This window comes from Xenopus laevis, chromosome 1L (genome assembly GCF_017654675.1).
Source record: "Xenopus laevis strain J_2021 chromosome 1L, Xenopus_laevis_v10.1, whole genome shotgun sequence".
Taxonomy (NCBI): domain Eukaryota; kingdom Metazoa; phylum Chordata; class Amphibia; order Anura; family Pipidae; genus Xenopus; species Xenopus laevis.
The window spans coordinates 76,013,232-76,085,320 of record NC_054371.1 but is presented as its reverse complement, the minus strand read 5'-3'; the positions used below and the strand labels follow the sequence as shown (position 1 = coordinate 76,085,320).

Sequence of the window (72,089 nt, the reverse complement as noted above, 5' to 3'; positions counted from 1 at the left end):
TTTTTTTCAATCATAAAACTGACCGAAAGTTTGGCACAGTTTTGTGAAACACGAAAATTTGTGGCAAAAGCAAAGCTGGCGACAAAAATTGATCATTACTGTAAAACAGAATGACTGATTGGATTACAATAGAAAAAAATATTTTAGAACATTGAATACATTATTAATATTGATGAAGCAGATCCATTCCCATGTCCCTATACAGTGCATATGCTGTGAGATTTACAATAGTACAGAGGGATCATGGTTCAGGTATTCCGAAGCCAGTTTCTGAATTTAATTCTCCCAGTTAAATTTGCAGGGCCGAATTTCTGCTCACGGCACCCAGAGGCCGGTGTCCTCCATTGCCCCTCTCTCGGGTTGCGCACATGATACATCAGTATATGCAATTTTGGACGAGAAACCTAATTTAATATTTAAAAAGGCCCCTACTATTAAGGCTAGACTAGTTTCTCAATTTTGTCAAAAATGGGCGTTGGTTTGGGCAATCACTCTCTCTTAAAAGCTGCAATTCAGCAGCGGGGGAGGATTTAGCCCTCCAGAAACCAAGGTTCAGCAGACTTTTACTTTTTACTTTACTATTGCTATTATGCAGAGAGACACAGGATCCTCAATACTATGACTGGTAGGTAAACAAGTTAGGGACCGCCATATGGGGTTTACCTTGACGTGGTATGGTGGCTTTTCAACTTTATGATCATAACTTTGCAACTAAAAACCCCTGTCTTTGTTAACACATGCATTTGCATATCTACTGAATTACTTAGACAGGGGCCCAGGGAATGTGCACTGACCCATTTGGATATGCCAGTAGCACTTCCCTTATACTTATATATATTTTTACTTAGCAATGCGGGTGCTCCCACAACCCCCCTTGTGTGTAGACTAGTTTCTAGCCAATTGGTGCAGGATAAGAAAAAGGATTTTTATACAAAACTCATCAAATTTCCTCTCCCAGAAAGTGAAAGGAATGTTCCCTTGTGAACATGTAACTGGGTAAAAAAAGGGGGACACTTTATTATATAGTAATTCTAAAAACTATGAGATTAAAAGTGCCAATCTAGTTACGTAGTCTACCTTATTCAGTGCACTTGTAATTTATTATTCATAGGAAAAATCATTCGTACATTAAATAAAAGAATTGGGGAACACAAGTAATATTAGAAGGAAAAAACAGGGGAGAAGGGAGAATCTGCCTACTTATACGAACACTTTATATCTGTACATAGGGGTAACCTTAAAGATTTGCGTTGTATAGCCATAGATTAAGTACCTAGACTTAAGAGGGCAGAAGATAGAGATAAGGTGTTGAGATGCAAGGAGCAGGAGTGGATATTTAATTTAAGCACTCTTTAGCTGAAAGGATTAAATTGTAAATCTGAGCTAGCACCATTCTTATGATATGTTTATTTATTTTATTTAATTGGCAATGGCTTTAGGCTGGGTTTTTTGCCTTTCTCTGGATCAGAACAGTAGACAGATGCTACTACTGCTTGTGCTAGATGGCAACCTGCTTGGATTTCCTGCTGCCAAGACACTGCAGATTCAGGGCTGCCAGCAGGGCAGCTAAACTTCTCTCATCGTGGGAGATGCAGCTCCTGCTGGGCGCAGAGTTTGGGACCTGTCATTAGACCTGTGTGCCATTGGAATTTTTCTATTGGAGCAGAGTTTGAGGCCATCCTCTCTTTAGGTAGAGGCAGCCATATACTCAGTGGTGGATATAATGACGTAGTGCTGATCTCAAGTCTTCAGTGAGGAACGGCAGAGCATAGTAGCAATCTCTTATGGAATTCTGGCTTTGAAAATTGCCTTGGAGTGAGGCTGGCAAGGTTCTATTTATTTAATAAAATGTGAATAAATGCTGTGGCCATTTTACCCCATTTCTGGCTCCTGGTATTTCATTAAGATATGTAACAGTGGGGTTCAGAGGGATGGCTGAGGGCAAAGGGTCAATTAAGGAGTCCCCTTGTCATGTCATGGATGGGGTTGTTTTCTCTGGAAAAAGGCACTTGTGAGGGGACATGATTACTCTGTTCAAGTATGTCAGAGGGCATTATAGACAGATAGCAGGGGATCATTTTCCTATAGAAATGATCAATGAATGAGAGGCTACTTTTGATTTGAGGTACTAAATCTGTGAGGACAGTGAGGTTGTGGAATGCTCTGCCATGATGTTGTGCTGGATGATTCTATTAATACCTTTAAGAGGGACTTGGATGATTTCTTGCACAAGCATAATATCCAATGCTATTGGTTGATACTAAAATCTACAATTAGTTAGTACAGGTATTGGGGTATATATAGTTAAATATATGAGTGTATAAATATATCTGTACAAGTATATGCGTGCTTGGGTTCATTCGGAGGGTTTGATCTTGATGGACTTGGTTTTATTTTTTAACTCAAAATATATATATCTGTGTGCTTGGCTGAGAGCGTTGCACATCATCAATAAGTCAAGAAGCACTGACTTTACAAACATAAAACATATTGGTGAGCTATGTTGTAATTCTGGCAATCTGTCACGCTACTTACCTGGGTCCTCGGCGGGCTGTGCGGCGCAGGCGTCAGGAGGTGCGCGACGCGCGGTTTCACGCCGGGCGGGCGCGCACGTCTTGTCGCACGGGGTTGCGCGCGTTGTGACGCAGGCGCGTTCGCGCGTGCGTTTTTGACGTGCGACAGCCTTGGCGCATGCGCAATGCCTATTTATGGACGCCAGCGTTTATCCTCCTTGCTAATTGTTCTTGTTAGCTTCTGGACTTAGCATTTCTACTGATCCTGAATTCCTGGTTTCTGATCCCTGCTTGTTCCTGGACCTCGCTGTTTTCTGCCTGCCTCTGACCTCGGACCTGTTTCCTCGTTTTGAACCTTATTCTGGCTTCCTTGACCTCGGCCTGTCTGACCATTCTTCCGGATTTTCCTCGGCACTCCTGCCTATTTGCACATCACCTCTCCTGTTCCCATTCCAGGGGTAGGCGCTGTGAAATCTGAAGGTGCTGTCAAAATCGTCTGATCGATCCTACTGACGAGATCCTTAAAGTAACAATTAGCCACAATGGATTCCGGTCAGGATGATGCACCTATTACCTCGCTGTCGCAGCAAATTTCCGCCTTAACCCAAGCGGTCCAAGAATTGCAAAGTGGTTACCAGCAGCTCCAAGCCAGTGTTCTGAATCCGCCTGTGGAAGATCCTGCTGCCTCTTCATCCGCTGCTGCTTCGGGGTCCGTTCTTTCTACTTCCTCTGCCGCACTGGAACCCAAAGTCTGCATGCCTGATTTTTTCTCTGGAGACAGATCCATGTTTCGCTCCTTTATGAACTCTTGCCAGTTATTGTTCACTCTGAAGCCTCGTACTTATTCCTCTGACCAAATGAAAGTAGGGGTGGTGATTTCGTTATTACGCGGCGAACCTCAAGCTTGGGCCCATCGTCTGATGGAAAGACAAAATCCAATTTTACACAACCTGTCTATGTTCTTTCAAGCAATGGCCTCCTTATACGATGATCCTAGACGTGCCTGCACTGCTGAAGCTGCTATTACTGCTCTACGCCAAGGTCGTCGCCCAGTGGAAGATTACGTTGCCGAGTTTAGGCATTGGGCTATGGAGACAGAATGGAATGATAAAGCTCTCCGATACCAATTTCGTTTGGGGTTATCTGAGGCCCTTAGAGACGAACTGGCTCGGGTAGGGGTTCCTGAGTCTTTACAAGAACTGTTCACACTCGTGATTCAGATGGATCGCAGATTACGTGAACGACGCTCTGAGAAATCGGCATCTCCATATTGGGCTACACCTAAAGCATCCCTGCTTCCAGAATCCCCTGTGTCAGTAGGCTCCTCTGAACCCATGCAGATTGGGGTTCTCCGTCCTTCTATTTCCCCTGAAGAAAGAGCAAGAAGAAGACAATTGAATTTGTGCCTGTATTGTGGCAATTCTGGTCATCTCCTCAGATCGTGTCCAATACGTCCTGAGGGTAGGTCCCGTGATTTTGTGGTGTTGGGCCTTACTCCCAAAAATTTGACTCTCATTTTTCTATTCCTCTGTCCCTTCAGTTCCACGAAAGAAGGATTGAGGTTTCCGCTATCATTGACTCCGGAGCTGGTGGGTGTTTCGTGGATAGGGAATTCTCAAGAGTTCAAGGTCTTCCAATCAGGGACAAGGACACTCCCTTGGGGCTTCGATTAGCGGATGGAATGTCTCCGGCTTCAGGACCTATCACTTCTGAGACTCTGCCTTTAAAGATGTCCTGTTTTGATGTTCATGAAGAAATTATGATTTTTGATGTTGTCCCTTCACCTATGTTCCCTGTTATTTTGGGTATGCCCTGGTTAATTAAACACAACCCATCCATCAATTGGGTGACTAAAGAAATTTTGTTTCCTTCCACCTTTTGTCTCAAACAATGTCTAAAGGACTCTGCTTCTACCAGGTTGGTTATTCCTTTTGTCTTAATAAAGGAGAATTCCTTGCTTCCATCCGTCTATCAGGAATTTTCCGATGTTTTCGATGAAAAAGGCATTGATGTCCTACCTCCTCACAGGACTTACGACTGTCCCATTGAACTCTTTCCAGGGGCCCCGATTCCTTTTGGTAGAATTTATCCGCTCTCTCAACCTGAGTTAAAGGTTTTGAAGGATTATTTGGATGAAAACCTTGAGAAAGGATTTATCCGTCATTCTACCTCTCCTGCTGGCGCAGGAATATTCTTTGTGGAAAAGAAAGATAAGACTTTAAGACCCTGCATTGATTATAGAGACTTAAACAAAGTCACAATTAAGAATCGGTATCCTCTGCCGTTAATCCCGGAACTCTTCCAAAATCTCCGCTCTGCTGTAGTTTTTTCGAAATTGGACCTGAGAGGAGCATACAACTTAATTCGGATTCGTAAGGGAGACGAGTGGAAAACTGCATTCAGGACAAGATATGGACATTTCGAATACCTTGTTATGCCGTTCGGCCTTTGTAATGCTCTCGCTACATTTCAGCACTTTCTCAATGACATCTTTCGGGATTTTCTTGACGTTTTTGTTATTGTTTATTTGGATGACATTTTAGTCTTCTCTGAATCCCTTGCGGAACATCGCATTCATATGGAGAAAGTGCTGTCTCGTCTACGTTTGCACAAACTTTTTGCTAAACTGGAAAAGTGTGAATTTGAGAAAGAAGAGATTGAATTTTTGGGATTCCGAATATCCGGCGGGGGAATTTTGATGGACTCTAAGAAAGTGGAGGTTATCAAGAATTGGCCTGTTCCTTCCACTCGTAAGGAGGTCCAGCGATTTGTGGGATTTGCTAACTTCTACCGGAAATTTATTAAGAACTTTTCTGCTGTTGTCCGTCCCATTACCGATTTGACGTCTGTTAAAAAGGAGTTTGAATGGTCCTCAGAAGCTCAAATTGCTTTTGAACATTTGAAGAATCTTTTTACTTCTGCACCAATCCTTCTTCACCCGGATCCATCTCTGCCTTTTATCCTAGAGGTTGATGCTTCTGATTTTGCTGTGGGTGCGGTGTTATCCCAAAGACCATGCTTCAAGGAGAGTCTTCATCCTATTGCCTATTTTTCTAAAAAACTTTCCGTTTCTGAAAGAAATTACTCAGTTGGGGATAAGGAATTATTTGCAATTAAGCTTGCACTCGAAGAGTGGAGACATTTTCTGGAAGGGACTCTTCATCCAATACTGATATTTACGGACCACAAAAAACCTTGAATATCTGCGTTCAGCCAAGAGACTCAATCCAAGACAAGCCCGGTGGGCTCTTTTCTTTTCCCGTTTTGATTTTTTAATTTCTTTTCGTCCTGGATCCAAGAATGGTAAAGCCGACGCTTTATCCCGTTTATGCTCCACTGAGTTGGCTCCACTTCCCAGTCCTGAAGACACCATTCTTCCCTCTAAGAACTTTTTGCTCCTCCAGACGGATTTTGTGAGTCAACTTAAAGTATGTAAAGAACAAGTTATCAGCGAACTCCCCCGCAACGTAGTGTTTTCCTGTAAAGACGATTTCGTTTTAACTAATGGAAGAATTTGTGTCCCTAAGAATCTTCAATATGAAGCCTTAAGACTAGTACATGATTCTCCCCTGGCTGGTCACTTGGGAATTTCGAAAACCTTACGTTTGGCGCAAAGACTCTTCTATTGGTCAGGTATCTCCAAAGACTGCAAGGCATATGTATTGTCATGTGAGGTGTGTGCTCGTGCCAAAAACCCTCGTTTACGCCCTCTAGGGTTGCTCCATCCTCTATCCATTCCCAGCGGTCCTTGGCGTTCTATCTCTTTGGATTTCATTGTGGAACTTCCGCTATCTTCTGGCTGTAATACTATTTTTGTAGTAGTGGACAGACTAACCAAAATGGCTCACTTCATTGCTCTTCCCTGCCTTCCTTCTGCTGCTCAAACTGCTGATGTGTTTATTAAAGAAATTGTTAGGCTACACGGTCTTCCCCAGGAGATTGTGTCAGATCGGGGAACCCAGTTTACATCCAAATTCTGGAGAACTCTGTGCGCCAGCCTGAATATCAAAACGTCTTTCACCTCTGCTTTTCATCCGCAGTCCAACGGACAGACGGAACGCACCAATCAAACTCTGGAACAATACCTCAGATGTTTTTCCACTTTCCTTCAAGATAATTGGGTTTCATTACTTCCACTGGCTGAATTTTCATACAATAATTCTCATCATACCTCCTCAGATCAAACTCCGTTTTTTGCTAACTTTGGTTTTCATCCCACTCTTCTTCCCGATTTTCCTTCTGATCTGCTATTACCTTCAGTTGAAGACCGGCTGAAGTTTTTGAAGGATAATATTCCGATTCTCCAACAGTCCATAAGCAAGGCCCAGAAAAACTTCAAGTTTTATGCTGATAAGCATCGTAGACCTGATCCTGAGTTTAAAGTGGGGGATTTTGTCTGGCTTTCGACTAAGCATCTTAAGTTGCACTGTCCTACCAAGAAGCTGGGAGCCCGCTTTTTAGGTCCGTTTCCTGTGGTCCAGAAAGTCAATGACGTGGCTTTTAAACTGAAGTTGCCGGCCACTTTCAAGGTGTATCCTGTGTTTCATTCCGCATTGTTGAAGCCTGTCCACCGTAATCCGTTCCCTGAACGTAGATCTACCCCTCCTGATCCCGTTCTGGTTGATGGGGAGTCGGAATTTGAGGTCGAGGATATTCTGGATTCTCGCGTTCGACGTTCTTCACTTCAGTATTTGGTTCGTTGGAAAGGCTATGGTCCCGAAGAGGATTCCTGGGAACCTGCTTCTCATCTTCATGCTCCTAGGATTGTTCGACGTTTCCATTTACGTCATCCGGAGAAGCCTGCTGCAGGTGTCGTCCAGAGGCCGACCATGGGGAGGGGGCAATGTCACGCTACTTACCTGGGTCCTCGGCGGGCTGTGCGGCGCAGGCGTCAGGAGGTGCGCGACGCGCGGTTTCACGCCGGGCGGGCGCGCACGTCTTGTCGCACGCGGTTGCGCGCGTTGTGACGCAGGCGCGTTCGCGCGTGCGTTTTTGACGTGCGACAGCCTTGGCGCATGCGCAATGCCTATTTATGGACGCCAGCGTTTATCCTCCTTGCTAATTGTTCTTGTTAGCTTCTGGACTTAGCATTTCTACTGATCCTGAATTCCTGGTTTCTGATCCCTGCTTGTTCCTGGACCTCGCTGTTTTCTGCCTGCCTCTGACCTCGGACCTGTTTCCTCGTTTTGAACCTTATTCTGGCTTCCTTGACCTCGGCCTGTCTGACCATTCTTCCGGATTTTCCTCGGCACTCCTGCCTATTTGCACATCACCTCTCCTGTTCCCATTCCAGGGGTAGGCGCTGTGAAATCTGAAGGTGCTGTCAAAATCGTCTGATCGATCCTACTGACGAGATCCTTAAACAATCTCCCAAGCTCCACACTCTGCTTTTATCTCACAAATGGCTATTTCTAACAGCAATCTTGATTCGTGTCCTGGTCTCTGTTCTCAAACAGTGTTCTAGTCATGCAACGGTTTATCAACACTGCAAGCATCTTGCTGCTAATTTTTCATTTCTTTTGGCCTTTTGCCTATTTTGTCACTGGGTGTACAGGTTTTTGTTAGGCTTGGGTAATTTGAAAAAATGATGTCATACCACACTAATTGGTTTGTGGAGACCTGGGCTAGGCTGAGGGACATACATACAGTATCTCTTGGAAGACCACATCCAGCCTATGGGCCTTCAGTTGCACATCTCTAGCCTACAACATACTTGTGATGGCCCCTTTAAGTTGATCAGCAATACCTTAAACAGCTCTGTATAGATAGAGTGCACTGACATTCATGCTATTTCTAAAACATTCAAAGTATATAGCACCCAAGAACATAGTAGTGCTACGTTATTATTCTATGTTTCTCAGGCCACCTCTTTACCAGCCCAAGAAAGAGAGAAACTCCTGTCCCATAATGATTCTGACTTCTTCCTCTGTTTACCTTAAAAACAACTATTGTTCCCATGCACTGATACTAGCACAGAGCTCAGCAATATTGTTCTGTTTAGAACGCTATTAAAAGTTGGAAAGATCAGCAAAGTACTGAAGCATTCATTACTAAGATCTGCTTCAAATTATAATCTAAAAACACATTTAATAAATAAAATATGGTTAACCCACTGTGAACTTTGGCCCTAATTTTTCAGTTGAGGACCCAAGTGAGATCAATACCACTGGTGAACCACCGCAGAGAGAATACATTGATTTTCAACTCTTGCTTAATCATCTGGTGCTGTCTCCTTGCTGAATCTATTCAAATAACTAATTAAGTCTGACATGATTATAAGGGCTGCTAATAAGTGGTTCATATTAATCTTACAGCATCCCAGCACAAACCTCCGGTGGTAACTGAAAAACTCAAGAAACCCTATCCTTGCACATGTCGCTACCACATGCTTTATGCACATTTATAACATCAAACAGTTTTTATTGGTCTAGTACAGCCTGTGCAAATCCGGCTATCACATTTGGAATATGTAAGCTGGCATCAAACAGCATTTGCACATTCGGGGACTTTTTTTCTTTCATGATTAAATCCTCCTGTTTAATTTGTCTCCTAATTGTCATGTGTAATCCTTTTGCAGCCCATGGATGTGGGATGTCTGATGAACCACTCATAAATTCCAGTCTAAACCACCTGCTACTGTCATTCCTCACCAGAGAAAAGAGCCTATTGCAATGGGTGGCTTTTTATCTTGAAAAAAAATGCACACTTGTCCAACTCATCTGACAAAAGATGTCTAGCAAGAAGAAATGAGTACTGAGGCTTACATTTTATCAGGTATAGCAAACACTGGAGTGTAGAAAGGAGCAAAAATAGATGATGATGAAATGGCTTGACAATGTGATGTCATTTACAAATAATATAGGTGTAATAATATGTGTATTTTTACTATGAACTGCATTTCTTTTGTAGGTGCAACTTAAATCGCATTACAATAACTAGGCAAAGACACTAGTGTGCACAGGGTCACCCCTACCTTACCGCTGCCTTATTCTATCTATAGAAACAGAAATTATATGCACAAGCCATGCCCCATTTTCAACCCATTGCAACCAGTGGTAATAAAAGTTTAAAGTTCAAACTGGAAATCCTACCTTCTACCTAAGAATCCACACCTAGCTACACAAGTGCTGTGTATAACAAAACCCCTTCCCCCAGCTGCAGCCTGTTAGGTTGTGTGATAAGGAACAGCTCATTATACAGAGGCTTATCTGTGGACTGCTGAATTGTTTTAGATGTTGTCCTGTATCATGCATGAAATAACAAAATCCATTCTTAATTAAAACAACAAGCAACTATTATGTCCATGCCCTTTTAGGAGTTCAGTGTATGCCAGTGCAGTTACACACCCCTCAACTGCATGCCCATGTCTTACCTGCAGGCTGCCACTTACATTTTAGGCCCGAGATCAGGACTAGAGCTAGGGGTAGGTTCAAGAGGCACATGATTTTGGTACAGCGGTGGAGATGTGCAAGGTCTTTAGGCACTTACCACTTCTGCCTTTGGTAAGTCCAGCCCTATGCAAGTTGTGAGCAGGGGGCGTTGTTGGTGGCATGTGTTGCCTACCAGAGGGGGGATGTGGAGGTGGGGATTACATGAGATTTTTCTGATTTGCAGCCAAAGCAATAACCGTAGACTTTTCAGCACAAATGAATGAACGTTGCATTTTGGGCAAAAATATGGCAAATTGTGCCCATTGTTCTCATTTTGTTCTCTTCCTGAGGCTCAGCTTGTAGCAAGAAGTTTACAGTACTCTATTTGGGGTAATGTTCTGAATTTCCTAAAGCGTCAGGCTAGGTTACTCTTGTATTTGAGTTTGAATTAAAACGTTTTTAAAGATTGTTGCCATGTTTAGAGGGTATTAGATATTTAGGTACTAAGTTTTGATGTTCACCCATAATGAGAGTATAAATCTGTATATCTTTTTTCTCCTTGCATGCATAGGTATACCAGGTGTAAAGTGGTGAGGCTTTTCTAACTGTACTATTATTATATTAGGATTTATTGTATGATCATTCTCTGTTTTCTGGACTTGTTTTTACTACATTTATGTAAAGAAGAGATAATAATTGTGCTGTTACTTTTTTGACACTTAAATTGTTCATTGGATGGCACATTCTCTTTTCTCCTTCTACACATTTAGGTGTGCATTGTGCATGGTGGGCATGAAACGTAAAAGGCAGGAGGAATAATGGTCTGGGACTGTCTTCCATGGTTTGGGCTATGTCTCATGCTTCCATTGAATTGTTCCATTAAACCTTAAGGCCATAAAGTACCATTCCATTTTTGGTAATTCTGTGCTTTCATGAGGAAAGATATTTCTTGTTTCAATACAATAATTCCCAATGGACAAAATGAGGTTCACATAGAATGGAGCAACTTGATTGGTCTGCATGGAGCCCTAACCTCAACCAAGCTGAACACCTCTGAGATGAATTGTAACACAGACTGCAAATCAGGCCTAATCCACAATATCAGTTCCCAGATTCACTAATGCTGTAGTGACTGAATTGAAAATCCCACCCATCATGTTCCAAAATGTTCTTACAAGAGCAGAGGCTGTAATAGCAACATAGGAAAGACCAACTTCATTACTTCATCAAAACCCCTGGCTTGGGATCAAGTTGCTTAGCAGACATTTGTTCAGATATTTTTGATCATATAGTTTTCGTTCTAGTGACTTTGTTCTCCAAAAAACACAAGAGACAACTTTTTGGTCAACCATCATATTAAAAAAAAAACATGATCTTTTATTCAAAATAACCCAGATAAGTATCTTAAGGTATAGTCCAAGTGGGAGGTAATGGGATATGCAACATCATAAATACCCAACCCCCCTTAGTCAACAAAGTTGCTTTAGAGACTTCCTATTTGGAAGTCAGTCGAACATAAAATCCTTCCTTTTTCATTGAAAATTTGTTGTGCTCCTTTTTTTCTATTTTCTTTTTTCTCTCTTCCCTTTCCTACTGTTACCTCCCTATATTGGAATTGTGTCTCTGTAATTTCTCTGATAAAAAATTACAAGTTACAAAGAAAAACATTATTAAGCATTATTAGCATTATTAGCATTATCTGTAATAATGTGGTACTATACATTGGATAAACAAGACACATTGATTGAGCAGGGCTATTTTTTTTGCTCATATTTTGAACCATACATACCAGAACATTATTATATTTTACTGTGCCCAGTTATTGTTTTTATTCCCATACATTAGTGTTATAAGCACTCTCCCATTCAGTGAATTTTACAGCAAGTCTGATGACCTGCTAGACCTTTATTATAGCTTAGCTTGTGTACCTTATTGTGCTGGTCATATACTATACGTCTAATAAACTAGCAAAAGTCCATCTCTGGCTCTCCTGCCAAACATCTTATGACTTTCTGTCCTATGGCTTTCTACTTTTTTATTCATAAGGATTAAAGTCCCAGTGTGCCTGGCTAGCTCTTAAAATCAAATTCCCCAGCAGAAAACTGTTGGAAGAAGTAAGCTATGGAAATTTTAAAGAATGTTTTCCAACACTTTTGACTTTTAAAAAACCTTTGATACTTAGGCTTTTAAAATTGTCATTGGCTGAAATGGCTTGCTCTCTGAATAACCTCACATTTGGAAAACCTCATGTTTTAAAGAATTATACTCCCTTTGCTCCTACTGTTATTGTAAAAATAAAATAAAAAAACGTATTGAGATTATTCCAAGAATGAGAGCAAGTGTGCATGAAGGAAAAAGTACAAACAATATGCATGTAAATACATTCTGAGAATCCTTCTTGATCTCCATAATCGTTACTCAATTGTTGATAGGTGAGCGGACTACACAATGCTGCTTCTACCATATTGATTTAACAACCTTTATATATTTTTAAAAGCTTGTGTGGAATTATTGGATCGTGAATTTCTGTACATTTTGTTACCTTACATTATGGCATGGCAAGTATAGTCTCATCTGTGTGAGCCTTTCTGCTCACCTAAGCATTTGAGCATGTATTTCTATATCATGTACTTTCGCCCTATCTATATGAAATCAAAATGGATAAATGCAGGGAAGGATAGATGAGAGTATGTAAAAAGGAGAGGCTAATACAATAAAGGAGCTGTGTGAAGAGAGGAAGAAGAATAGTTTGGAGAGTGTGCAAATGGTTTAAAGTCTGACATTGGCAGATGGAAACAGCATTTTACCATCACAACTGTATTTTAGGCTTTTATTGTTATATTTTGCTTGTGGTTGCTGTGAGGACATCCACATCATTGGATTGAATAGAAAAAACTCCAGGAACCCAGCAGACAATGAATCATTTTATTACTGTCCCATCGTTTAGAGGAGAACTAAACCCTAAAAAAAGGAATATGGCTAAAAATGCCATATTTTATATAATGAACTTATTGCACCAGCCTAAAGTTTTAGCTTCTCAATAGCAGCAATGATGCAGGACTTTAAACTTGTCACAGGGGGTCACCAACTTTTGACACTAAAATGCTCAGTGGGCTCTGAGCAGCTGTTGAGAAGATAAGCTTACGGGTCGTCACAAATTATCAAGCAGAAAATGAAGTTGGCCTGTAATATAAACTGATGCTACAGGGCTGATTATTAAATTCTGATGCTAGTTGCACTGGTTTATATGCTGTCATGTAGTAATTATCTGTATTAAATACTAATCAGTCTTATATTGTGACATTTATATTCTATGTGTACTGTATATTTTGAGTCAGTCCCTAAGTTCAGTAACTGAGAGCAGCACAGAGCAGTGAATCAGCAGACGAAGAAGACTGGGGGCTACTGTGGGCATACTCAGAGGCACAGATCTTTACTGCTAAAGGGCTGTGGTTGTCTTGTGCTGGTACAGAAGCCCAAAACATAATGTACAACATTCTAGCCTACATCTTTAATTAAGCTTTAGTTCTCCTTTAAGGAGAACTAAAGGCAATAATGAACAATATATGATGCCAGTTTCAGTCTGGACTAAAAATGTGCATTATTTTTAAAAAAGACCACTTTATTGGAGCTCCCTATAGATCTGCTATGGTCCCTGTCCTTGTTTCAAATGAGGGGGTGGACATGTCCAAACAGTCCCTGCCAAAAGCAAAGTAGAATAGGGATAGCCAATCACAGCCCTGTAGTCACATAAGCAAAGACAGGCTTCATTGCCCTACTGGTTCCTATTCTACAGTGCAGAGTGCCACCGACTCCCCTGCACATCCTGGGAAAGGAGGCAGCAGGAAGTGGAAAAGATGGTCGGGACTAGTAGGGTTTTTAGAAACATTTTCAACAAACCAACCCCAAACACATCTAAAAATCTATTTTAAGTACATTCCTTCTATATGTTAAAGAGTATAATGCACTGGCACATTTTTTGATATAAAAAGGTTTAAGCAGAATACCATGTGATCTGTAGGCATATCTTTTTAACATGATTTTTGAATAAAGACTATTTTAATATAATATAGAGTTTTGGGATAACTTTTTTGGTTTTGGATGTTTATACCCTTTTGAACTGGGGGCTTTATCCCAAAAATCATGGGCCCCTTTGACAGGCCCTGTAGAGATAAGCATCCTATTATATACATTTTTCTATGATATAAAGGGGTTGGCCACGATGTAAAATGGTAAAATGTTAAAAGCAAAATAACTAGAACACAGTTTAAAACAAGTAGCTCAAACACTTTTGCAGCAACATAATTCATATAGGGACAGTTCAAGCAAGCAAAAAAGCAGGAAGGAAAAAGGTAATGGACTAAGCAGGCTCAGAGTCTTCTATTGGGCTGCTAGCTCATTCCATTTTAAGATCTTGTTAAAATGGAACTTCAGCAAAAAGGAGAGTTTGTGGGAGCCAACCTAAAGAGGCAATGGAAGTTACTTTATTAACACTATCAACATAAAGATGGACCAAAAAGCAAAATGCATACAAAATAAAAATACAAAATAAAAGTATTCCGGGCCCAGGTAGTTATGCCACTGGTGGACCTCTAATAGTTTCATAATTTATGAAAAATCTAGATCTCTAGGCAGCCCAAAGCTCAAATACACTGGCTGAAGGATAATTGGACAGTTAGGTATTCAAGCATGCTGGGAAAAAAATGCTTAGGTTATGAACAAAATTCAGATATGCAAAAACTCTTTGCCCAGAGCACTAAACTAGTTGAAAAGACTGATCAGTCTGTGATCAAAATAACCTCTAATAATATGTGTATTACCCTGGTGTAACATCACAAACAATAGCAAAGTCATTTGGAGTCCTGCGCTCCCCCAAAAACGGATATTCGTTGAGTGTGAATAGTACAATGCCAGCTCTTACGTTTGAAAAGGTTAATGATGGCTCCTTTAGCACTGATTTACACACGGGATACTTTAAAAGCATTTTATCATGTTGTAATCACATCTCTCATATGTTATTTGTTTCTCTTGAGTAAATGAACAGATTTTTTTTTAATCAAGCCTGTCAACACTTATATCTAAAATGCAGACGAAGGAACATTTAAAATGCATTTCAAGCATTTTATACTGGAAAAAAAAGTGTTTTTGGAAGAACTCTGAGGTTCACAGACTGGTGTGTAATAAAGTTTTATTCTTTCATGTGATTAATTTGGCACTAATCTTCCTGCAGCAATCAAGGCTCCCAGACAGCAGTCTTCTGCATATTGTATAATAATGTGGCTAGTCCCTGCTCTTTAGATACCACAGATGTTGATACTCTACCTCTCTGGAGAGACAGAAACCTGAGCACAAATATCGTTCTGCTTTCCTATCACTTCCAAAAGAAACCATTCAACAAGTCTCCTGTGCATTACAGCCACTTCATATAATGAAGAGAATGAGCATATAAATGCAAGAGTCTCTAATATTTCTAAATAAATATAATCAAATCAAGCTGTTCTACAACTTTGCAAGTATTTCCTATCTTTTTGTGGGAATTCCCCTTACTATATTATTCAGATATGAAGCTGCAGAATACTGGTTTTTGAATTGGCGACTTTTCACAATGTGGCATTTGCCCAGATTCACCAACCCCTGCCAAAAAAAGTTGCAAATTAAGAGGTGGGGAAATAATATATCATAGGAGTTACTAATGACAGACATTAAGGGGCCTATTTACTAACAATCGAATTTCTATTTTTTCCGCAAATCCACAAATCTCTAAAAATGTGTGGTTTTTCTATAGTTCTGTAAAATTCTAAAAATGTTATATTCATTATGTGTAAAGACCACGAAAAATTCTTATACAAAAATTTGACAGGTAAAAGTCTTTGACATCCTATAGAAGTCAATAGGAGCTGCACCCATCCTGTTGGACCATTTTTAAACAATTTATTTTCTAATTTTTTGTCCGAAAAACTCGAATTTTTTGAGATTTTAGAGGTATTCATATTTTTATGCAGCTCGTTCAGCTCTATATTTCATTAGTGTTTTTTAAATGTGGATCTTTTAATAAATTTCATGACATTTATAATTTTAGAGAAAGTGAGTTTAGTTGTGGTTTCAAAAACCAAGAATAGGCCTCCACGTTATTGATGTTAAGGCACATGATTGGCAAATGGTGAACAAGGAGTTGTTTCCTAGGTCACTGTGGGAGTGGGAACTGGGAAGAGCAGAGTCAGGCCATACTGGCCGGGTGCCATAGGCTACGTCACTTGCCGTCCCATGTGCATGTGCAAATGAGCACATACACAGAAATGCACACGTGTGCATGCAGGAAAGAGCTCACTTAAGTACATTGCCTAGGAGAACAACAGGGAAACAAGGGCCCAGAAAAGGGGTAGGCAATAGAAGAGGTTCATGCATAGCACCCAACCCAACTTTGTATCATCATCATCTTCCCCAGGGCCGGAAGATTTTTTATGGAAACCTTTAATGTGTAGCTTTCTGAGGTTCCATTCAGATTAGAAGAAAGAAGGTTTCATCTCAGTATTTGGAAAGGTTTTTTTTGTTTTTTTTACAGTGACAACTGTGAAGTTATGGAATTCTCCCCCTGAATCAGTTGTACTGGCTGTTACATTAGATACATCAAGAAGGGGTTGGTTGTCTTTTAGCAAGCGAGAAAATACAAGGTTATTGAAAGTAAAAAGTTGATCCAGTTACCGGTCTGATAGGGATGATATTGTCTTGTTTAAACCTCTATTATATACCTGTTAGCATATCTTATTTTTTGTTGGATTTCAGTGCATCAACAGCATAGTCATTGACTAAACTCCAACATTAAAGCAGTATTTCAATAAATCTTGGGGTGCAGACTAAAGATAATTGCTATAAACTGGTGGTTTTTGAGCATAAACCAACCATGTCCCAAATTAGGCTACGCTCTCCTTACAGTTATTAGGACTGGTAATAAATACAGATTGGCAAATAAATGTTTATATTCCATCCTAATTGACTTTCAGTTTTGTTTGTTTAGGAAAAGGCTGTGAAAAACCACACAGGTGACGCTCGCAAAAAATTTCCACTTGAATTTAGTCGGCTGGAAATTTCTAAGCACAATTGCCAGCAATTCTTCAAAAATGATATAAGGTTCTGTAATAATATGTATGTTTATTTATAATCGTTAGTATCTCAGACTGCCTGCATGTTTTGCAAAGCACTAGCTATGTACAAATGTGCCAGAGAGAAAGCCAGTAGGCTGAGTCATGAAAACGTGGGAAGAAAATCATTTGGGAAATGGGAAAGCATTAAGGAAAATTTTCAAAGAGCTATCTCCTTTCAGGGTGATTCACAAGTATGCAGTAATGTGAAAAAACATGGAACTGGCCCACTACAATAAGTTTTTCCATGGGTCCACCCATGCCTTCAACTAGTTCTGCATTGGAGACTATTTAATATTACAATTCACGGTTTCCTAAAGGCTGAGCCACTGTAGGAAAATTATAGCACTTCAGTCATTTGTGATAAATATATATTTTTGGACAATGTAATAGGTTCAGTAATGAATTCATGAACATCAGACTTCCAACTTTTGTGGCCTTCAAAATACAGTTTTGGGTAGATTAATTTGCTTGACGTGGTATGGTGGCTATACAGTTTTATGATCATAACTTTGTAACTAAAAACTCCTGTTTTGTAAACACATGCACTTGCATTTATATTGAATTACTTACAGGGGACCAGGGAAGCAGCATGTGACATGACCTGTATTAATATGCGGGCCAGGCTGACCCAAGGGTTTGGGCTGACTTCCACACAAGATTGCCAGGTCATTGGCGAGTTTAGGTTAAGCTCTTCCTTCTGCTCATCCTGCTCACAACCTTACTCTGCTGGTTTCCACCTCCAGCAGACTCTATAGGTGCACATCTGCCATACCAACCCCTCTTTCATGACATCAAAGATGGGCAGGTTGGGCGCTGGTCTATAAATGGAGCAGATGTGCTGGGTCAAGAAGGGTTTGGGATGGGAGGACTCACATTAGGGTAGGATGCAGGTCTTTTTGTCAAGCCACACATCACTAGTGACCTGTGCCCTGTAGAAGAGAGGTAATGGTCCTCTAATATTAAGGCTGAACGAGGCAAATAAGGGTCAAGGACCTTGCTAAAAAAGTGTTTTTCAATGGACTAATGAAAGCTTTATTTGACACCACATCACTGTGAAACCGACATTTCATATTTTTAAAAAATATTTCAATTTATTTCGGGCCAGGGAGCCCATAGCAACAAGCCAGTAGTTCTTCAGAGGTCTGTTTACATATAGTAGTATTCCCAAGACCTGTCCTTCTGCCAATGCAAAAGGTTTATTTTCAAGTGAGTCTTTATTTTTTGGGCCACAAGTCAGGAGTGTGTTGGCGCATGATTCCATAGGTTAATGCTAACACATAGGGGCACATTTACAACGCTCGAGTGAAGGATTCGAATAAAAAAAACTTCGAATTTCGAAGTGTTTTTTTGGCTACTTCGACCATCGAATGGGCTAGTTCGACCTTCGACTACGACTTCGACTACGAATCGAACGATTCGAACTAAAAATCGTTCGACTATTCGATCGTTGGATAATCGAAGTACTGTCTCTTTAAGAAAAACTTCGACCCCCTAGTTCGGCAGCTAAAAGCTACCGAACTCAATGTTAGCCTATGGGGAAGGTCCCCATAGGTTTGCCTATGTTTTTTTGATCGAAGGATATTCCTTCGATCGTTGGATTAAAATCCTTCGAATCGTTCGATTCGAAGGATTTAATCGTTCGAATAATCGAACGAATAATCCTTCGATCGTTCGATCGAAGTATTAGCGCTAAATCGTTCGACTTCGATATTCGAAGTCGAACGATTTTACTTCGATGGTCGAATATCGAGGGTTAATTAACCCTCGATATTCGACCCTTAGTAAATCTGCCCCATAGAGTAACTCAGACTGCCCTTCATCAGATACAGTTTAGTAACTGCCAACAGCCCTTGCCCTACATCCACCTGTCACCTTGTGTCCATCTAAGACACAAGGTGGTCACCAACTCCTTGGATGTTGCTCTCAGTGGCTCCTCAACTAGTTTTACATTGAATGTGGCTTATAATTAAAAAAAAAGTTGGGGACCCTGGATCTAAGATAACAAGAAGCCAGGTCTTCTTGGTAAAGTCGACTGTATGCCAAATATCAGTAGAGGCTGTAGCTAAAAGGTTTTGCTTCAAAATGCATTTATTGTTTCTAAATCTGCAATATGCTGCAACACTATCCCATCCAGACATGGCTGATTCACAAATAATATACACCAAAAAAACCAGTATGATTGGCAATAAAATACACAGCCTTTATTGTGAACTACACTCCCAACATCCCTTGAAAATATTCGGTTCTTGGGGATGCTGGGAGTTGTAGTTCACAGGAGCTGGCAGGCCAAGAGTCTGCTATTCCTCACAAAGGAATTCTACTGCAGATAACAAAAAGCAGATACAATGAGTGCAGCGTTAGAAGCTTAATTACAATTGGCATCAAGTTTAGGTTTTTAAGTATAATGACAAACCCTTTAACTAATGACAGAAAATAAAGATAGATGCTGTTCCACGGGAGATATGAATTCCACATGTAAATGTTACTAATACAGTGAGGTAATGCTATACCAAAATATACAATAACTCTTTTGTTTTCCCCAAACAATCAAGAAAAATGCACAACAATCTTGAATTACATGTGGATTCTGACAAATACTTGACCCTAAAGAATTCATGCTTGGTTTCGCAGCATATTGTATGTCAGACAATGGCTGACTTTACATTCAATCCCTGTAGGTGTTAAACATATTTCTCCTTCCAGATCCATCGGAGTGATCCCAAGCACGGCAGGCACACAGTGCGCTTTCTCACTTGATGGGGAATGGAGTGTTCCATTTTAGCTTCAATCATGTGAGGAGTTGTGTTTGGTGACGGATTCTGTTTACATTATTCTGTTTGTCATTTCTCCTTCAGACTGCGCTTTGTCTATGGCATTCTGTTGTTTAAACAATGGAAAATGTAAGTAAAAGTTTCAACAAATTGACCTAAAAAGGAGAAAGGAACTTTCCAGTCTGATTAAACATTTTAATTAGGGTAGTTGTCAGATTGTGCTGACAGTGGGGAGTAATTATGATTCGTTAGAACAAACCCAAGGAAAGCATACATGCTCCTTAATGGGGTGGTTCAACTTTAAGTTAATTTTAAGCATGTTATATAATGGCTAATTCTAAGCAACTTGTCTTCATTATTTATTTTCTATAGTTTTAAATTATTTTACTTCTTCTAATTCTTTCCAGCTTTCAAATGGGAGTCACTGACCCCGTCTAAAAAACAAATCCTCTGTAAGGCTTAACATTTATTATTATTAGTATTTATTACTAATCAGCTTTCTATTCATATTCAAATCAGTGCATGGTTCAGTGGCGTAACTAGATATTACTGGGCCCCACAGCAAATTATTTTTCAGGCCCCCAAAATTTTTAGCAGTTGACTTGTTTTACCAATATTTATTGAAACTGTATATGAATTAGGGCCTCGTGGGGCCCCTATACCTCCTGGGCCCCCCTGCAGGCGCAGGGTCTGCTTCCTCTATAGTTACGCCCCTGGCATGGTTGCTTTGGAAATTAGGGCCATAGCAACCAGATTGCTGAAATTGCAACCTGGAGAGCTGCTGAATAAAATGCTAAATAACTCAATAACTACAAATAATAAAAAATGAAAACCAATAGCTGAATTTTATTAAACAATCTGGGTTTCCAAATGAATTGTATGTAGTGCTTCCATAGCATTAATAGACTATATAGTAGTGATGTGCAGCCAAGCTGAAATGACCTCCTAGTGCCCCACTTCTGTCGGACACGCTAATCATGTGCCAGTGTGCCTCGCCCCCTTCTGTGACATCAGTGACATCATGGTTTAGGATCAGGTGCGGGTTCCTGGGGGTCTGGTTAGGATCAGGTGCGGGTTCCTGGGGGTCTGGTTAGGGTCAGGTGCAAGTTGAGGTTTTCTCGAACAGCACATCACTTCTATATAGTCTATCTTTTATATATTCACCATTCGTTGCTATTTATTTTCTTAAATTATAATATCCCTGATTATTACTATAGGACATAATAGAGGTCATTTACGTAGGTGGGCAAGAGCATTCAGGTGTATTAAGCTTAAAGGAGAAGGAAAGGCTAAAATTAAGTTAGCTTTATTAGAAAGGTCTATATAAATACACCAGTAAACCCTCAAAGTAATGCTGCTCAGAGTCCTCTGTCAAAAGAAACACAGCATTTCCTTCCTTTTATTGTGTACACATGGGCTTCTGTATCAGACTTCCTGTTTTCAGCATAAAACTCCAGGGCAGGGCTTGAGCATGCTCAGTTTGCTCCACTCCCCCTATCCCTGCTGTAATCTGCAATATGGCAGCTTCTATCCTAAACAAACAGAGACAATGTCTAGAGCTGTTTACTCAGGTATGGTAAAGCATTCTGCAGAATAAATATAGTGTTCTAGCTTGCACTATTGTGGCTAATCTGTTGACAATAAACTGTCTTGGAGCTTTTCTTCTCCTTTAAATCACTATTTAGCCTTTTTGGCACAGGTCAGAGCTTGTAAATGCCTTTTGTATGCAACACATTCTAAAATCTTCTCGGGCCATTTTGCATGTTTATTATCTACCCACAGATTTTCAATGTTGTCTAAGTAAGGGAAATGTGAGGGTCATTCCAAAACCCTCAAGTTGCTTTCTTTCAAGGAACTTCTGAGGTATGTTTAGAATAATTATTTTGTTACAGGAGCCATTCCCTTTCCAGCTTCTTGACTGACTGTTTCACATTGGTAAACAGAATTTGCTGATATTTCGTGCGAGGAGCCCATGGTTGTTGAGTGCAAGCCCATAGTTTGGGGTGTCAGATAAATTATTAAGAGCAGCAATTATCAAGAAGTAACAACTCCTTATGGTTATTAAGGCCAGGGACTGGTCAAGTGTTTTTTTACTGGACTAATGGAAAGGTATCAAAACTTCTTAAATTCTTAAATTAAATGTATGAAAGCTTTATTTAACATCACATCACTGTGAATCTGATGTTTCAGTCCCTCTTGGATCTTTTTTCTTGTAAAAGGTTGCGCTTTTCAACTGAATACTGTTTACATATAGTAGTAGGCCCAAGGCCTGTCCTTCTACCAGTGCAACTTTATTTATGTTTAGGTTTCTTTATAAGTGTGCCTTAATTATTTGCATTTTATGCAATATGGATCAAACTTCTACTTTGACAATATCAGCTCATAGCTTTTGGTTAGTACAGTGTCATGATGTGCAGATCAGGATTTACATTTATATTTTTTGGTTGCTTCCCAGTAAGAGCACAGTTATTACTCCATATTTGTCTTCAAATTGTTGTTTGTGCTCAGACACACCTTTGCAGCAGTTACCTTCATCAACTACAGTACAACAAAACCAGCTCCACCAATTCACCTATTAATATCAGCCCGTCTCAGTAACAATGGGTTGCACTGGGTAGAAAAAATGTTACCTAAAGTAATCCAATACTTGATCTTCTATAAAGTTCTAGAGCTGCAGTAAAGCTACAGTATATCGAGTATGGTGCCTAATGGAATGCTAACATTTACTCAACAAATTACCATTAAATTGAAAATGCAATATAGCTTGTAATAATGGTTTGTTAGTCTCTTGTCAGTAAAAGTATAGGAATGCTGAGCATATTTATTATATGGTAAAGGTACATAAGAGTCCCCCTTTTGGATTCAGAGCATAGTCATCTTACCTTTATTTGACTAAAAGCACACATATGGGTCTCATTTATAAACAGGGGCAAATTTGCACCTGGGCAGTAACCCACGTCAACCAATCAGATGATTGCTTCCATTGTTCAACCTGCAGCTGGCTGAAAAAAAAGCTAATGACTGATTGGTTGCTATGTGTTACTGCCCAGGTGCAAATTTGCCCCTGTTTATAAATGAGACCCAGAAAGTATCATCCATTAGAATGTCTTGTCGCAATGTTTTTAAAATTAAAATTCCACTTAATTATGTTAATGACCCGAATTTACTAACCCAGATCTGTCTGGAACTTTTCACTGCCTTTATTGCAAAAGACTGGGGATTGGTTGGTGAGGGATATGGCACTACTGAATAAAACTGAAAGGTCAGGCTTGTAGAACTGGCATCTGGATCATCTTTTCTCATTTTTGTGGTTTCGTTCTTGTGCCTCACCAGCATACGGAATGTTTCATTTTTTTTTGCACAGACTATAAACACAGGAGAAGCACAAACTGCAAATAAAATTCCCCGCAAGACCATCTTCACGTCGTAATGTAAAAACAGAAATATAATTAGAAACAAAAGGCATCAGAGCAAAAGGCGAATAAAGAAAGTCAGATGCTTTTGGAAACAGGTCTCTCCTTTTTTTTTTTTTTTTTTTAATGATTCTCGCCATATGGTAAATAAAAGTAATCGCTCCATGGTGATTTATGATAAATGGGACATTTTAAATTATCCATTAAGTCACTCAGGTTTCGTAAAACCATTTGTTGATTTCCTTTAAGTGTTTTCCAGGTTTGAAGTATGGAAGTAATAGCATGCTTTCTATTCTCAACTTACAGAATGCGTTAGCCTAGGAGAGCTCTTCAGAAACAGATTCTTCCTTTTCTGCGTCTCTAAAGGAGATGGCTCTTTTCATTACGCAGCTGTTATACTTAATGTATCAACATCAGTTCTTTATAAAATAGAGGTCATCCCCCTTCACCCAGCAGCATTCCGTAGGGCCCATTTATTAAACTCTGCAAATCAGCAAAAACACACACTTCCACTTGTGTCATTTTTTGGCTGAGTACTGCCGAGGTTATTTATCATGCTCGGTTTAAAAAAGGTTTTGCCATCTTTATGACCCAGTGCATTGAAATGGTTCATTTACTGCTGGAGCGGATAACATATTCAGGTTATAGAAGTTTCGCTGCTTTGGCCCACTTATTCTTACAAAGACATACCCCTGTAAGCCAGATATAAATCTTCACATCAATGCTATTTTATGTTTAGAGACATTTTCATGCTATTTCTAGTATATATATATATATATATATATATATATATATATATATATATATATATATATATATATATATATATATAAATATATATATATATATATATATATATATATAAATGTATAACAAACAAGAAAAAGTTGTGCTCACCACTCATTTTTAAAACCATTAGGCGGGGGTGCAATGAGGCTGTGACCACAAAATACATATAGACAAATACAAGAGTCCTCTGCACTTAACCCATTATCAATATATTTAAGACAGAGACATTTTGTGCATACTGCTACTGAAAAATGCCTTACCCTTTAAACAAAACAGGGATTGTTTGTCCATATATTGCAATATATTTAAGCTGGCCAACTACGTCAAAGTCATCCCAGCTATAGTCAGGTGATCCCACTGGTGTCTAATAAAAGGGCAGCCAAGTTTGGGAGTTTTACTTTGAAAGCAGCGAGTAAGTTGCAGGTAAAACTTAATCCCTTTGTAAAATGTATAATGAAGCAATAGAATTCTTAATGAATCAGATGAAAAACGAACGTAGGACTGGCCAGATATGGGATGACTTTGTCGTAGTTGGCCATCTTAAATATATAAATATATCCATTTAAACACTAAATAATCCCATCATTGCCTTGCACCAGTTTGGAGTAATGCTATCTTTGTAAAAATCAAGTACACAGTGCTGTGCTTTTATTGCAGAGAAAAAGGAAATAATTTTAAAACACTAGAATGTGCACTCTATGTGAGTTGGCTTTCCTATAATAAAGCCAGCTAGGCAGACTACAAAAATAAAAAGTTGCAGAATACTGGAGCCATAAGATAAATCCATTGAACGTTTGTAATTTTTTTTTTTAAATAATTACATTCATATATATTCCTTCTTTGCCTATAAGCCATAAACTTTTAACTCACCCAGTACTCTTGTGTGTCAGTAGAAATTAGTTTCGTTTTTTAGATATCCTAAAAAGATGCTGTGCTAATACCCAAGATTTAAAAATGATTACTCCGCAGATCTTGGAACGATATTTTTTTCTATTTTGGTCATGGCAGGTTATTGCAGCTTTTCCATATGAGCATGAATTGCCATGGAATGAGCATGAGAGCTTATTGATTGAAGGAATAATCATTATTTTTTTTTAAATTTAGCAAAGCTTTCAAATATGAGTAAAACATCAACTAAACATTAACTTTCAGCACCTTAGATAGAAGCGACTGAACAACTACTATTTGTAGTATATGTTTTGTGCATTTAAATGATTTGCCTTTTTATTCCATCTTTAACTTGAAATATAAAATCTGGTCTCTACTGAACACAGGGTTGGATTGAATAAAACCACAAAGTCTGATGGTGTTGGCTGTTCATTTTCCTACATGTAACACTATGGAGGTTATTTACTAAACTCCGAATGCAAAAATCACAAAAAATTCGTGAATTTTTTAATAAAATTGGAATTTATTAAACCCAGAGGATGGAAAAGTCAGAATCTGAAAATCCGGCATCTAAGACCTGTCGAAATTGCATATAAGTCAATGGAAGACGTCACAATGATTTTTTTATGTGCCCTGGGTTCTTGGCAATACCCCAAAGTTTTCAGAGTTTTCGGTGAAAAATCCAAAAAAAAAGTGAAAACCTATTTTTCACAATTTTTTCCCATAAACAAAATTTTCGGGAAAGTGTTTTAATAAATAAGCCCAAAAAACCCGTGCGGATGTGGTCAGAGTTTTCTTTCAGTAAATATTGAGATAAATTTGGACTTTGATAAATAACCCCCTTACTGTATTTCAGTGGGAAAAAAAATCGATCAGACGCCATCACATTTGATCACGTTGGACGGCAGGGTTTGCATCAGACAGTTGTTTCGCGTCAGATGACAACACTTTTGATGTAGATTCCATTCAAAATTTTGGTATCAGTCCCATTATATTTTTGACTGCACTGATTGCATTTGACTTGTAGAAAGCGATCTGTCGATCTGACATCATCCTACAAAATCTCCACTGGAGTTTAGCCCATTAAATCTATAAAATATGGCTAATCTGTAGGCTGTAATGCCAAATTCGCATACACATGGTAAACTGGAAGATTAGTTCCAGTACAAAACAAATATCACCCAGTCCAGCTCTCTGTCCTTATTTTCAGAATTCAGCCATCTCTGGCCTCCCTTGTCATTCAGCCATATCTATTTTTCTCTTTTCGTTTCCTGTTTTATTCCTACAGAGAAAAAAAATCTGGATATTATTTGGATACAGTGGAGTCTATGGGAGACGGCCTTTCCGTAATTCGGAGCTTTCTGGTTAAATGGGTTTCTGGATAAAGGATCCCATACCTGTATATAAAATTCAGCAATTGTATCCATATTATTTTTTAAATTCTTTAAAATTGAGGTCTTTGCCAGAGCATACATTCATTACGATCATCAAAACCGGAATGTCTAAACTTAAATGTTTTTATTTGCCTGCCTCCATTGCAATTTGATGCTACTTTGAACTTTCCATTTTTCCTTTCCAGAAAATATTTGAGAAAATGTGGGGCTTAACCATTTGTTGAAATTTCCTGTGCAGATCGCCAGATGCACCTGTTGGAGGTGCCTGCAAGCAGAGAATTACAATAGATAATACTGTGTTTTTAATATATAGAATGTTGTTATTGCTTTCAGTTTTAATGAATCAGCCATGGGCCATGTTTCATGCATTATTATTTCAGGTGTTTAATGCTGTAGCACAGCAAGGAATACAGAGTTTGTCCCATATCCTGCTGCTGCAGCTGGAAACCATGAAGGGGAAAAAATATGCGCTGTGTTAAAATGTATTTTTTTTATTAGAAAATGTTTTGGAAATTATTCTATTAATAATGCATGTTGTGTGTCGGTCATCTTAAAACTCGCTGCTGAGGCAAAAAGAAGATACTACACATCTGTTCTGTCTCGCACAAGCTATGACCTCATTAACGGCCAATATATTCAAGTCCCCGAGTTGCATCTGTATAGTTTTCTGTGATATATTCAGTGCATTTTACTACAGAATGATTGGTTTATTCTTGGGCCTAGACTAGAAAACCAAATCAGCACCCATGTGCCCATTATTTCCTCAAAGGTGGGATGGGAGAACGCCATGCCAATTATTTACATTTAAAAACAGGTACACTTATGGAAAGTTTACCTTAAAGGGGAACTGTATGCACATAATGATAAAATAAAATGGTTTTATTTGCAAATAAAATAGCTATTCAAAGCAGAATTTGTCTGCACCTTTATATTCCCTGCACTCCTTCTCTTGACTGTTGAAACAATGTAGCAGAGATCAACTCTCCTCAAGCCAAGGCTCTGATTCCCACAATGACTTGCTTCTATGATTAAAGAATATTTAAGACATTCTTACTTGATATCGTGATTTAGCCCCTAAATGTAAACAGTTTTATTTTCCCCTGCAGAGGTGAACCACCTCTGCAGGGGAAAATAAAACTGTTTACATTTAGGGGCAGATTTATCAAGGGTCGAATTTCAAAGTACAAAAAACTTCGAAATTCGACCATTGAATTAAAAAACTTCGAATATCGAATTCGAAGTTTTTTCAGAAAATTTGGCAATCCTGCGATCAAATATAAATCATTCAATTGAACGATTAAATCGTTCGATTCAAATAATTCGAACAATTTTAGCGTATGATTGAAGGAATTTTATTCGGCCAAACTTAAAAAAGTACTCTGGAAGGTCCCCATAGGCTAACATTGCACTTCGGTAGCTTTAATTTGGTGAAGTATGACATTTTTTTAAAAGAGACAGTACTTTGATTATTGAATGATCGAATATTCGAACGATTTTTACTTCGAAACGAAGTCGAAGTAAATTCATAGTCGCAGTATCCTATTCGATGGTCGAAGTATCCAAAAAATTACTTTGAAATTCAAACTTTTTGGACTTCGAAAATTCACTCGAGCTTAGTAAATCTGCCCCATAATGTTATGGACAATTATAATATAAAATATATATTTATATATATATATCAGTCCAATGAGTATCCGCACTCTAAGGCTAGAATATGTAATCAGGGTGCATGGTTAAAATATGTATATATCCATTATATATGATATGATAAAAATAAAAAGGTCAGACATTTTTTTACATGGGTGTGCCAGTTTTCTGATATTCATTCAAGTTTTCTGTACTTCGAAATTCGACCCTTGATAAATCTGCCCCTTACTGGCATTAAATAAATCAGCACATCAGTTCCCCTTACTTCTCTGGTTACATTCTTACCGTACATTAACAAAGGTAGAATATCTATGGGGGAATTTAATATGTTTCGTTATCACAAAAAACGTTCACAAAGACCATTGTAAATGTTAGTGACCATGTTTGAGTCCTTTTTGCAACCAAATGGCTTTTGCGACCATGTGCATTGTATGTAATAAATATTTAACGAAAATCCAGAGCAAGTGTTAACACTAACCATTGCTTGGCAATGTAATATTCGCCAGCGAATGATTCTACATTACTAAAAATTCGCCATTTTACTAAAAAATACATTTTTAACATCTTTTGTGATGTTTAATTACATTCCCCCTCTAGACTTGATGCCAAAAATGTGCCTTTTAGGAATTATTCAAGATACTGAGATTTACCATCCACTAAAAGACATTGACAAATCTCAATTTGTAAAAAACCCTCCCCACTTACTTATGAAGGTTGTAAGGTTTTGAAACACCAGAATGAATTGAATTTCAATATTCAAACCAAAGATTTTGACATAAAGTTATATTGGATCAAAATGAAAAGCAGTAATTGCATATTTTAGTAAAGGTATTTTTTTATTGTTTTGGCAATAGAAAAAATAAGCAAAGTAATCAATGGTTTCCAGGTCAAGGCATAAAACATCAGGCATAGATTGTTTTGTATGTGCTACAGTATTTAGAAAAAGGTACAGAAAAGAGTGTGACAACTTTGTTAAAGCCCTAAAATCCAACCATGGTCACCAGATTCTTTCAAATTTGGTCTGGGTTTCTGAAGTGAGTTTAATAAGAGGAATTGCTTTATTAACCAGTTGTTGCCATGAGGAAATACTGGGTAGGGTTGTTCCCATCCAGCGCATCACAATGTCTTTTCTAGCATTGAATAACAAAGACCGGTTTCGGTTGCAGGGGTAATTAGTGGGAAAAATATCGTCCGAAATGCCCAAGAGGCAAATTTTGGGTGATGTTACATCGGGAAATGCTAGGTCATTCACCAGAATGCAAAAGATATTATGCCAAAATGGCTATTGGTGGACAAGACCTGAGTGCAATATCGCTCACTGCACTAACGATGCGGCCCCTCCTCGACCAGCTCTGACGCTAGAAGTTAGAAGCGCGGAGCAGGATGGGGTGGGCAGCAGCCCCTGAAACGTGCCTGGGTACAGAAGTAGGGTTGCCATCTGGCCGGTATTTTACCAGCCTAGCCGGTAAAACACCTGCCAGGGCCGGGACCGGTATTACAAATTTACCGGCAATGTAGCTGCCGGTAGTTTGTAATACCATTTACAAAATCCCCTGCCCGCCGATGAAAACGTACATTTCTCATCGGCTTCGGACGGTGGCCCCGCCCCTTTTGTGACGCTATTCCCCATGGCTCCGCCCCTTTTGTGGCGTCCTTCATCGGCCCGCCCCATTCTTTTCCACCCCCCACCATGGCCGGTACATTTTTTTTTAAAAGGTGGCAACCCTATACAGAAGTCATTCATCTTTCTCCCCATTTTAATAAATTTGATGGTGATGTAGATCTGGTTTAGGATTTTATATGGAATAAGCCTATCCTTAGTGGAAACTAAAAAATTGTAGCAGTTCTCTTTTGCGTCCTCCCGGTCATGTCTGGTATTACCTGGAGACAATTATCCATCATGAGGGAAAAAGGTTGGGGGACTGAATTTATTGAATCCAGTATAATTTTGAAATCATTTTAGAGGTATCAGATGACTATAGAGTAGTATCCAGAGGGGTGATATGTATTGCTGGTTGAAGTGATGAGAATTGTGCCCTGAATGAGTTGTAAATATTGACAGGGCTGGATTTGTATTTGTGTTGCCCCTAGGCTAGCCCTTGTCTGCACGCCCCAGCTCCCCTGCATACTTTTTACTCCATTGGTACTTGGAATTTGCTTGTGGGAGAATTAAAGAACTGTTAAAACCTCCATTATGTGTAGCATTAAGGGAGTAGAGGCAGCTGGGCTGCATGCTGCCCTAAGCCGGGCCTTTGTGGCCTTCCCACAAATCCAGCCTGAATATTGGTAGAATGAAATGTGATGTTGGGTGTATTTAGGAAAAGATTTTCTGGTAAGTGGGGAATCCTGAGTCTAGCATGAAACCTCCAAGGTATGTCAGTCTTATTTGGGGCTAGAATATAACCCTTGGAGCTGCCTAAAGGGGATTAGATGTGAGTATGAGGGGGATATGAGGGGGAGCTTAGGGAAAGTAGTTGGAAAGAATTGCCCAGGTGTTTTATGGCCGATTGCCATGCTTTATGCGGGGTAAGCAGAGTTGGGGGCAGAGGGCCAACATCATTAATGTGGCAATATGGATAGTTTTGTAGATCAGCTAGGGATTCCAAAATCAATGACTGTAAAAGCCAATTTGGATTGTATGGATCTGGGAGGAAGCACCAGTGCTAGTGATATAGTTCTGAAGCTAGGCAGTACAGATATAGATAAGAAGAGCTAAAGGTGGCCATACACGGAGAGATCTGCTCGTTTGGCGATGTCGCCAAACGAGCAGATCTCTCCCTGATATGCTCACCTTGAGGTGGGCAATATTGGGCTGATCCGATCGTGGGCCCTAGGGCCCAACGATTGGATCCTAATTGTGGCTTTACGAGCGGTCAGATCGCAGGACTGCATCAATGAACAGATGCGGCCGCCATCCGACGGGATTTTTAGTCCCATCCGATCGAGATCTGGCCGACTTTCGGCCAGATCTCGATCGGGGAAGCCCGTCGGGGGGCCCCATACACAGGCCAATAAGGTGCCGACTCGGTCTGTGGGCAGCTTTTATCGGCCCATGTATGGCCACCTTAAGCCTCCAACCTTCTATGGCGCCTTCAGTTTTCCCAGGCCACTCTTGGTAATTTGTTATTCCCCATGAAGGGTAATAAAATTGTATTTATTGTGGGAGAGTTATGGAGAACATATAGGACTTTGGCTAAGTGTATAATTTTAAAAATATTTTTTTAAACATTTTTTTTTAAATATTGATGCAACCCTATAGAGTAAGAGGGAGTCTGGACCAATGTGAGAGGTCCTTGGTTATGGAGGAGATTATATATTCTCTCCAGTAGCTCTACTTTGGAATAAAATTGTTGTAATGATATAGTGATTATCGGATTTTTGTACATGCAATTTTCATAGTTTGCTTAGATACCCTACAAATATATATGAAAAAATTGTAAAATCATTCATTATGTCATAGAACCAAGAATATATGGGACAGTAAAGAAAATTCACCCAAATATGGAGTATAAATGAGAAACCTCAAACTGCTCTGCACTCCACAGTGGTGTCCACCACAAATTCTGCCACAGGCACAGAAATACGGTACCTGCACTATAAACATACACAACACAGCCCTGAATAGGCTTGAGACCTTTTACATTTCTATGGGTTTCTTTGCTTTTGGAAATGTGATTATCAGCTTTGTTCTTCACAAAACAGGACCAATGGAATAAAACATTTCGAACTTTATGGACCTGATTTTGTTTTACTTAGTATTGGATGCATGTCAAAAAAGCACATCATCTCATTTATTTCTAAGTGTATTCAAGCTTTCACAGTATCTGAATGTCCACATTAATAAAAAGGATATCATGAAACAAATGCAGAACACTTTTTGGCTTTAAGAACCGATGAGAAAAGCCAATTCTGTTTAGTATTGTGCACAGCAAGACGTCAGAGCACACAAATATAATCACTGCAGGTGCAAAACGCTATGTGATAATGTGACAGCCATTGCATTTGGTTAGCTTGATGGTTGTTTAACAAGGCACATTTCTCTACTTGTATTATTTATCATTTGAACTATACCACTAGTAAATGCACTCCATATTCCATTGTTTCGGCATGAGACAACCTCTCGTGACAATGAGATATTTTGTTGTTTTCAGTTAAATGTCCAAGGTGTTCCTTTAGAAGAATAAGCATCTTACATATTTACTACACATATCTTGGTATATATCTTGTGTATTGTATTAGCAATTAGCATGCATGGCCTTCTTTTTTATGTTTTGAACAGAGTCAACACAACACCTATCAGCTCTTCCTGAGGTGGTGCATGTTCTCCAATGGCCACTTTCCACTGACACACCATTAGCAGGAACGTTGGAAACTCATTCTCTTTTTTTGTTTCCACCCTGTATAGTGCTGGGGTTTCGACATAGTGGAGGACTTCCAGGGGAGCACTCATCTTTACGCAGCACAGATTTGCTCCCTTGGTGCTCCTAGCTAACGTCTTCATCTTCTGTATGCAATCTGTGGTTTCATTTGACTTTGCATCTAGCGGTTTGTCCTGACCTCTGCCTGCTCTGTGATATGCCTTTGGCTCCAGTTTGTTGCTGCTTTCTCATTGCTATTTAGCCAGCATTATGTATGACAGCAGGCCTCTGTTCCATCCTCAGTCTCTACCCAACGGTCTGTTCTATTCGTCAGTGTCTTTTTGTAGTGGTAGAGAATACAGAAGGTAAAAGGACAAGCTATGACAGCAATACCTTGATAGACATCAAACTCCCTTAATTATATTTTAATACCCAAAGAGAAGTCTTGCACTGTTCTACAACATTCATAATATATGATTGCATTTTCCCCCATTGTGGAAGCATCTGTGGCTATAAAAGTGGTAGAGAACCACAAGGGCAATGAGTAACACGAGTCTCTCATTATCTCAAATACCCTGAGCTGTGGCGCCAGGCAGATGAACACAATTGTGCCATTGACATCGCTAGAATATAATAATTTAATGAGATTTGGAGAGTTAATTTTTCCTTCAAAAAAAAAAAAAAAAAAAAATGTTGTAGTTTGTATTGTTACAGGGACATAGGGCTGCAATTGTCAACAGAAAAGGCATGAATATATGCAATGAAAGTATTATGACTAGATGGGAAATGTTTTTCCGCTCAATTTAACATTTGAACATCTGAATACGCAAATGAAGCGTGTGATATTAGACTTAGTTTTTTATAGCCATTGCTAAAACTAGCATTAATGGCAATTCCACAGATGGGAACCATAAACAACACTCAAAAGTATGAAACCTACTGTATATATGATGCATGAAACCTCAATGCCTTTATATAATCAGAGCAGGGATTGGAATAGTAATTGGATCATAGTAAGAAAATAATATATAATAATAATATCACTTAGGGCTCTTACACATGACCTGCGCTCCCCTGCGTTCCGTTTTTTGGCGTTCAGCCGCAGGGGAGCGCAGGAATAGATGCAAGTCATTATTTGAAATGGGGCTGTACTCACTCAGGCGCGTGTAGGCACTGAACGCAGGTTCAGACGCAACATGCTGCATTTTTCCTGCGTTCGTCGCCTACACGCGCCTGAGTGAGTACAGCCCCATTTCAAATAATGACTTGCGTCTATTCCTGCGCTCCCCTGCGGCTGAAAGCCAAAAAACGGAACGCAGGTGAGCGCAGGTCGGAACGCTCATGTGTAAGAGCCCTAAATCAGAGAAAAAATATGTCTTTAGTCAGATCAAGGGGGAAATGTAAATGAACTAATGCAGGGCCAAAATGTTTCTGTGCTACAAGATGGAAGTTTATACTCTATATTGAACTATGATGTTGGGTTATTGTTTTGCATTTGCTGTGGTATTATGGGACATATTTGAAAATGTATTACAAAAATTCAGGTTTTTTTTTAACATTGTGAACATGTTTGTGGTTTGTGTATTTAGTGCTGTAATATAGGATTTGTATGTAATGTTGAAAAAAAAAAAAAAAGAGCTGCTGCATAACCTGTGCCATATAGACACTATAGTAGTGTTTCTGAAGCAAACAGATCAGTTTTACCAGTGCAGGGCAACACTACATGATATTTTCATTACTTTAAAACACTAATTTTTTGGTGTTACTGTTCCTTTAACAGGAGAACACAACAAGGATTTTCATAGCAGAGTGGGAGGATTTTAGCACCAGAGTACAAAACAATGAGGGTTGGAGTGGGAGTGTGATTAGTATAGCAGGTTGCAATCATCAAGGCAGGACAGGTGAAGGGCAAGGTTTGGTGTTTTAGAAGTTGGGCAAGAGAAAAAAGGAAAGGGTAAGAGACAGAGGTGCTCATATACAGTATAGCTATTAGGCTTAGACAGATAATGACATAAGTATGTCGATTTCAATTAATATATGTAAAACGATATGAACAAATAAGGTCTCTCAAACAGAGGGTTTACAGAGAAAACAACAGAATCTTGAGGGTAAACACCCATTTGATGTTTTCTCTGAAAAATGGAGAATATAATTTGCAGCTTTATATGACACTGTGTAATTAGTGTGTCCAGAGGATGACGAGTGTTACCTTTTAAGAAAAAGCTTTACAGGATCAAGGGAACAAGTTGTAAGCAATGAATACAAGAGAAGCAGACAGACTTTACACTATCACAAGATCAAATGAATTAAAGGGGTGGTTCACCTTTCAGCTAATTTTTAGCATAGAATCGCTAAGTTGTGTCCAGGGTTCCAAAAGCTAGCGAAGTTGTGCTAGCGATAATATGATAAGCAGTTCGAAGTTACGCTAGCGATGCCTAATTAGCATACGGCGTGAAGTTAAAGTACAATGGACGTATATGTTGCAGCAAATACATTACACTACACAAACTTAATCAAATAAAATAGAGGTATAATATTTCCCTACACATGTGCCCACTTTATAGTTTAGGTGCCATATGTTAGGAAATGTAGGGGGGAAGGAGGGTACACAAAAAAAATTTACGATCTTTTTCAGCCTATCACCCTGTAAAAAGTAAAAGATCCCAGAGTTTTTTTAGGAGTTCGAAAAATCAACTATTTTTGAACAAACTCCTATCTACTCTATTGCACTTTGGCTGGTCTGAGCTGGCGAAGTAAACTCTGGCGCATCTTAGTGAATTAGCGTAGTTACGTCCCTTCGCCAGAGTGCAACTTCGCCTGGCATTAGGGAGCGAAGTACCGCTAGAGTCTACTTCGCTAGCAAATTTACGCCAGGGACCCTAAGTAAATCGGCAAAGTGGCAAAATCACGTCACGCTGGTGAATTTTTGCACTTTAGTGAATTTGCCCCCAAGTACAACGCCAGTTAGAAAGTTTCTCTTATTCACAATGCAATGTGTTTTCACAAATTAGATGCAAGTTGAGGCTAATATTTTCCGAGTAGGAATTGCATCACTTATGGCGCATGGTGTCTATTGACTGGCCTTGGAAATCCTTGAATTAGGGTGGTTTTAGCTTCAGGGCTCACCAATGTCAATAGGAATACGAACATGATTCAGTTGAAGAGGCAGGATGGATGCAATGGTGTATAGCTCAAATATACAAAAATACAAGGTGCTAAAAAATGGCTTGAATAAGTGCAACATTTCTGTCTATTTTAGTATGACCCCACTTGAATTTAGAAAAGACCCTTACTCGCTCTACAGTCCGATTATGACAAAAATAACCTTAAATGGAGTACTAATAAAATACAATTTCTAACGCCATTTACAGTTGGCACAGCTTGAGAGAACATCAGCTGATTTTTCTCTTTCACGTCATTTGGCTGCAGGTGCACTCTAATAAATCCTCTGTAGTTAACTGTAGGTGTAACTTGTGACCCTGATACAAATAAAACAGATGTGTTGGGGTCATGGAAATCTTCAAAATTGTTTCCTTAGCATGAACGCCAAGTGATACAAGTGCATTTGAGGAAGTGACACATTAATGAGTACTTGGATGGACTCCCAAAAATCTCTCTGATTACACTCTGAGGACTATCTTTTTTTGTTCAAGTGTCCCATACAAGGCTATTTTCAGTACCACTGACTATGTCCGAAAATCCTCATCATTACCCAACTCTTCGATATTAATTGCAGTGAATTACTATTCCCTAAACATCCACAACTACAATGGAAAAAACTACTAGTAAATGAAGTCCTGCTATAACCAGCTGAAAGTGCTTGTGTGTGTTTTACCAGGTGCCCATGGGTTACTAAATATAAGTCATAATAGATAATGGTAAGAACCACGTGACTGTTTGGAATGCTTTGTTGGTATGACTATTTATAAGAATGGATTGGTAGCATTGTAAAGACACTCCAGAATTTTTTTTGTCTAGTAAATACATTATTTAATACAGGTTTAGGAATGATTAGGACCTGGGGTTTGCTAGATAAAGGGTTGTTCCATAAATTGGTTTACCTTAACTTAAGTTTACTATAACCATGTAAACATTACATAAACCTAATGGAATTGTTTTGACACCAATATGGATTAATCCAGTTTAATCACCATCAGGTACAAAATACTGTTTAAATGGAAATCATTTTAAAAAATCAGAATAATTTGAACTAAAGTCTAACTAAAGAAGTAAGCTAGAAATGTTGTACATTATGTTTTGGGCTTCTGTACCAGCCCAAGGCAAACACAGCCCTTTAGCAGGGGAGATCTGTATCTCCAAAGAGGCCCCAGTAGCTCCCCATCTTCTTTTCTGCTGATTCACTGCACATGCTCTGTGCTGCTGTCAGTTACTGAGCTTCATGACCAACTCACAATATACTGTATATAGAGAATAGAAATGTCACACTATAAGGCTGATTAGTACTTAATACAGATAATTACTACATGCCAGCTTAGAAACCAGTGCAATTAGCACCAGAATTTAATAATCAGCCTTGTAACATCAGCTTATATTACAAACAAATCTAATTTTCTGCTTGTGAATTTGTGACGACCCCTAAGCTTTGCTTCTCAACAGCTGCTCAGAGCCCACTGAGAATGTGAGTGTTGCATTGGTTATGAACTGTGGGATATACAATTAATACACCACCCTCCAAATGCCCCCCCTGTATTTATTTGCTGTACCCCTTCCCCCCTTATTTTGTGTATTGTCTAATTTGTTTTTTTTTTGCGCGAGAAAAAATAAAGAAAGAAATTTATAAAAAAAAAAAAGAATGTGAGTGTTGCAGAAACTTTCCAAGATGGTAACCCCCTGTGACAAGTTTGAAATTCTAGATTATTGTTGCTATTGAGAAGCTGAAACTTTAGGCTGGTACAATAAGTTTAGTATGTAAAACATTTTTAGCCAGATTCATTTTAGGGTTTAGTTCTCCTTTACACAATAGGAGATTGCATAATTCAGAGATTTCTGGACATTGACTTCCGGATAAATGTTCATAATCTTTTTGCTTTTACTGGTTTCCCTAATGGTGCCATGTCTCGCATCATTTAAAGCAAAATATGTACATGGTCAAACTGGGCTGACAGACACCTGCCCGGCCAAACCCGCTCTCCCCGCCGGGACATACTGTATGGCTGGCCGGACACCCCAGTCCGACACTAAATATGTATAACAAAAAGATGTATTCCCTTATACTAGGCACAAAGAAGCCATATAAATGTGTCAGATTTCTTTTATACCGAATATATGGTTAGAAAGAATTTCATCACATTAAAACATAAACAAAAAGCCAAGATAATGGATATGTGCCTACAAATAACAACATAGCATTTAAAAGACATCATATAAACATTTATTGCAGTAAATGAAGAAACAGAAGTTTTATTATATAGCGAAATCGACAACAGGTCTAACAAATAAAGGATGAAAGCCAGATTAAGGTAAAAAATGGAAGAGGTTTTAAAAATGTAAGAAAAAAAACACAAAGATAAGAAACAGTAACTATAGGTTTCCTTTTAGGGTCAACTTTTGCTTACATGGTTGTGTGTGTGTGTGTGTATTATAATATATACTTATAATACACAAAAGCTATCAATATCTTGTAAATTATATCCTTATAAACGGTGAGTTCTGATGTCATCAGGTATAAACAGTGAGTTCTGATGTCATTTCTGTCACATGACTCATTGAAATTTGTGTATTATAATAAATAAAGTACCCCCAGTTGTAAAATATGAGGATATTAGAAGTTACCTCGGAGTTCCATGACCTGTATAAAAACACTCGGCCTTCGGCCTCGTATTTTTATATGGTCATGAAACTCCTCTGTAACTTATAATATCCTTATATTTTACAAGAGGGGGTTCTTTATTCACTATATAATCTAAGGAAGATAACTTCATTTCAAAAGCCAGTTTTAGTTAGATATTACAGTACGATACATACAAAAAAAGTACTAAACTTAGTGGGACTCATCAACAATTTATAAGAATCACATATTCTGATTTATTTTAATATAATGATGAGTCCTGCTGTGATAGTATTTCTTTTTGTAGAATATATACAGTACATGTATATGTTGTCTGTGGCTATTAATGATGCTTAATGGTGTCCCTTCACTTTTTTCACAACCCAGTGATACTTGTGTATTATAAAATATAATGGACACCCTACTTTGAAATAAAAGTATATTATAAAGTGACTTGTATAAAAGCGTATAGTCTGAAGCCTTGGACTTTTATATAACATGACACTCCTTTGCGACTTATAGCCTTATACTTTACAATAAAGGTACATTACCTATATAAAATGTATTGCTGCTAAATCCATTTTTAAAATTATTGAGCCATTGGATCTACTGAAGACTTAAGGATTTATATACATGTAAAAAAAAATGTCATATGAATGGGTGGATTTTTTTTTTTGTGAGCTAATGTATCCACAGAGAATATAGAACCAACAGAATCTGATCAACATAGTGACATGATTAATGCTCTGTACTCTGATAAACAACAAAAAAAAGGCATCAGAAAGTATCCACTTAGCTTTCCAGGCACACAAATGATGAAACAGAACGTATGTAAATGAAGTGCGTCCCAAGACAAGCCAAGGGCTTCATCAATGTAATGTAGGTGATAAAATGTATTTCCAGTGGGGCTGCCATGAGACCCCTCCCCCTTTTTAAAAAACAAAGATTGTAACATCTTAAAGTTTTAAGCCACATTTGGTCCCAGAGAGAGACAAAATCCTAATTGAAACGTTAACACCACTTTCATATATGCGTAGAGAGCATATCCAAAAATAGTGGAATACTTTTAACAGTATGTGCTGATGTAAAAAAGTGCCACTAATATTAAAACTTGTAATTGATGGAATGACCAATACTGGCACGTGTGACCATAAAGAATCGCCAGCGACCCAAAGTTTTGTCAAAGAGCAAAGCATAATGGAGGTAGGATTAGCAATAAATATGATTATAACTACAGTATTTAAAGGACACTCAGTTAAAATTGACCTAAAAAGCAAGCAAAGATTAAAGACCTTAAAGAGGATGTTCACCTTTTGCAAAGACTACTAGAGTGTTAGCACTTTGCAAAATGAGAACTTTACCATTACAATCAAGTTTAAAAAGTGGCTCCTTTAATAATTAAAATGTGCACTGATACAGAGATCGGTAACAGGGGTGGAGAGTGGAGAAAAGCATTACTATGCATGTGTGATCAATCTTTTTCTCTTCAGATGATCCGGTTAGCTGAAACCACACATACACAAAATTTGCTTAACCCAACGCTCTACTTACACCCTACTGCTTTTGGTAGTGCATGAGGGGGGGGGGGTTTTGACCCCCTTCTCGCTCTCTCTTGAGAATGCATCTTTAAGTGGCCATTTAAACAGTTTATAGATCATAAAAGAAGCATTTTTAAACCTTGTTGCAATGGGTGATGTTCTTTTGTAAAGTTCTACCACTTTGGTAGGACTTTGCCAAAAGTAAACGTTCCCTTTAAGCCAGTCTGAAAAAACAAATTGGACCGATGTTTATGCTGCCAAGTAAAAGCTTTATGCCTTTTCTAAGGACTGGTAATATTCCTTTAGCACTGTCCAGGCTGATGGAGCCATAAAGCCATCTGGAGGATTCTGCCCTTCACGAGCCAGTCTGCGCATTCTTGTCCCGGATATGAAGTCAAAGTCTTCAGGGCTGAAATAAGAGGAAAAGGTAGGTTGTGAAAAAAAAACAAAGTATACTAGCTATAAGGTACAAAAATGACTGTTATGCTGAACAGGCCATGCTTAGAAGTGCAAGTCTCGTACGTAAAAGGACTGGCAGGGCTGATCTGCAGATACAGATAGAGTTTATGGAGCACAGTTTGCATCAATAAAGCCTGTTTTGTCTGTAATTTCTATTCAGTTTGGAAAAGAAGTCATGGTCAGAAAAAGTTAGTGTAGTGTATTAGATTTTGGAATCTTGTAGAGGCACCCAGTAAGTATTTTGCCTGTTCAAAACTTATCCTATAGCTTCTGCCAAATGTAAGGCCACCTGCCAAAGTAAAGCAAACCCTTTGGAGCACCAAACAATCTAGTATATGCATAAGAAGTGAAGCCCTCTGCCTTATAAATACATTACTATTTAAAATTACATTAGCGGGCATTATAGACAGAGAGAAATCTTTTTTTTCCCATAAAAAGATCACCGCACCATAGGCCACCCTTTCAGACTAGAGGAACAAAACTTAATTTGAAGAAGCGTAAGTGTTCACCTTAGAGTTAACTTTTAGTATGATGTAGAAAGAAAAGTGAAATCCTCAGACAATTTGCAATTGGTTTTCATTTTTTTTATTATTTGTGGTTTTTGAGTTATTTAGCTTTCATTCAGCAGCTCTCCAGTTTGCAATTTAAGTCGTCGGTTCTGGTTGCTAGGGTTCAAATTACAGTCAACCATCCATTGATTTAAATACTAGACTGGAATACGAATAGAAAATGGCTGAATAGAAAGATGAGTAGTAAAAAGTAGTAATAATAAGAAGGGTTATTTATTAAGGCTTTCTACAAAAATGCAAGTAAATTTTTTTGGTCAAAAAAAAAAAAATACAATTTTTTTCGAGATTTATTATACCCCGGCCCTGGGAATAGCTTGGATCAGAAAATACTCCAGATAAAACCTGTCGAGGTAGAAGTCAATGGCTGAGGTCCCTTGAACCATTTGAAGATGTTAATAGCCTTCATGATGTTCGAGGGTTTTGCCTGAAAACTGGAATAATTCGAGCGATTCAAGTATTTTCCCGCAGAAAACTAGATGAATTTGAGTTTTCAGGTTTCACAACTCAAACTCGCATAATCGAGTTTACTCCATTCAAGTTTTTCCGAATAATAAGAAACCATTCTCTAACACTTAACCTTTGAAAAATAACCCCTATAGTGTGTAGCCTTACAGAACATTTGTTTTGAGATGTGTCAGTGACCCCCCATTTGAAAGCTGAAAGGAGTTTGAAGTTAAAAACGAATAAATAAAAAACTATAAAAAAAAAAAATAGAATAATGAAAACTAATTGAAAAGTTGCTTATAACGGACCATTCTATAACATACGAAAAGTTAGCTTAAAGGTGAACGACCCTGGCTTGGATAATTTCTTGAGTAAGTATAAGACTGATCAACGGAGCTGGAGCAGCGACACCAACATTCCGAGTGCCCTCAATCTTATGCTTATTCAAGAAATTATACTGTAATCGTGATACTTGGTACATATATAGTTTACAAAAGTGTAGCGCCGTTATACTTTTGGAAAGAAAGAAAGACTTTGTGGCTCTATGGGCTTTATTATGTATCTTTATTAATTAAGACAATACTATTCTATGTGTGCGTTTCCATTTTCATCCATTTTTAAAATGGTAGAGGATTCACAACTAAGTTATTGTACGTGACTTCAATTATGGAGTAAAGGAATTAATTATGTTTTACAAATGTAAATAGAAAAAAACAAAAAGAAGCTAGAAGGGGGTAGGACAACTAAATCTCATTTTAATTCCAGTTAAAGGGTTCTTGACTGTAAACTGTGTGTATGCAACATAATACAGCAATAGGTTAAACTTGGAAGTCAATAATACATTCAGAAAATTCATTGCAAAAATTGTATTTCATAATTAACAAATGAAAGTAAAGCAGTAAGCTTAGTAGACTGTAGAATGCTTATAAACTCGCTATGTTGTTGTTACTGCACTTTATAATCAAAGAAAGGCACAAGAAAGTGTCATCAGTCTCTTAAATTCCAACATACACATAGATTCTTCTCTCTCTCTCTTTTAAAGAAATGATTTATTAATAAGGTTTACCTCTGCTCTCGATAACAATACATGGTTCAATAAGGCAAACAGGAGCAGAACTGGAACGAAGAACAGCAAGCAGACCGATAAACCGCTAGTTCACACTTAATCAGTTTAATATTGTTCAGACATACAGTACGTGGCCCACATAAACAAAATCCTAGGTCCCGGCAGAATAGCATGACAACAAATATGCAGAAGTGAAGATCACTTAATCCATTACGGAGCCCAGTAGTTGACACACAGGCAGGCACCTGTTTAACGTGGGAGCTAAGAATTCCAGAATCTGAGAACTTGGATAACAATGGGAATGACATGGATTTCTCTCCAAACCTCAGTAATGGTGGTCTAACCACACAAACTGGAAATACACTGTACCACATGAAAGACTACTTGGCTGCATATCTCTGGAAAGGCTTTTTCAGATTAAGGAAAATAAGAGACAGACCAGTTTTTTTCTTACCTCATCCCTCGCTATAATATATCTGTCACCACACTATATTTCTGAAATGTCTCTTCCAACATCAGTTACACTGCACATGATGGGTTTATGGTCTTGTTTACAGCATTATGTTTTAAAGTAAAACCACCTCTTATCTGTAGGCTAAGGGCACAACATCGGATACGTGAAAGGGAATGTGAAGTCTGAAACAGTACTTGCCGAGGGCTCTTGTACCGTTTCCCAAAACCAAGAGGATATTTTACCCCCGATGTTTACCTAGTTTAACTTCAAAGTCCAAATAAGAATGAACTGCCTCCTGCCTAATAAATTAGTTTTATTACTTACAGGAAGGAAGTCAAATTTAAAATTAACTGTAAATTGGAGATTATTGATGGGCCTTAAGGATGCAAGAAAAAAACTGAAAAAGGTCTGCACCAAGAACTCTGGGCATTGGTCTTAAGAAATGCTTAAAGAGATTCTAGCATAACAAAGGATCAAATAACTATCATTTAAAAGGGGTTTTGGTGGATATTTGGATAATAATATATAAAGAAATATGTTATTGTGAGTATTATGTCCCCGTTAGATCACTGATCGGATTCAATGATGGTGACTTGGTGGAGGAAGTCAATATTTGAGTGGGAGTCCACAACTGATCTCTATATACATTAAGCCAAAGGGACTCGCCCCAGTTCCATAGGCAATCAACGTACAAAAAAAGTTTATATCAAAAGATATACGTCCCAAGGCTTTTCAGTAGTTAAAACAAAAATATTTATTTAAGTTACATTAAAATAGCGATACATACTGACCCCACATGGTCCACCTTAAGCGTTTCGTACCCTCCAGCACTTAATCATAGGTCTCTCTCATTGGTGGAGGAAGTCACCTAGCATGTCATAAATAACTATTAACACATGGCTCTATTTTAAAGGCCGGTATCTAGACTTCCATCCTTTCCTATGCTAGTTCTATATGATAGAGGATATAGATACACACACACACGAATCACAATCAGAAAGTTGCCAGACTACTGATCACATGGCCCAGGCCCACACCAGACCATAAATTAGGAAAGTCCAAATAGAAGAGGGGGATGGTGGTTAGCACAGCTTTTCCAAATGGTATGCGTCCAATTCCTTAATAGTTGCTCTGTGCTGCAACTGCTGCAACTGATCCAAGTATAGGAGAAGGAAAAGGAACTCCAGCAGTATTACTGCAAACAACTTTCTATTCCAGGCAGTGGTAAACACAACATGTTTCGGGTTCAATACCCTTTATCAAGTGAATTCACTTGATAAAGGGTATTGAACCCGAAACATGTTGTGTTTGCAGTAATACCGCTGGAGTTCCTCTTCCTTCTCCTATACTAGGATCATAAATTAGGAAAGGTCCCCCTCTTTGGTAAGTTACCACAGTCCTTGTATTTTTTTTTTCATACTCTTTTTTTTTTTTTTTGTATCACTATGAAACTGGCTCACTTTATCTGGTAACATCAAAGACATATAAACAGAAAAATAAACATGCTACTAAACTATATAAGAAGGGTGTACTGCTTTGAATTTACATACAAATATGTTCTCTTGCATTGATGTAAAAACAATCTGATGTGCATTTCTACAAAGATACAAATCTCTAAAGACAGGAAAAATGTTCCACAACATCTACTTTAATTTCACAGAACAATGTGTTTGTATTGAACACAAATTTGGCAATACTGCAGTGCTTTCTATGGAAGAAAAGAACAAAAGCCCACATGGAAAATGTGTGGGATGAATTTTAATCTTGTGACAGCAGATTTTTACTTCAACCCTTATTACTGTAGAGATTTGTTATACAGAGTACTGTTACAGAAATGCCAACATACTAAGATTTGTGCTTCCTTTGGGGATTCAGCAACTACATATAATTTAGAAGGCAGCTGCAGCTCTGAATGGCAGAGCTAGAAGGCTACACTGGGCAGTACCCCTGCATTAATAAGATATTAGGATGTGCTCTGGGTTTTTTACAAGTTCTCGATACTCAAATGTCTGAGGATCTGCTGTTGGAACTACCCACCCCTTTTAGTCCGAGCCCATGCTTTCTATCACAGCAACCAGCAGATAACCAACTCCATCATAAAACCTCAGTACTCCTCCTTTGCCACTTTGTAAAACTTTATAGACGGGTTCTTTTGGATTATTATCCTTAATACGAATGCTTAGACTGAGTGATATTAACAACTACAGGACTTTAAGACTTTATTGACCGTGTGATTATGCGGGGTGCTACAACTACTAAAATGTATATTAACTTGGATAGTGACATGACTATAAATCTACGTTACTAGTCATTTTCATTTTTTCATTTTAATTTTTGAAGGTTGTAACGTTGACTCTTGTTCCTATAGAAAAAAAAAACTATTTGCCGAATTAGTTAATTCGCATTTCCTCTCAATTCCTCAAAGACAATCTAGAAAATAAAGCTTTTATTCCTCCTAAAAAGCAAGAGAACATTATCATAAATCTTATGAAACAGCAATATTAATTTTGCCCATACAAACTTGATTTTTAAATGCTTACATATCTTTCAAAAGTGTCATTGTTCTCGAGCTGAGAAATAATTAAAAGAGAACCCATAAACACAATAAAGAGATTAGGAGACCTTGGAAGACCAGATTAATTATAAAACTTTATATCCATATCCCACAGCCTTTTGTTTAGGTTAATTTATAAAGCAGTTTGTGCTATTAACATGACTGACTTTTTCTTAAGAAAGAACGTTTGAGAACAGTGATCATTTGTGTAATTTAAGGAAGACATCCCTAAATAGCATGGGTACTTAACTAAGGCTATGGCCACACGAGCTGAAGGCTACGGCCGTTTTCAGTCTGTGTATTTTTGCAGGCTGAGAAAAGCAGATCTGCTCCCTGCCCCCTGATTTAAATCCAATCAAACTGTGTGTGTTCACACAAACCAAGGTCAGCCTAAATATGCAAAAGGAGGCATCTCTGGGCTGACCTAAGCTTTAGATCCGCTATGTGTGACAGGCTGATCAGATAGCAGTAGCAGGCCTGTTGGGCCTTTGATCACCCCAGTCTGACACTTAGATCTTTTCTCAACAACATACTAAGCACAGTATATTAAACAGCTAACAAAAACTCTACTAGGAGACATTCAAAGACAAAAGACAGTGTAGGGCAGTCCAGAATTATTAAAGCATATACTAAACTTACTATAAAGTAGATTCTGTATTTTACATAATGTAAATGTTAGAGTGAACAGGTTGGATAAAGTCAAGGTCTCTACAAAGCACCAATGATTCTTATTAAAACATTATTTATTAGAAGATCATAAGATATTTGGAGCAGCACATTTTTTCAGAACAGTCAAGCACATTTATATCAACGTTGTGTAAATACTTACTGAGCAGAGTCAAAATAGTCCATACATTTCTTTTTCTTGTTATAAGCTGCTACGCGAAATGGAACAATCTCCAGAGAGATGAGACCAGGAGCCATGGTAAGTACTTTGGCGCCATGCGTTGGTTCATAGAGATCCTTTCCAGTTGCAGGATGCGGCATCCCTGCTGGATCTCGGCCCACTATGTAGAAATTAGCACCCGCCACCATTCGGGCCCTGCAGTGCCACTGAACCTAAGAGATGAAAGCAAAATTTACATTATGAATTTTAACTACTCGTTGAGCCAATTAGAATTCGCCCTTTGTACAGATCATGAGACAACTGTACAGCTTAAAACCAAAAAAAGGGATTTTACATGAACATATGTCTGACAAGTCCATAACACATTACATTTGCAGGACTTTAGCCTACTATAGGCCTACAAGGATTTTTACAAGGAGCATGAACAAGGTTGATCCTGACTTGGTCATTAACTCCCACTGCATTTTCTCAACAGGTAAAGAAAAACTGGACAGATTTGGAGGGGGACCAGTGTAGTTTGGGTGGTGGGAAAGCAGGCTCTCCAGAAATACTGCCTTTCATGTGAGGCTATGTTTATTTGTATTCTGTATAAACAGATATATTTTAGAAGTAGGACAAGCAAACAAACATTTAACAATGTGGGCGAGACTCACCCAAAACATACACTACATATGTTTAATATGAAATATATACTGTTCACATAGGTACATTTTGCAGTTTACATACAGAGGAGTTGATGTGGTGCATTGCCTATGTACTGCACATCAATTCAACATGCAAACACTCTCTCTCTCATAATATTATAGGTATCTGCGACCTTGCCTCATTTGAGTGAGAAGTTCTCGGCAGTTAGGGAGCAAGTGGTTTCCTATACCGATACCCCTCACCTGGTGATTTAGGACCACAAGAAAATGAATGCCTCTAGACTAATCGGTTGGTTTGAACATACAATGAATCAGAGTCTGATCATTTCTTATACATGGACTATGCTCTCTACCTAATCAATTCTAGGTTTAATTGGCTGCTCTTATATTTAATATAGGTAGGAGAAAAAAAAGTGAGTTTAAATTAAAAGTTAGATAGTACTGGAAGATTTGGTCCTAGCTCCAACATATCATCCAATTGCTTGATGTAATTGTAATATCTGATTACCAGTCTTGTTTGACCAGGTCAATAAAGTGTAAGACATATTTTGTGCTAGGAAACATTTTCAAAGTGACAACAGTGAAGGTTTCATTTTGTAGATGATGTTCAGAATCCAGATGCTCAGGCTAATGGACAAAGAAAATATTTTTATACAGAAATCTGTTAATACAGTGAAATATTAACCATGACTGTCCAAAACATCTACAAAACAAAGCCATGTGTAACCTAGACAGAATTACTGGCGCAATGTCTGGATTATAAACTGATCTGAAAAGAACACATTTTGTAGAAAATGTATTTTTCTGTGACCAAACGTAAATGATTAAAGAAGGAGGATGAGGTTTTTTTTATTGCTCTGTTATTATCTGGCACTACAGACTTAACTGGCAAGTTATTATCTTAAGTCATTGGAAAATCATCATACATGGAGGGATTTCTGTTTTTTATTGCATCTACCCCCCACCAAAAGGATCAAGACAAGAAATTTTTAAACTTGGAAAGAAAAATATATATATAGATAATACCCTGAATTGGCTACAAATGGAATACATATATAGTATTTAAAGGGGGAATCCAGCTTCCAAATCCAAAATTTGATAAAGAGGCCCACATAACACAGAAACCCCTAATATACCCATCACAGTAACCGGTTTCTTCAAAAAGTATCAATAAATGGCATTTTCTATGCTGAAATTCAGCTGGTTAACAATTCTTCTCTATCTGCAACATTTGGAATCCTGGCAGGGAAGGAGGGACTAAATACTGATGTTACAAATTGTAACAACTTCTCCACAGCTTAGAGACAGTATGCAGCACCTACATAACCCACAATGCATTGCACTGTGATGTTCTGTTCCTTATTGAAATCACATGTGCAGGGAATTGTGGGTTTTGAAGGATGCAGGCTGAGGACAGATGGCTGTTTATATAAAGTAACAGTAGTCAGCCAGCTCAGCAAAGTAGTCAGAAAGATCAGCAGACGAGAAGGGGGCTATGCTTAGGTAACTGTCAGAAACCATTAAAAATAATGAAAATCTGCATATTTTTAAATTGATGTATATTGCATGAAATTAGGTTTACTTTTCAAAAAGCTTAAGTTATGTTTTTGGGGAGTTCCCCTTTAAGCTCGATATATTTTTCAAGCTTTCTAGGTAAGTTCGGAGTATGGGTTCTGAAACACCACCAGAGCAGTATGTATGTGTTACAATTACAACTTCATAACAAGTATTAGAGGTCTTTTAGTGAAGGGTAATACTGTATACCCAAACACTTAACCAGCAAAGATCCCCATGCTTTCAGCTTCTAAAAAGCTATATAAAAAATATATAAAATGTTGACAGGATACTTCAGTCTACAATATTTTGTGATCTAGAACATTCTTAAATGGCAACTTATTTAAAAGTACAAATGCAGAGAATACTTATGGCAGAATAAGTATGGGAAAATGTTTGTTTTTTTTAAAAAAAAAAAAAAAAAAAAAACACAGTTAATAGTGCTGCTTCTGCAGAATTCTGCGCTGAAGAGCACGCAGATTTTTTATATTTATTTTTGAAATTTGGTAGGTGCCAAACCATGTGACTTGTGCTCTGACAAACTTCAGTCACTCTTTACTGCTGCATTGCAAGTTGGAGTGATAGTACCCAAGCAGGAAAAACCCAGCTAGGGGGCACGGCTTCGGTCATATTGAAGTACAATGAGAAGGGGAGAAAAAAAAGCAGTTCAATTCAAGTGATGGCTCCTTCTCAAAGCTCAGAATCCAGCACAGTGCATGAAGATGGCTGCCTCCACACAAATATTACATCTTAAAAAATAAATTTATTGGTTGAAGAATAAAATTTGAAATGGCAGAGTGAATTTTTTGCAATGTAAACAGCGTCATTTAAAAATAAAAAGTAAACAAAAATCATGACAGAATCCCTTTAAATAAGGTAAATAGTTGTATAGACTGTTTCAGTCCTCGTGTTGTCTTTTTGGACTGTCACTACATAATTTATAGAGAATAAAATTAGTCCATAACACAGGAAACCCTACCATTTTAGTTCTTCTACTGTAAAGGCAGGTGTTCATTTAGAAGGATTTTTGCCAAGTCAGACCCTCACTCTGGCCATGCTTCACAAATGAGAAATGGTTTCCCTCCTCCTAAACTGAATTAACTACCACAAAGGTTCTGGATTGCAGAGGAATACACTGGTGTTCATCTTGTATGCACTTCATCCTGAAATCGCCTTTGTCATCAGACTTCTTGGAGGCTGTGGTATAAGAGCAAGGCAAATAGCATGGGCATTGCCTCTATATTTTGCATCTCATCTGTACCACAAGCTTTGTATTCATAGAAGTTTTGGTGTCACATTGATCTATCAATGTGGAAAGCCTTTTGGACTAGAAAAATAAAAATGTATTTTTAGCCAAAAAAATACAATTAGCAACTACAGAGATATGCCTTATTTATGTAATTGAAGTGCTATTAAAAGTTGTAAAACTTCTTTAAAAATCTAAAGGATGAAGTATGGATTTCAGATGTGTTGGTATAATAACCTACAGCTACCATATTTTTTGATTTGGAACAGTAGACAACAAACGTTAACTACAGATCGGTTGTTGTGGGTTATTTGTCATTGTGCAAATATTGCATGTATTATATTTTTTTCCCTTCATCACCGATAGAAAGCAGAAAGTTTCATATAGTCATGTCCTGAGATTCCACCCACCTCAGTAGGACCTGCATACATCATTGGTGATGGGAAGATGGCCACAACAGTGGTCTCTGGATCAAGCACACCTTCTTTAAGGACAGCTGCATGCTGCTTCATACGCCACATAAGCGGCACATCATCATCCTTTGTCCAACCTCCCAGCGGGTGAAGAAGGAGGACAGGACGACGGTAACCCCTCTCCAACAACTGCTTGTGTGTGTCCTGCATTAACAGGGCATGCCCATTGTGCACTGGGTTGCGCAGCTGGAAGGCAAACACTGCATCTAGTTGGAAACAAAAGTAAAGACCATAAGAAAAAGTACTTGGCAATTTTTATTTTGGGGTTGGCTTGCTCTTTAAAAAAAAAAAATTAAACTGGTGCAAGGGCCAGAAGTACATGCAAAAACCTTACCTGCCAAATAGTGGCTTTTGATAATAGGACAGGGAATGTTAAGCAGCTTTCTGCTAATGACAAACCTTGCAATTTGGGTCCACCTGCTTTCCTACACAAAAGTACAAATGTTCCGAATACACTTTGCTGAGATAATTACCTTTATAATGTTCCCCTGTTTATAAGTTTAGTGTTTCAATCCAAAAATCTGTCTTGAACTGACCATTAACCTGTATTTACAGGAATGTATACCACAAATATGTTCTAAATAAAATCCAAAACGCTCCAGGCACTCCTGAACAGGAAAATCCTCTTCATAGCTGTAACATATTCAAATCCTCACCCAAGAGTGCACTTTCCTATTAGGGATAGCATTATTTAGTCATGCATATGGATGCCAAATTGCAATGCACTCAGAAATGGTGTGGCTTAATTTACTCACATGAAATGAAAGCTTTGTTATTTCCTAACTCTTGTCTTAGACACGAGGAAGACAAAGCTTCTTGCACTTTTATTTTTCATTGCAGCCAATTAAATATTAATAAACTCTATGCAAGAAAAAATGCATCATTTCTCATGGTTTGACAATATATATCCAAATTAGGGCAGGGCCATCTTTACCTCTAGTATCATTATTTTATGTAATCGACATGTTTATTATATACATCCATATAATAATAATAATAATAATAATGTTTATTAGTTCAGGAAAGCATGTCTTGGTGGGGCTGTGCTTTCATAAAGAGCAAGCACTTCACAATGGAATTGTTTTCAGATAAGCTATTGTTTTTCCTGCTCTATATAACTGGAAGAGTAACACTAGGGGCATGAGAGCATTATTAGCAAAGCAAGAATCAGGTAGCTGTTACCTTCCCATTGTTCTGATGAGGTGCTGCTGGGGAGGGGGTGTTATTACTCCAACTGCAGCAGTTTATCAGACAATCCATGAATGAGGGAACCTGAGAAACTATGAATATATCTAGTTCCATGTCAGATTTCAGATGTGAAATCATATTTCTATATGTGCTTTTGATAAATGGATTTCAATGCAGGATTTGGATGAAGGAGCACTCATGCATTTCATAAAAAAAACAAAAAAAAACATTTTTCAGTTTGCCAGGTCTTTGCATCTCTTAACAATACTTAACTTAATTTTACTGTTGCAGCATTCAAGAGCAATAGCACATGGGGGATTTTTTGCCAGTGGGAAATCTGCACTACCCATGGGTAAAACACTCCTGTGAATATCTCTCTCTTTCCTTTTACATGTGGTGATATAGCTGTATATGGTACAAGTAAAGTTAAACACAACACATAAAGGAGCTTATGACTTCAGCTTAGGTAGTATCTCACTTTATAACATTAGTTTAAGAACTCAGGGCCGGTGCAATTTTCTGCTGATAGGAGCACCGGCCCGGGGTGTGAGGTAAGTATATACAATGATTTGGTGGGTAACTTTTGTCACCCCCAAGTAAAGAGCACCTTTCCTTCTCTTTTTAAAACAAATACGAAGATTATAGGCCTATTTTAACATTCAGCTATTTATTTCCCTAAAGTAAAATTCTTAGACCAAGCCTTCATACAAGAGACTCATTGTAGTCTGTTTGGAAAATGCAGAACCATTACTACAACATGCCAGGTAGTGAACAATAAATGCAGTTGTGCTGGGATTAAAACAAGGCCACATAAGGAGGCCTTAGTTAATAAGCAAAGTCTGATTCTTTTCAAAGCATATTTAAATAAGGACAATATGAAATTAATTTACCAGCATTCATATCTTTAAACTTTTGCTTAAGTTCGGCAGGTGTGAGCCTGTACTGATCCAGTCCGTCATTCCAATAAATCCGATCAAGGACTTGCAAATCTCCTCCAACCAGCCATTCCCCACTTTCCAAAACCATCTGCAACAACAAATAACAACAAACAAATGTAATGCTAATTTTTTTTTTTAAAAAAAAAGATCATCTACAAGGAGTACACAGACTTTCACTTACCTTAATATATGGATGGTCCTTACAGGTTGTTCCCCATTGCCTAGCACAACGCTCCTCTTTCCTGTGTTCATAAAACTCAGGATGACGTAGAATGGCAACTCGTTTTCCTTCATACACCAAAGCAAATGCTGTGCATCCATCAAGCCTCTGCTTATCATCACTGGTAGCTGTCAGTACTATTGGCACAGACAGGTTGATGACTCCTCCTAGAACATGAAAATAGCCATCTTAGAAACTGTGTCCTGGAATTGTACAAATGAAAAGGAAAAAAACCTTGTAATCTGGCAAACATTTCACAAAGATATTCTGCAATCAAATACTTGAATTCTGTCCAAATTTGCCTGAAATTAGACATTAAAAATATATCGCAAATTATATCTGCTATATAAAACAGGACACAGCCCTACAACTTACCTACGTCTCTTTCTAACATGGATATGATGGGGTGGGTGCAATTCAATTATGTAACAACCCCTACCAATAAATTTCTCAGGGCATATGTGGCCAAGGCAGCAGTACTGCCATTCTGGTTACAAGTAGGTGAGGTGAGAAAGGCTAATGTGGGAGTGGGAGTGGAAGTGGCAAGTGCAAATGGGAGGGGTGCAAGGGGGCAACCCACAATCAAGTCTGGCTCTGCTAACACCCTATTCTAAACATTAATCAGCAATGCAAATGCAGGGATTAACAAACTGGTCAGTTATTTACAATAAGAGTTAGAGCAAGACAGCACAGAAAAAAATAACATGAAATATATGTATTGGCTTATTTACGAAAAATGAGACACAACTATGATGTGTTATTAAAATCGCAGGTTACATTTTTTCCACAATTTTCATTTTTTCACAAAGTATTAATAGTGTTTAGGCCAGAACGGTCCCAACTCCAGTACTTAAGGGCCATGCCATATTTCTGCTTGGTGTATGAGCTAAAAACAACAGTAATTAACAGGAATCCCTAGCTTATTATAACACATATGGCTTCTTTAGTGCAATGCCATCCCAGGAGATTAGTTGCCCGCGATAAATATCCTCTACCGTGGGTGACTAATCTCTTGTAAGTGCTTTAACACTGGCAATAAAGTAAATCACGGTTGGGAATATATGGGGGAACTTCGTTTTTCTTCAGTTGCCCAAAGTTTTCTTGTGAGGCAACTCCCAGAAAGCTCAGAATTATGGGAAGGCCATCTCCCATAGACTCCATTTTAATTGAATAATTCTAATTTTTCAAAATGTTTTCCTTTTTCTCTGTAATAATAAAACAGTACCTTGTACTCGATCCTAAAATAATGAATTATTATCAAAGGCAAAACAATCCTATTGGGCTTAATTACGATTTTTAGCAAAGTATGGAGATCCAAATTACGGAAAGATCCCTTATCTGGAAAACTCCAGGTCCCTTACCTGTACTATAATTTTTCAATTTGTTCATTTGGTTTTTTAGAGTCAAGCAGCAAGTGCCTCCGCAAGCATTTTAGCCTCACCTAGTCAGATAACAAGTAACAAAAACAGTTTTTTGTTGTTTTTTTTTTTTTTTTTAAAGAATTGGAATCATCTAACAAAACCAAATGATCTATTCTGCCTGTTTAGTACATATAAGTCTTCCTTGGCTTCTAGTGCAAATAGATATTGGTGGAGAAGGTAGTTGGGGAAAACATGCAAGTTTAAAGGAATGTTATTTAGGATCCAGAATTCCGGCTTTTGTTGCACAACTCATTCTAAAATTTTAAAAATAGTGTTAAGGAGACAAATAGCAGCTTTTTGGGTCACACTTCAAAGAAAGATGCAAGTCGATGAAGTGTCTCAAGTGTTTTACTGCATCAGGATAAGATCAACAAGATCCAACATCTGACTTTGTTCAGTTTTACTATGAAATGGCTCCTGTGCTCATTAAACTATTCTTTGATGTTACGATTCTAGAGAAACATAGAAAGCAGGAAAATAACGCAAAGAGAAAAAAAGGGTTAAAGTAGAAGAACTGCTAAAGAATCCAGCACATCATTAATGGAGCCCAACCTTTGGAGTGAACATGGACCATACATACTTGGATGACAGAATGAGTTTGCCCTTTGCCATGAAAAAACTACTCTGCTTTCAATACATTTCACATATGAATGCAAGGCAAAAATCACTTGGAACATTCCCAGAGCATAAACATTTAGACATATCCTGAAACTAAGAAACATATGGGGAAAAAAAAAAAAAGAACATTTATACATACCAAATCATAAATCACCTTCACACAACACCTAAATAGTAATGCTTGCATTGGGATCTTTGGCTGTTAGCACAGAATTTACTAGCCTCCACTTAGATTTGTAATAGGCCCAAACTGTGCCAGTGATAATCCCTGGAGATGAGGGAATATTCTTCTGCTTTCCTGGATGTGTGGTTTGGATAGAGAGATAAAACCACCTCTTGATTTAAATGTAATCCAAACCAAACCCAAAGGAAGAGTGTACTTTAAAGGAAAGTTCATATATCTTTAAAAAGCCTCAAGCTAAGCAGAAGTCAATAAATAGGGCAAATTCCATTAAAATGAGCCGTTATGAGACATCATGTTTATCAAATGGAAAGTTCACAACATCTCACCAGAGGGGAACCCCACAGCTTTTTAGAGTTTTTCGCTTGCAAACTGTCTTTTTATCACACACAACCCCCCTCCATTTATTAATATTTATGCAAATGCATAAAGCATTATAGGCCAAAAACCCTGAACTAACTGAAATTGTAACTCCTTTAGTCAAATTTTTTTAAAGCCATTGTGTTTAGAACATTAATGTGTACATTTTCATGAGGAGTAGAGAAATTGCCCATACAGGCAACCTTAGGGTCACATTTACTAAGCTCAATGAAAGATTAGAATGAAATAAATTTAGAATTTCAAAGTGATTTTTTGGGTACTTCGACCATCGAATAGGCTACTACGACCTTCGACTTCGATTCAAACTAAAAACCGTTCGACTATTCGATAATCGAAGTACTGTCTCTTTAAAAAATATTAAATTCGATGGATTTTATCGTTCGATCAAACTATTTTTACTTTGCGCTAAATCGAATTAACCCTCGATATTGTACCCTTGATAAATGTGCTCCTTAGTGTTAAAAAGTATAAACTGTTGTCATCACATAAGAATGCATTTCTAGCATAGTAGAGTACTAGAGCTTAAGAACAATAAGATAAAACCCCTTGTCTTACTTTCATTTCCAAAACATGCCATACACAAATGATCATATTTTAACCTTGATTTTTAAAATTCAAGGTAGAGTATATCATTTTAATCAAACCATCATTTTTTTAAACTTATTAAGGCTGACATATCATCTTCCCCTCCTAATTAGAGGAAAAACAAATCTATAATTCTTATGACACACTCATATTTAATGTTACCCTTGCAAATACCCTTAACTTTAACTTTTTTTTTTTTTTTAACATACATCAATTATTGTGGCTTTTAACTGTGGCAGGACGGTACCCCAGAAGAAAACAACACCTCAGATAGGTAAAGGGGGAAATTGATCAGATTTCAGCAGCTGTAGTGGCTAGACACACCCGATTCTTTTTAGAATTTCTATTCTGACTTGCTGCACAAAGTTCAGGTGCTTCACACAATCAAAAGTGTGTTGCCTGAGGCACATGGAGATTAAATGACTTGTCAAAAGGATTTTGGAGTATGGGAATTGCTCCAGTTAAGAAGGCAGTTACGGTATATGCGGAGTTTATCTAGCTGAATGGAGTCAGGGGTCTGACAGTTTTTGAGTAAGCCAAGTTCAAATTCTTCTGTAGATGAACTTTAGAAGATTTTAGATTTTTGTTTTTTTCAGTGAGGGCGTTATATTCCAAAGATGTGGACCTCTTTGCCTATAAATGTAAATGTATAATAGAGAAATGAAAAGGTTTGTATGCTTACCATCCAATAAACAGTCAAAATGGAGGCACTGCAGGTACTCCCTCTCTCTCATAAAGCCATTTAATGGTGTTGCCCATCCTTCTGCTAGCACTTGCACCCACTGCATATCCACCTTCAATATAGATTATGGTTAAAACCTACATAGCACAGATCACACAGAAGTGCCAAGTCCTAAAATAAAATGGTAACTCCTTACCACTAAACAAAGAGCCAATGGTGAATATAAGGGTTTATTTACTAACTCAAGGTGCAGTGCAAAGTACACAATTGCGGCCACTGAAATGCTATTCATTAAAGTTGGGTCTGGCATCATAAGCATTGATTCACTGGAAAACATGCAATTTGCATCTATATTGCACTGCTATATTGGGCACAACGAATCAAGCATACTACTTTAGGGGTACCTGCAGTGGAATTCTGTGAAATAATGCCATGACTTAGAGGAAAATACAAGTTGCAATTTTGTGTTAAATTACACATGGCTGTACAAACACTACAAAGATTATTTTATTGATACCCTTGTCATCTTTAACTTGTCACTGGCTGGCTGAAGATGTTAGGAATCTTTCAATAGCCATTTGAACAACAGCTGGAGAGCCCCAGGTTGTTTACCATCACTAACAGTAGTTCCAAGTGAAACAGAAATTTGACAGTGCCATAAATAGTTTTTACTAATCTACTAATCTAAGGGCATATCAAAGGCATGTCTAATCTGAAATGGAAATAAGCATTTTTTGATATTTGGATAAAGATTTTGTTGTAGGTTCACTGAATTAACCTGGAATAAAAGTATTAATCTTTCATGCCTCTAATTATAAACTACATTTCAGATATCTTGACAACCATGTGCAAAGCAAGTACAAAATGACACCCAAGTATGCATTTTCATTTCAAAAACATTAAAAAATAACTTGAGATACAAACGCAATAAAAGATGACACCAATGATAATGAGCAACAGTTTCTATTTTTTTTTTTTTTTTGCAAGCTCTGTGTACAGAAATACTTTGACTACTACGTACCCATGGAAGTAGATTAGTTAAAGTAAGTTTGTATCATGTTCCATTACACTCTGAATTGACTTTCAACCTGGGCACTACGGAATTTGAGCTTGTAAAACAAGTGAATTATTAAAGGCCTTAATATAAATGTGCATTCTTCTTTTTAGTCATGTATAATCTGCTTTCTTTTAGTAGAACTGCTCCCATGGGTAATCTGGCAATATTTAGCTTCAAGAAAAGTTTTATGATGTACAGTATATATAGCACATCTATGTACCAGTACATGTGCTTTACATGAAGGATAAACTGTGCCAATTTTCCTCTAATCAGTATTTCAGAGAATACTGGGAGTTTTAATTCAACTGCAGATCTTGACAAAAGACGCAGTCTTCTATTAATTTTAAATATCATATTTGTTTCACTTTGGCATGACAAGACTTGCCCTCTGGTACTAAATATAATGTGTACAATAAGCTGTCTGACCAAATGTATTTCAGTTCACGCTACATTCTCCAGCATTAAATTCTGCAATAAAAGGGTAAATGATGATATAAAGAAACATTTGTTATGCTGAAAGCTTTGAAGATATTAAGTTTTAGCTGCATCTAACAATATGGTTGGTGTTTTGTGTTGGAGTATTACCTTATTGATTTCCAGAGTAGGCAAAGTCTCTGCATCAGTCTTTGCCAGCTGGAGCTTATTTTCTGGCACATATAGCTCTTTGACCTCATAGGATGCATCCACTGGCACAATATCCTATTTGTGTTAAGAAATCATGGAAAAAAGGTTAGTATTTTCAGCTGCTAAACAGATGCGTTTAACTTATCAAGAAAGGGAGGTGAAAAAACATTCACTATCTCAAAGTTTATATTGTTTTTATGCCTCTAGAGTTTAATATTTCTTAAAAGTTCTTGTAGAAAAATAATAAGAGCGGTTGGGTTAAGGTGAAGGTTTTCTGGACAAAGCCAGTTGCTGGAATCACTGGAAGAACACAGATCCTCAAGATGCCCGGCCAATGAACTCAAAGGCATACTTTAGGGAAAAATCGCAGGACACCAAGCTTAAAGTAGATTCTTGTTCCACTTCAGAGTGGGAAGATCATGATCATATGCATGCAAGCTGGTTGTGAGAACTGACTTAAAGAGAAGCGTGCTTCATAAATCCACTCAGTTCTGATTTAAATCAGCCATGTGATGACCAAAGCTCTTACAGATCAATTAATAACTCGCCTCTGTGTAGAAAGGGAAAACATTAAGTCTGTTTTAAATTGCTTGTTGCCTTAAACGATTAAAACGTTTCTTGTTGACAACTGCAGAGATGTTCATAATAAGACTGGAAACATAGTCATCCCCATATACACGGATAATCTCCACTCTCAAAAGAGAGTGAAGGATGTTTCCAAGAGCCCTGATACTGCCTTACCTCTTTCTCTCTAGTGTATTCACCGGTTCTGTGCAACTAAACCCCATTGCACACTATTCACAACAACATCTTCTTAGATAATACCTCTACATTGCAGTAAAACTATTTAAAGGGGTTCACCTTTAAATTAAGTTGTAGTATGCTGTAGAGAGCGATGTTCTGAAACTATTTGGAATTGGTTTTCATTGATTGTTATTTGTGGCTTTTGAGTTATTTAGCTTTGTTTTCAGCAGCTCTCCAGTTTACAATTTCAGCTGGTTGCTAGGGTCTAAGTAATCCTAGCAACCATGCATTGATTTAAATAAGAAACTGAAATATGAATAGGAGAGGCCTGAATAGAAAGATAATTAATAAAATGTAGCAATAACAATATATTTGTAGCCTTTCATAGCATTTGTTTTTTTAGATGGGTCAGTGACCTCCGTTTGAAAGCCGAGATAGTCAGAAGTCGGCAACTTAAAAATCAAAATCTAAAGAGCAATTGAAAAGTTGCTTAGAATTGGCCATTCTAGAACATACATACTAAAAGTTAACTTGAAAGTGAACAACCCCTATAAGACCAACCATCTTTTTTTACTCCCATCTCCCCCTAAAGGTGAAGGTGTTGGACAGATATTGACATCATTATGAAGTCCCCACTTCTGACATCCTAAACGATGAGAAATTATTGCACATTATTGCCTTTCCATTAAGAATTACAGTGTAGCAAGCTTGCCTTTTCAATATGAACCACAGTCTGACTGTTTCAAATTTTCATATCCATGAAAAGTTTGTCTACTTTAAGCTACTTTCAAGTGAAAATTTAAAAAAATAAATAAACACAAAACTTTAATTCCTTCCTCCAAACAATTATCACAATCACTGCCTTATTTAAATGTAGTACTAACAATACAGCAACACTGATTGCTTCTTTAGGAAGTATCATTTTAATGAACCATCAATATTATGAATTAGAGTCAGAAAATTGCTGCCATAAAGAAGGAATGTAAGTATGTGTGCAAACACGCAGGTTCAATGACATACAGTATACCCCAGACCCAGCCAAAAGCTCTGCTTGTAATTAGAAAAAAAGGGCTGCTCTTCTGCCATACATCAAGTCTTTTATAACTGAATGAATTCCCTTGGGCAGGTTTGCAAAGAAATGATAGAGAGCAGGCTTCATCCTTAGAGGATCAGTGAAAAATATAAATAAATTAGCACATCAATATGTCACTTACATCTTGGTAGGAATTTAAAGGACTACTCAGACAGTGCAAAGGCCAAGTTAAATTAAACATGGGGAAACTGTAACATACTTTCATGTCGATACAGTGTATAAATAGACCTGGTCAATCCAAGTTTTGCATAATGGCAGCATTGTGTGCGAAACATCTGAGGATATTTTCAATTGTCTTTGATGAACAGTATTTTAAACTGCACCAAACGAAAATGGCAAATGCCCTCATTTAAATGTAGGTCTCCTCTATAGAATATACCCAAGAGGTGAGTTAAACAGGTTTGTGAACCCCATAAATGTTGTGTTTATGCAGTGAAATGTGTATGGCCTCCCCCTGAACAAATGGGCCACATGTACTTGCCCACTTTAAAGGCTGGTATTAAGGCTCTGTCTGCATACTAGTAATTCACTGAGTTTTCAGGAATGTAAACATCCATTGTGTTGAAGTTTGCCTAAACAGCAAATATTAGACACATTTGAATGACTCCACCGTGGGGGGGGGGGTATGGGTAGCACCAGCCCTGGACATTGCCAATCCCTGGGCAGATATCCGTTAGGTGTTAAATGAGAAAACCCTAAAAATGAACGTGGTTAATAATGCCATACTTTATATACTGAACTTTCAGCTTGTCAATAGCAGCAATGATCCAGGATTTCTAACTTGTCACAGGGGGTCACCATCTTGGAAAGTGTCTGTGACACTCACATGCTCAGTGGGCTCTGAGCAGCTGTTGAGAAGCTAAGCTTAGGGGTCGTCACAAATTATCAAGCAGTAGCACAAAGCATGTGCAGTGAATCAGCAGAAAAGAAGATGGTGAGCTACTGGGGCATCTTTGGAGACACATATCTTTACTGCTAAAGCGCTGTGGTTGCCTTGGGCTGATACAGGAGCTCAAAACATAATGTAGAACATTTCTAGCTACTGCTTTAGTTTAACTTCCCTGCTCTAAAATAGTTATTCAGAAGCCAATATAAGCACAAGACTAACTGAGAATAGCCCTAACAATTCTCATGACCGCTACTGTCCTATACAACCAATGACCAACTTGCCACCCAACTGCATGGTGATGCCCTGTGACTTTTCGGAATTTGTGATAGTGATACTGACAAAAATTCCTTAAAATATTAATATACATCAAAACCTACCTATAGGCTATGTTGATTGTTTTAAACCGATATGTCTGCTTTTGTAAGTAATTATTACTTGAAGATCCTAAACAGGACTGTTCCTTCTTAACCTGCTGAAGTTTGCAATACATACTTAGACGTCTGCCACACAAATATGCTAGCCCCCTCATATAGGAGCATGGGGGATCAGATAGGTAACGTTAGAGCACTGGACAAATACTTTTATGGAAAATCATAAATACCTTGTAAAGACACTATGACAGAGGTAAACAAATAAAAAGATACTGACACGAGAAGGAATCAAACAATCACATGTTTTGTTCTTTTGCAATTTTCAGCCTTCTAGTACACTAAATATTAGTATAGTCTTGATTAGGGAGAGTTGGGGGGAGGGGTTGAAGCTAAGATAGGAGGCAGATTCTAATAATATGGAAACCATAATATAAAGTTGAAATTGTGCCGTATATTTTGATAGTGTTTCAGAGTCTCTTAATTGTTTGATATTTGGCAATGTCTGTATAGCCAAACGTTCCAAACTCTTTGGAATTTGTACATTTTATTACAATTAAACAGACTTGAATGCAAAATGTTAGGGGGGGAGGTATAAAGGGAACATTGTATTAACCGATTAAAAAACAGAATATTAACCTAATTTCTTGAATTGTAATACCTTGAAAGCAAGGGAAAAAATAGTGCTGTTGCAACTCATTTTCAATATGCATACACTATTAAGAAGTTAAACTCTTTAGGGGGATAATATTACTTTTTACAAAATCATCTCCTGAGATTAAGAAAAAAAATCGTAAAACATTACAATATTAAGTCAACTGTATAAAATGCAACTGTTTAAGTAGGTTTATGGTGCCACCTACTGCCCATTATGTTATTTACAACTGGTAAATATTACAATGTGCCTTTTATCTGTAGGAAATAAGGTGGTACCATCAGTTATTATATAAGCACACCTTGCAACTGACACCAGACTAGGTCTTCTTTTTAAGACTATTAATACATCGTTTGACTTTTTATGATGTTGTTCATTATCCTTTGTAATGCTTAGGCTGCAAAAATCTCTTATGATATGATAACACTTTCAGATTATTTTTAATAAAACAGAACTCTTTAATAATGAAGCTAGCCACAGATAAGATGGACTTATTAATAGAAAGTGGACCCTTTTATTAAAAATATTTTATTATAAATACTGCAATCTACCCTAATGAGTGATCTGGTTTACTAAATCTGCTGCCAGTGGGCAGCGAGCCTATTTGCCAAATTGTATGACAGAACCACGGATGACCAATAAAAGCATAGCCACAAATATTCGCATAGCAATCCAACCTATGTGAAGACCTCTAGGCAAGATGTACAATACAAGTACAGTACAATGTGAAACAAAGCTGCTGTGAATGAGTTAAAATTCTCCTGTTTTGTTCAACACATCCTTAAATTGGAAACATTCATTCATACTTACCATTTCTTGTAAAAGTTCAACAACTTGCTGGATGCAATCATTTACCTCACACGAATCTGTTTTTAGCACCAACTCTGGGGCTTCAGGTTTTTCATACTCCGCATCAATCCCAGTGAAACCTATACATCATTGGCAAAAATGGATGAGAGTGGTTACAAGATTGGGGGTAAAATAATAACAGGTACAAAGTTTGCTCCCGTTCTAGCAATACATGTGGATGATAATTAGTATTAATTTGATGATGGCATCATTAGTCCCTGTAGAAGAACCAGAGTTTGGCTGAATTGATCCTAGAGTGCTTACACACAAGCAAATGATCTATCAGAAAATGGCTACATTTTATAAAGCCATTCGGGGCCAATGTGTGTTTAATTATCCCATATAATTATGCTTAATTATCTTTAGCACCAACATCAATTAACCTTTCACAAACCTAGCAAAAATAATGCAAGCAATTTATACAAACAACATGTCACCAGTGGAAGTCTAGTTAATGCTCTGCGATGGTTCAGCTCAGACTCATCCATATTTTGATACCTACTTGACCTACTTGTTCTATGCAAAGACCTGCTCAACATGGTTGTCTGTGAATTTTGTCAGCTGATAGATACTGGAATTAGTGCTGAATAGTGTGGTCTAATAGATGGGAGAGTTGGCCCATAATAATAATAATAATAATAATAATAATAATAATGTGCATAAGGCTCATAAATATATTCAATCCAGGTGTTACTTTGACTCATTACAGGGATAGTCTTTACAGCAAGCCATCCTGTGATCTGCAGGAAAAGATGCAATAAAGATTTCCAGATGAACTCATCCTTACCTTTGATTTCACCGGCACGTGCCTTTTTATATAGTCCTTTCACATCTCGCTGCTCACAAATGTACAGTGGGGCATCCACAAACACTTCATAAAATGGAAGGCTTGCAACCTCATGGATTTGCCTGGCATTGTTACGATCCTGAGAGACAAAAAAAAATTTCACCAAATACAGGATAGGATTTTATACCAAAGCAAGATAAGCAATGAGTGGTGTTATGCATGTTCGGAATGCATAATTTGATTTTGTTTTGAAAGATGCAGAATTGTATTTGTTAAACAAGAAAGCCGCGTCATTAATAGCCTTAAGTCTTACACTGAAGGTACAAAAACACTGAGCTATGCAATCAAGTAGACTTCACAAGAACGAAGTAAGACTGGGAAAAGAATGCTAAATTGTTGAAGATCCTTAAGTCCTTTTTGCCATCATGGTTATCATATTCATTTATTAGTGAACGGTTACATGTCCCGATGCCTTAATTTCACTTGTTCATCTAAATACATAGGATGTCCCTCAATGGAGCACCAAAAAGACAGGATATTTACAGTTATCATCCATATATAACTTTGTATAATCTAAATAAAGAAGCTTCCAAAGAAAAAAAGGCAATGAATATATGCATTTCAAGAGATTACTGGTAAACTTGCAACCAATCAGGTTCAGATAAGAAATATAATTGGCATTGGCTTGTTTCCATACCTTAGCATAAGGGGATATGAAACTGGCAATACACACAAGCCCAGCATCTGCAAACAGCTTGGCAACTTCAGCAATACGACGGATGTTCTCCTCACGGTCTTCCTGGGAGAAACCAAGATTTTTACTAAGTCCGTGGCGGATGTTATCACCATCCAGAGTGTAGCAGGGGATGCCGTGGCACACTAGGTACTCCTCTAGAGCCATGCTTACTGTAGTCTTTCCAGCTCCAGAAAGACCTATGCAAAACAACAGTGTTTATGAATGAATAGGAAAAGTCCAGAAAAGGTAATCTCTAGCAAATTTCCCCAAAAGAAAACAAAATGTTACAGATTGTAAGGAGGAAAATCAGATGTCCTCGTCTCCATATGATAACTTTTCCCTGCATTGAGCAGATTTGTTTTTAAGGTTTTTCATTTAAAGTAGAGTAAATTTAGTGTTATAGGGGTTGTTAACATTTAAGTTAACTTTTAGTATGATGTATAATATTCTGAGACAGTTTGCAGCTGGTTGTTAATTTTTATATTTTTATAGTTTTTTGGCTTTCTATTCAGCAGCTCTCCAGTTTGCAAACTTAGCAGTCTGGTTGCTAGAACCCAAATTACCCTAGCAACCACACATAGATATGAATAAGAGACTGGAAAATGAATAGGAGAGGGCCCGAATAGAAAGGGGAGTAATAAAAAGTAGCAATAACAATACATTTGTAGCCTTACAGAGTATTTGTTTTCAGATGGGGTCAGTGACCCCCATTTGAAAGCTGGTAAGTTAAAAGAAAAAGGCAAATTAAAAAAAAAACTAGAAAAAGTGAAAGCCAATTGAAAAGTTGCTTAGAACTAGGCATTCTATCACATAGTAAAAGTTAACTTAAAAGAGAACCACTCTTTTAAATGTCCTTTTACTACTGAAGTTAGCCTTTAAACATTGCAAGCAGTTCACCTTTTTCATAATTAAAAATGCTAAGCAGACAGAAAAGATAATACTGCAAATTTATATTCTCTGTACTCCTGACTGACTCCTCAAACAATGCTGCAAGGCAGATGATTAAAAGACTTGGAGGCAGTATGACTTCTGCTACTTTGCTTAAAAGGTCAGACCGACAGAACAGAAAGGGATAAACAAATCATATTTTATCACATCAGTCAAGCAAAATGAACTTTAATTACGCTATATTAATAATTTGAATCTTGTTTCCTTTAGTCTGGGCATTCATAATTATAACAAGCAGGCAGGAGCCATTTTGTGGACACTGTTATTAAGACAAGACTTGCATTATCTCAGAATCTTGTTTGTGCACAAGAATGGGGGACCTGATGTCCATCCCCGTGCCCTGGCTACACAATTAAATGGTGAAGAGAATGGTGGAATGTGTGGAGAGCAGTGACATCTAGGAAGTGATGAATGGCAAGTGAAAGTAATTTTCTACCCCGCAGACAATATTTGATTGACAGCTAAGATTTTTAAATGAGCTTACAACAGCTATGAATGCGGTAATAAAAATTGGATTTCATGTTTAATTTGAAAAGGACTTTTATTTTACAGATTTTTGTGTCTGGGTGACAGGTCCACTTTAACATGGTATACACCACAGTGAAATGGCAAATTCTTTATGCATTTTCAGGAAAAAAAAAATTTTTTGCTATGGAACTACAGTAAATTGAACAAAATTTTTGTAAAACTCTGAGCATAAAAAAAAGTCAAGTAGTAATGAAAAAAGAATATGGACATTATGTAGCCAAGGAAGCATTACTTCATGGTATAGTGTTACTTAATTTGCACTGTACCTGTCAGCCATACTGTGCAGCCCCGAAAGCCACTCCTTGCTCCCACCACTTGCCCTCTCTTGTTCCTGCTGACATGGTGTGCTTGATATGTAACATTAGTCGCCCGCTGCATCCCCTGTATGAAAGAAGAAACATAAGACTAAAAAGGATAGTCGCTGTGCCTGAGAGTTCCTGGAAAGCTAAAGATAGAGTGAAACCTCAATTTTACATACCCTGATTTCAGTCACTTTTTGTGGTCTCTCCTCTATGGTATGCATAAAACATTTCCCTAGTTTTACACTCTATTTTTCTGGTCTGATTATAAATGTAAAATCTATAACTATAAACTATCAAAATGAATGATTTTTGAACTGACATTGTTTGGAAAATTAGATTAGCTTTGAAAAAGTATACATTTACTTTATTGGCTACTATGTATGATAGCCCTTAATCTTTCTGGTGCCTTCTTCTTGTTGGCTACTGCCACACGAACAGAATGGACCAGCAATCGACTGTACCACAATTGTTAAATGTCTGAGACTGCATACAATACCAGTCTTTCTTCCCACAACTAGCTGCTGAAGCCAGCTCCAAAACAGCAACCCTATCCATATACAGGTAGTTCTGACAGGGTACCTTTTTGCCTATGTGACTCTAATGTGATGGCCTGTACTCATGTGATTAAAGGGATCATTCACCTTTCAACACTTTTTTTGTGTGTAGTTGGTTTGAGATACAGTAGTGAAGAAATAAACTTTCTTTTCTATTTGTGACAGTTTTTGTAATATTGAAGTGTAAAGTTTCATTTTTTACCTTCTAAAGCGGCTCAGGACTCTTTAACTGTTTAAATTTATACATTTAGTTGATAGATTTGTTAGCTTTAGCCTTGCTGAGCAGAATCCCTGAGTTTCGTTAAAGCAGGCCCGTTTTAAAATTTACACCAGCCCTCAGCCTCCATCATGAAATAAATAATAATGCGGCCCGTCAGCATAGTGCGATTGGGAATTGCGTAGCTGTAGCAGTAATATTTGGACAAATTAGTGAAATGATCTGCCACTTGGTCTAGACACGTATTGGCACATAGTGACGCGCCACTCTTACATACTTCTTTAGGGCTGAAGGTGTCAATAGACGTACTTACGACGCGATTCCTTGTTTAAATGAGTTAAGTGATGTTAATGGTTCAAAGAATGTCAGGCTGAATGGTCGGCCCCCCACACATTTTCACCTCACCAAATCTGGCCCTCGTTGCAAAAAGTTTAGACACTTCTGCATTAAAGGCAGCTGTTAGAATTGATACAATAGTTGCTAATATTAACCAGAGAAATGTATCAATTAAATGTAGCAACTAAACGTAGCAACTAAATATAGCAAATTGTAACACTTCAGAATGCTCCAGGATCTTTTAGCTGCCAACTGAAACACTAGAGACAGGAACACTAAACTTTAAAAACTTACATTTTGGGAAAACAGTAACAAATTACAGATGGAATGCAATTGGAAAATGTCTGTTTATTGCAAGCAATCTGAAAACAACTCTGTTTAAAAAAAAAAAAAAAAAAAAAAAAAAAAAAAAGTGTTTGGAAGTTGAACAACTCCTTTAATTTTTAGTATGGTGTAGAGCAGTGATCCCCAACCAGTAGCTCGCGAGCACGTGTTGCTCTCCAGCCCCTTGGATGTTGCTCTCTGTGTCCTCAAAGCAGAATTTTTATTTTTGAATTCCAGGCTTGGAAGCAAGTTTTAATTGCATAAAAACTAAGTATAGTACCAAGTAGAGCCTCTTGTAGGCTGCCAGTCCACATAGGGGCAACCAAAGAGCCAATCACAGCCCTTAGTTGGCACCCCAAGGGACTATTTTATGCTTGTGTTGCTCTCCAACTCTTTTTACATTTGAATGTGGCTCACGGGTAAAAAAAAGGTTGGGGACCCCTGGTGTAGAGAATGATATTCTGAGACTATTTGCAATTAGTTTTTATTTCTTATTATTTATGGTGTTTTGGTTATTTAGCTTTTTATTCAACAGCTAATTTGCAATGTTTAGCAATCTGAGTGCTATGCTTTGCAATCTGGGTGCTAAGGTTCAACTTTCCCTAGTAACCATGCATTGCTTTGAATAAGAGAATGGAATATGAATAGAAGAGCGTCTGAATTGAAAGATAAGTAATAAAAAGTAGCAATAGCAAAAAATGTGTTGCCTTACAGAGCATTTGTTTTTAGATGGGGTCAGGGAACCACATTTGAAAGCTGGAAAGAGTCAGAAGACAACAAATTAAAAACTATAAACAATGAAGAACAATTGCAAAGGTACTTAGAAGTAGCTATTCATACTAAAAGTTGGTGAACCATCCCTTTAATGTAAATTGACGGGATTGAAGATGCAGTTTGTCAAGAATGAAAATTTTAACAAAAAATTTTTTCACAAAAAATAGCAAAACGTTACATTTTTAAATATGTCACTGGTCAATAATGTATAGCACTTAGGCTATACTTTTTGCCTATTGTTTTAATCACAAAAAATATGTTTTTTGTTATTTCTTAAGCTAAATTTACCTGTTTTGTTCTATTCTCTGCACTTCTAAGACTCCAGTTCTCACACTGCCTTTCTTTGAAAAAGAATCACAGACGTATTAAAATGCATTGGGGGAAATTAAATCTTAGTTGGAGGAGAGACTACATTTCAGTGGTAGTCAGAATGAGCAGTGGAGGGACAGGTATGGGACAAACATTTCTTTCCTTTGCATTCAACAGCAAATACATTTTCAGAGTAACTGTGTTTTTGGGGGATTTAGCTCCCTATTTATGTGTGCAAAGAGTTTTGAATGCTTTTGCAGACTTCCCAGTTTAATACTGCCACATAGCTGTGCACATTACAATATCTATGCCAGTTTGAAGATCCCAAGCAGTGAACCAAAGCCCTGTTAAGAGCAGAGAGACATGTAGCATTGATCCAACATGCAGCAAAGCTGTAAAGCGAGTTTGCAATTTATCAATGTACAACCCAGGAGGGTGCAAGGAAAATCAAGAGAATAGCTGGCATGATATAAGATGTCCTGTGCTTAGTAACATTTTAATTGGTATCAACAGCAGAGCCCAGGTGCTATTAATTGAGGTTGGTGAGACTAAATGGTCTTCTCTAGATGGAAAACGCTGCAGATCGGAGAGAACTTCTAAATTAATCCCTAAACTGCTCTCCCTGCAGTTTTTTTTTTTAAGGTTAATTTAAATGGATACCAAGATTCCTGGGGATAACCCATTCCCCCCAGAAATCTGAATTTTCAGCTGCCTCAACTTTGAGGGCTCACACACTATAACTAGGCGATACGTACAGTTTTCCCACTTCCACAACTCTGTTGGTACATGAATTCCAATATTGCTAACCTTACTCAAAAAAGCTTGGCCCTTTATAGGGCTGGCATGATGTAACCAGTACTCTACTAGCAACACTGGTTCATTTAGAAAATACACTATTTGCTACCACTCTTTGTAATCTAACCTTGAGCCAGTTCTCTATCCAAATATGAATATTATGTTCCAGGCCAATATTCCTTTATTTAACCAGTAACCTTCTGTGTGGCACTATATCGAATGCTTTAGCATGGAGTCTAGGCTTCTGCTCACCTCTTCATAGAAGACAATTAATTAAGTCTGGTAAAATCTATTATGCATACAACCTGGCACAAAAGTATTGTGATTTGCATTGTATTCAAGTAGCTTTTCCCATATTACCTTTTTCCAAAAGCTTTCTTACCACGAATGTCAGACTAACAGGCCTATAGTTTTGTGCCAGAGAACCAGTGCCGGGCCAAGTCAGCCGGGTGCCCAAGGCAACCCGGCCGACTACATCGCCACCTTTTTATGTACGTGCACGCAAAGGCATGGGAGCTCAAGCGTAAAAGTCGAGCATCCACGAACGCATGCGCAGAAGAGCGCACGCGTCCAGGAAGTGGGGATTGCTCTCACAGAAGCATCTTAACTAGGGATAAGGCAGCAAAAGAGGTATGGTGACTGGCGATCCTCCACATTTGCACCCTAGGCACGTGCCTCTTCTGCCTACCTCCAGTTCCGACCCTGCTGAGAACAGGATCCCTTTTTGAATAGCGGCAGCGCAATAGCAATCTCTCTGCACCATGCCACACCTCATGGTAGTTTGGCAATCACAGAGCCAAGTTGTTTGGTAAACTAGGATGAATACCATCTGGCCCTGAACCTTTATTTACATTCACCTTTATTTACATTTCCTCCAATTAACAGTTGGTTGTATTCTTTTGGATTCCACACAGTTTATATGTGGACTGTCAGGTTGGACATATTTAACTGGAATGGCTGCCTCCCTCCATGGCTACGCAGAAACGTATTCATAGAAAACATAGCAGTGTTTGTAAGGCAAACTGGCAAGTCTTACCAGGGCAGTATTTATATATTTAAACACATATTAACCACTTCCATCTTGTGGTTCTATTGGTTCTTTCATAGAGGAATCATTTTGCAAGCCAACAAGTTTTGAGCATTGAATCAGGGGACAAAGGGTTAATCCCCCCAGAAGTAAAGGCTGACCATGTTCCAGGTGAGTATAGAAGCGAATGAATGGGCGCATTGATTTGTTTCCTAGCTGTCAGGCTGCTCCTGGCGCTATTCCAACACACAGTGCCACATCCACACTTCGCTCAGCGCCTCTCACACTGCTCGGGGGACAATGATGCCACTTCCCGGCCTTATTATAGAGAAAAGACGGTAAACTTAATGTTTAAAATGAGCAGTGACTGTGCAAACAGTGTCAGCCCACGCCTGCTGCATTGACGCTCCGCCAGACGTTTGTATGGAACCATGGTACAGGCGGACGGGTACTTGTTTGAGCTGAGGTTGCAGAGCGCCGGCAGCTTGAGCCAGAACTCATTACATGATACATAAGGACGGGGGCGGAGCGTCTTTGCTCTGAGCCCAGTACTACTTCTCACTTACCAAGTTCTGTAGCTTTCCGCTCAGCTTCACCTTTTTGTGGCTGCTCTCGCTTATCTCCATGCTGCGCCGGATGTAGGGTCTGGCTGTGAATGTGTGCGCTACTAGTGTGGGCGAAGGCCGGTAATGTACACCTATATAGACAAAATGTATATAGGAACCAAGCTTACGAATTGAGATGCGCGAAGCAGTGTGGGCGTGCCCTGCTAATTCCGCCCACAGGGCAAACGTTTCAGCTGTGCCCACCAATCCAGCCGGCAGTCTCTGTAACCAATGCGCCTGCGCCGGGCCACGGAAGTGAGGCTGAGATGAGGGAAGTGCTTAATGCAATGCGAGTTGGAATTCTGGGTTGTGACAGTGGTATTCGTCGGAAGTTCTACAGTAGCGTTTCAGATGCCTCTGAATTGTTCTGTGTTCTGAATGCTTGTATAAAGCATCGCATGGGGGGTGTACGGAGGTTGCACGTACGGTGTGGCCGAGAAGTAAAGAATGGACGATTAGAGGCAGACGAGCAGTGGCCGTGTTTGTCATATAAGTGCTGGGCCGCATGTGAAAGTTATTATAGGCCTATTTTCAGAAAAAGTTTAACTATAAAATGCTTTATTTACAGAGGCGTCCATTTATTTATAGAGAACAGGGACATGTACCTGCCCAGAGATTTCTTTAAGGCTGCGATTGTCCACTTTTATATTAGCTTTTAGTCTGTTATAGAATGTCTAGTTCTAAGCAACTCTTTCAATTGGTCATCGTTTTTTGTAGTGTTTTAATTATTTGCCTTTCTAATGACTTTCCATCTTTCAAATGGGAGTCATTGACCGGTTCTAAAAATAAATGCTATGAAAGACTACAGATTTATTGTTGTTGCTACATTTTATTACTCCTCTTTCTATTCAGGTCCTCTCTTATTCATATTCCAGTTTCTTATTCAAATCACTGCATGGTTGCTAGGGTAATTTGGACTCTAGCAACAGGATTGCTAAAATTGCAAACTGGAGAGCTGCTGAATAAAAAGCTAAATAACTCAAATACCCCAAATAATAAACAATTGCAAACTGTCTCAGAATATCACTCTACACCAGACTAAAAGTTAATTTAAAGATGAACAACCCCTTTAAGCTCCTTCTTGGATGTCCAACCTTTGGCCATGACCCCCTTAGCTTATAAGAAGTTACAGATACAGGAAAATATGCAGCCAGAGACACCACAGTTACAAAAATATACAGGGCAGCAAATACAATTTCACCTAAATTATTACAGTAACTGCTCTTCTTGCTGGGCTATTAGCTTTATCTATGAGAGCAAGTAGTTATTCACCCCAAATCTAAATGGCCTTCAGACTGAGTGCCAGAAAGCAGGTAGGAGTGGACGCACACCCACAACGACCCTCAAAGTGTGCAGCTTGGTGCTCAGTAATGGAGGATTTGGCAGCCTCCCATGTTACGTAGGAAGCAAATTTACTGGCACTCAAGGCATTT

The 72,089-nt window shown here is 38.1% G+C and overlaps 1 protein-coding gene across 1 annotated transcript; it reads right to left on the bottom strand.

Annotated features, from left to right (window-relative positions):
• Positions 1-38,860: 38,860 nt before the first annotated feature.
• papss1.L (3'-phosphoadenosine 5'-phosphosulfate synthase 1) lies at positions 38,861-70,714 on the bottom strand. Its single transcript, NM_001096616.1, is given in 12 exon segments — positions 38,861-40,020; positions 45,987-46,216; positions 49,859-50,127; positions 52,000-52,135; positions 52,229-52,434; positions 56,136-56,247; positions 57,778-57,891; positions 62,376-62,494; positions 63,202-63,340; positions 63,899-64,134; positions 65,680-65,794; positions 70,618-70,714. Coding segments are annotated over 12 exon segments (1,875 nt in total). The 5' UTR covers positions 70,678-70,714; the 3' UTR covers positions 38,861-39,881.
• Positions 70,715-72,089: the final 1,375 nt, after the last annotated feature.